Raw genomic sequence first — 72,089 nt, forward strand, 5'->3', positions numbered from 1 at the left:
TGATGCCTAAGTCAGATATTGCTTTGTGCATTGTAGAAATATGTTTCTCAGAATTGTCTCCCCTTCAAGAGATGAGATTACCTTTTATAGGTGAAGTCCAATCCAATCCATAACTTCACCATTCGTGTCTTGCATTGATTTGTAGGTCACAAGGGTAGAACCATTTAATAAAATAATCCCGCATTTTCCGTGTTTCCTAGGATGTTGTTTAGAAAATCTTATACGAAAGATTCACCGTGTAGATTATCGGTGGTCGGCTTGGCCTGGTAAGTTTGTTTCCAGCCTGTATTGTATATTTGGGCTTTTTGTTTATTTTAGTTTCTTCCTTCGTCGGTCTGCTCCTGTATAGGTCGATCCCTATACACCATTAACTAACATTACATAAACTCCCAAAAAATTTCCATAAATCCAACTACATTTCGACATAAAGGGCATGCATCAGTGTCATTCTTTTGACAAACTGAAAAGACTAATTATTTTGAGGTAGAGGTAAAAGGGAATACAATTCATATAGGTTCGAAATCCAAAATGTTTTTTTCTTTCTGAGTAGTCATTTTTGGAAATATCAAAAAGGAAAATCTTAAATTAACCCGTATGTGTTGGGTGATCGTGGTTGACCTCCACACACATGTCTCCCATCAGTATTATTTCTTAAATAGTTAAATTAACCCGTATCCGTTTTGAACAAAGAGTCTCATTTGACACTACTAACTTCTAGCGTTTAGATTAAACAAAACGCTCCAAATCTAAAAGTTATCTAATGTAGTGTTTAACAAAACAGTACCAACTAATATCTACTCGTTAATTTTGTCGAACACGCCATAACTACTTAACTTTTGACCTAGGTGCCTATGTCGATATGTCATATTGTTAAATCTTTGCCGGAATTGTTTTAGGAATATACACTGAGATGTCTTGATTAACAAATTTGTAAATCATTTATTTTACTTTTGTATTTATACTCGTTTTATTATCTAACTGTTTAATTAGGATTTGAGACAAAAAGAAATTATGAAAAATATTTTATTTTTGTATTTATACTCGTTTTATTATCTAATTGTTTAATTAGGATTTGAGACAAAAAGAAATTATGAAAATATTAATTTCATTTTTGTATTTATACTCGTTTTATTATCTAACTGTTTAGACTCATAAACCGACTTGTTAATTGTTAGAAAACTAATTTATAAACAAAATAATAATAATAATAATAATAATAATAATAATAATAATAATTAGCATTAAGGTTAGGATATGTCAAGTATTTGAACTAAATTATACTCATTATTTATATGGTTTTGTTTAAAGTTTTGGATTCATTCCTTTTAGATATAATGCTCATAGTCTATTGAATATTGATGTATCACGTAAATACTCTTATAACTTTGGAGTAGTTAATATACTTGCATGTATTTATTTATGGGATAATGACTTAAAGGGTAATATATTTTTCGATTCGTACACATTAGATCACTGATATTTTTTTTTCGTTCACATTTTTCCTTTAAACTTGTTTAACTGTAGACATTCAATCCTTATGACCGGCTACTCCAGATAAACAAGAAAAAATGACTTAATAGGGTAATATATTTCTTACTTTGTACATATTTAATCCTTAATATTTTTTACACATTTAGTCATTAATATATATATATATATATATATATATATATATATGTTGCAAAATAGTAAGTTCTTGTTCTTGTTTTATATATATATATATATATATATATATATATATATATATATATATATATTTGTTGCAATATATATATATATATATATTTGTTGCAAAATAGTAAGTTCTTGTTCTTGTTATATATATATATATATATATATATATATATATATATATATATATATATATATATATATATATTTGTTGCAAAATAAGTTCTTGTTGTTTTTGTATACATTCAGTACTTATGACCGGTTTATTTTAGTTTTTCTCATATGTGAGACGATCATTAATGATGTGTCCGGGGCTACTGATGCTTATATCCACCACGTCCTCGACTGCTTGGTTGTTTAGGTCTTGTGGTTTGGTTTAAGTTTTGTGTTCTAAACATCATAACTTCTTCATATGATCTTGGATTTTAACAATCTTTATATCCACACGTTCGTATTTAAGTATACTACTATTTTCATTTGGATTACTCCCGTTAAAAAGTGATATATGTTTACTTATGATTTTATAAAAAACATACATACATACATTTATAAAGAATGCATGTATATAAATATCATAAGTAAAAATATATTACCCTTTAACATGAGCAATCTAAACGAAAGTTGTAGTAGACTTAAATACGAATGCGTTGATATAAAGATCGTTAAAATCCGAAATCGTATGAAGAAGTTACGACGTTCAAAACACAAGAACTAAACGAAACACAAGACATAAGGTCATAAGCAACCATGCACCTGAGGTCGCGGTGCCCAAAAAATCAACAACCACAAACATATCATTAATGATTGTCTCACATATGATATCATGGAAAAAGAACTTAAAGAAACTGGTCATAAGTACTCAATGTGTACAAAAACAACAATGAGTTCTTTTTCAACAAAAAAAAATATTAATGACTAAATGTGCAAAAAAAAATATTAAGGACTAAATGTGTACAAAGTGGGAAATATATTACCCTATTAAGTCATTTTTTTCTAGCTTATCTGGAGTAGCCGGTCATAAAGACTGAATGTGCACAATTAAACAAAGAGATAATGACTTAAAAGGGTAATGTATTTTTCGATTTGGACACATTTGGTCACTGAGTTTTTTTTTTCGTCCACATTTACCCCTTCAACTTGTTAAACTGTACACATTCAGTCCTTATGACCGGCTACTCCAGGTTAGCCAGTAAAATTGACTTAATAGGGTAATATATTTTTCATTTTGTACACATTTAGTCCTTAATATTTTTGTACACATTTAGTCCTTAATATTTTTTTTTTTTTGCAAAATAAGTCATTTTTGTTTTTGTACTCATTCCGTACTTATGAATGATTTCTTTAGGTTTTTCTCACGAAATATTACGTGGGACATTCATTAATGAGGTGTTTGGGCCTTTTGATGCTTATGTCCATCGCGATCTCGACTACTTGGTTGCTTAGGTCATGTATTCTGAACGTCATAACTTCTTCATACAATCTCGAAATTTAACGATCTTTATATCCATGTGAATGATCTTTATATCCATGCGTTCGTATTTTAGTCTACTACAACTTTCATTTAGATTACTCTCATTAAAATGTTTATATCCATACGCAGGGGTGGATTTAGCCCGGTCCCAGTGTTGCACCGGCAACACCTATTTTTTCTGTCCGCAGTGGAAAAATTTTCAAATTTTTTTTCGTTTATACCTATTTTTCATGTATCAGCAACACTTATTTCATTTTGGCAACACCTACTATGTATTCCTGCGTCCGCCCCTGTTCATACGTTTTTTATGAATACATGTATGGATGTTTTTTTTTTAAATCGTAAGTAAAAAAATATTACATTTTAACGGGAGTAATCTTAATGAAAAAATGAACACGTGGATATAAAGATCATTAAAATTTGATATCGTATGAAGAAGTTACAACGTTTAGAATACAAGATTTAAGCCAAACCACAAGACCTACGCAACCAAGCAGTCGAGATCGCGTTGGACATAAGCATCAACAACCTCAAACACCTCATCAATGATTGTCCCACGCAAGGTTGTAGAAATCGCTCAACCTAGAAATCGCTCAACGTAGGCTAATTGGTCCGATTTGGACTGAATTGGACCGGTTTTGACCGATATTGACCAGGGCCGATTAATTAACCCTCTAACATCTATTCGTAGGCGGTTGCAGGCCGCCAAGCGCCTAGGCGCCGATAAATCGGTCGTCTAGACCGATTTTTGCAACACTGGTCCCACGTAAGATATCGTGAGAAAAATCTAAAGAAATCATTCATAAGTACTGAATGAATACAAAAAAAGACTTATTTTGAAACAAAAAAAATGTTAATGACTAAATATGTACAAAAATATTAATGACTAAATGTGTACAGAATGAAAAATATATTACCCAATTAAGTCATTTTTCCCGGCTAACCTGGAGTAACCGGTTATAAGGACTGAATGTGTACAGTTTAACAAGTTGAAGGGGTAAATGTGGACGAAAAAAAACTCAGTGACCAAATATGTACAAATCGAAAAATATATTACCCTTTTAAGTCATTATCCCTTAAACAAATTTAAGGGGAAAATATGGACGAAAAAAAACTAAGTAACCAAATATATATAAATCAGAAAATATATTAACTTTTTAATTCATTATCATTGTATTTATCGACATAGTTAAAAGGAGCTAAACTGTCATTTTTACATTGCTAACTGTACAACTTACTGATATGAGATTACTGTAAATATTACTAGGATTTTTTCATATCTCTACCAAAAGGTTAGTAAATAATGTATTTTTAGAAGTCATAATACATAAATGGTAGTTTCGTAATATATTACTATTATTATATTATATAGGTGTGTCACGAACATGGAAGGGGTGGATTAAATGCTATGTCTGCTGCTAAATCTCTGGGCCTAAGATCCTGCTCCTATAAATTAATAGCTTCTGCTCCTATAGATTACAACGTTATAAGTTGTACCCTATGCATCGAAAGTTGCACCTCAAACAGAAAAAGTTAGTTGAGAATATGCAACTGTAGTAATAAAGTAATAAACCATTAAATTTTTTGAAAGGAATGGTGAAATATTAATTAGTGTTGATAAGTTTATTTAAGAAATGAATTTATAGAAAGTTAGATTTTGGTATTATTGGAAGTAAAGGTACTGCAAGCTGAACGTCGTGGATGATTGAGGTCAAATGATGCAGTCCAGTATTTAATATAAGTTGTTTGGGTTATTAATGATTATGTTATAATATGACAGTCTTGATGTTGAAAGATACGAGTTCATATTAATATATTTGAAAAACAAGATGTAAGTGGGAAAAAATGTAGAGGAAAATAACTTACTTTTATTATTTTGAAGTCTTTTAATTTGTTTTAATTATCATCTTTCTTTTACACCATATCAATAAAAATAGTGTAAAGTGTAAACATTAAATCATATCCACCTTATCACAATATATTAACACCAAAAAAATATCTAGATATATTATCTTTTATCTAACTTTTATATATATATATATATATTTTTTAAAGCAATTCTTATATGTAATAGTTTTTTTTTTTCAAATTTGACATATTTTTTCACAGGTATCAATATTAGATATATTTTCTTACAACATAAATAAAAAATAAAAAATGAATAAGTTTAAAATTAAAGGACCAAATTATACTACAAAAACTTTAATATTATATTTGGTGTTAATAAATAATATAACAGTATGTATAAATTGGAGCAACTTACTGTAAAATGTGGATTTTAGTGTATTAAGATGCACTTAAACAACTGCCCTTTTGTTTTATATAAAAGTATGTTGTTCTATCAACAAAACTGTCTACATATATTCGAATAAGATAAATAAATGCGAATGTTTAACCACTTAAAAGGATATAATTGAAAAACTTAATCCATAAAATCATAAAAATATATTTTATTTTTTATATTTTTAACATGTATTATTAACACTAATCAAAATATCTGATTATTTAAAAAATTTAGGGAAATTAACTAAAGTAACCAAATAGGTATTATTAACACTAATCAAAATATCTTATTATTTAAAAAAAATAAAAAAGGAGGGGGAATTAACTAAAACTAACCATAATCTGACGTTTATTTAAAGAAAATAACAAAAAATAGTTTTTGGCAAAGTAACCAACAAGTCCGGAATGGGACATTTCCGGCCCACAAAAAACACATTTCTAATATATATATATATATATATATATATATATATATATATATATATATATATATATATATATATATATATGAGTAACATTCCAGATTTCGGAATACAGAAGAAAAAAAAAAACTCATGATTTCAAGAACAAGTACGAAATCCGATTAACAATTCCGAAATTTCGAGAAAAAATTATTTTTTTTACTACATTCTAAAAAAAAGTTAAACAAACATAGTAAATGAGAAGTATATATGATACTAGGCTTAAAATCAGACATCTGACCAGTGGCGAGGCTATATATTAACAAGTTAGCTCACTTGACCTACCTTTTTTTTTTATTATAATAGGTTATATATAATTAAAATTTTGTGACTCACCTTAAATCATTTTAAGTGAACTACTCTAATTTTTTTGGTAAAAAGAAAGCGTTTAAATCATATTTTAAGGCCCATATTCTATATTTTAATAGCCCGGATTTTCTGAAGGTATAATAGAATATGCATAGCCCAATACAAATTAAATTATAAAATAAAAAAAAAACAAATGTGAATCAATACATCTACCTGAAAAATAGTGATATTAAATACTTGCCAATACATCTGACTGAAAAATAGTGATATTAAATACTTCGAAATGCACACTTCGAACATAAGTAAACATATTTCTTTAAAAAAATTTGCAAAAGAAAAAGACAGAGAAAGAAAAGAACTCCAAAATTTAAAGAACGACTTTAAAATGGAACATTTGAGAGAAAGTGATCATTTTTCAAAAACTAAAAAATGGTTATTTTAATTATAAGGTCACTTAGAATGGTTAGTTTAGCGAACTTCCCTAAAGTTTATATTCAACTTTTGCAATGACATGTCGTTACAGGAAAATTATACAACTAAATCAAAACAAAGTAAAATATTTAAATTCAAAAATAAAAACTATTATTATTATTATTATTATTATTATTATTAACGAGTTACAAACTAAAGATGGAAAAGTCGGTGAGTATAAACTATTGCAAGTTTAACAATGAGAAGTTGTTGGAAAGGTACCATTCATTGATAAATAGGTTGGGACAAATGTGTAGTTTTAAGAGTATATTTACGAGCTATGAAACAAATCAAAATTATTAAACATGGTTATCACTAAATCTTTTTAAAATTCAAAATATCTTCAAATTGTCAACAAAAATCTTAAAAAAGAAAAAAAAAATCTTAAAAAGATTATAGAAAAATAAATTTGTAAATCAAACTAAATTTAAGATGAATTTGTAATAATTTAATGTTCGGATCAAATTTTTAACAAATATAAAATATACGCAAAAAATGTAAAATTAAAAAGAGGGTCTACTTGTTTGACCTAAGATAATATACAGAAAACATGAGTTGATTACCTTCTATTAAAAAAAATAAAGAAATTGTAAATTCAGCAATAAGTAATAACCAGATTAACATAAGATCAAATTCCAGGCATAAATATCATTTAGTGAATCATATTCATATATGATAATTTGATAAAAGCAACCGTTGAAATTTCAGCAGCAAACATATGTCAATATATACAACCCATCTGTTACAAAGAAAATTCAAAAAGAAACCAACCTCCAACCCTAAGCTTCTCCACAAACTTTTACTTTACAAGTGCAGATTTTTTTAAGAGTGCTGAATGCAATGCCAGGTCATCAGTGTCCTCTTCGACTCTTGCACTTTGACATGATTGATGTTTAGCAGGTGGAACTAAGACAACTAGAGTCTAGAGTAGTGTGAGTATAGATGAGGAAGGGGGCAATATGGTAAAATTAATAACACTACATATAGTATACATGCAGTAAAATAGGTGAAGTGAAAGTCAAACTTAGGATTTTGAGATGTACAAGCTACTACCACTACTAAAGTAAGTCAAAATTAATACATATATAGCTTTGAAAAAAAAAAGGTAAAAGTCAAACTCGATTTTTAAGAAGCTCAGCTCTGTTAGAGTTAGACCATCTGCAAGAGTTTGAGGCATCCACTGGAATTTGCAGCAACCACCATTTCCGATTTTTGTCTCCAACAGACGCTTGAAACAAACTGATTGCTTTCATTTTCAGTCTCTTTTCCAGAAATAGGATCAATAGACCCAAACTTGTGGGAAGTGATGGGTATAGGCAACGATCTATAATAAGCAAACACCTACAAATAGTACATACATACATCTCACAATTAATTGAAAATTTCAAAAAAATTCAAAATGATAAGAGATAGGGGGCATGGGCATAATACCTCATTAGTTTCTGAACCACATGCAATATATCCATCAGCAACAGATAACCCAACGAAATTCTGAGTAGACACAAAATCAATAAGAAATGAGAAAATTAATCAGAAGAATATTATCATTAAGAGAATGTAGTAAATGTAAATGTACATACCTTCTCATTAGTATGGCCTTTAAAGGTTAAGGTGCAACTGGTGGCTGTGGTTGATGAACAACCAAAACTGGCGGCTTTATTAAGGTCCCAAAGCTTCAACGTGTTGTCTGTTGATGCAGAAATTAGGGTTCCAGGATCCATAAATTTCACAAAACTAACAGCTCTGTCATGGCCAGTCAAAGTACACAAAGGGGTGGAAATATTCCTCAGATCATAACAGTAAGTTCTATAATCAGCAGACCCAAAACACAGCAAATGACTGGAGTAAGGCGAAAATTGGACAGAACACACATTTGCTGCACTTCTGATTGTGGTCAGGCTCTTCTTCTACATATATATATATATCAAAAACCACAATCATTTATACATATATATAATTAACTAAAAGGGTATATACCTCATTAATGCTCCATAATTTCACAGTACAGTCATCACTTCCACTGGCTAACTTCATAGGATCTACCCGAGAAAAGTCAACAGACCATGTCCGCCTTTCATGTTCGATATGATTAGAAACTGCTTCACCAGTTCCAGCGTCCCATATCTGTATTTATTTATTATTAACATATGATTTAATTTTATAAAAGAATGGTGTAAATTTACTAAATTATACCTTGACTACGCCATCATAGTCTGTTGAAGCAAGATAGTTTCTGATGTAGTTGTTCCAACAAATACAGCTAATCTTTGATTTGTTTGACATTTCAACGGCTGGATAATGAATGTCAACAGAATCATTCAGCAGAGATTCAAAATCATAAACTTTTATCTTCTTCGACACTCCAGCAGTTGCAAAATAATCTTCATCACGATCAAACCCAAGTGAGCATATAACATTTCCCATACTACTGAAATCACCATTTCTTAAAATACCCTTCACTTCAAACTTACTATACCGAGCATATTTGCACAAACCATTGAAAAAGATTCCTAAACGGTCTGAAGGCTTGTTGTCTGCAGCTGCTTCCATCTTTTTTGGGTTGGGCCCCATCCCTGTATTTGTATTGTTTTCCCGACTTGTTAAAACTTCGTGTTCCTCCGTATCATAGTCCGCGTTCTTTACGGTGGACCTCACGGAAAAGTAAGCATGTTCAAGATGATTCATATTGGCTATCAACCGTGATCCACCATGGCTAGAGCTAGATTTTAGTTTATGCTGAGCTGGACCTGGAAAAGCCAGTGAATTGTTTGGCTGTCTTGACTTGATCTCTGAAATGTCGGATTCTAAGCACCTGATTTCATCAACTAACTTTGTGCCACATTTCTGCTTTTGTTCTTTTAAGGATGCAAGAAAATGCAACATTAAATCTGATTCGGCATCTTCTTGAGTAATGGATGATGATAGCTCCTTTATGGATGATTGTTGTATTCCGCTTACAAGCTGGGACTGTTGGATGTCTCTGATAAAAGGAGAGTTCATGTTTGTTACTTGTTAGGTTAAAAAAAGTTATATAAACATATATAGTATGATCCATGCATATGTCTGTAGTCATCATATGTATATATAAACAACATAATTCAGAAAAGAAAAAATAAAAATACCTAGTTGTTGGGCGTAATGATGGTTCGGGATGAAGCAGCCAAAGACAAAATCCAGCTTCCTGGGGATTCTCTGACAGGAAAGATGGAGGGAGGATCCTCTGGCGAAGATCCATCATTGCAATATCATGTGCTCTAGCAGATTCAAAAGAACCAAGTAGCTGGAAAACAAGAACATGACATATAAGTTGCAAGCACTCATCTCTCTCTCTATCTAAACAAGGTTAAGAAGAATAACTATTCAAAGTGAAACATCCAATCCTATCCATGCATGTCTACTTAGTGCCTTAGTGGGTAGTTATTTAGTAGTATCAGTTTTTCCATTTCATGTTTCAGTTCTTGCTTTTGCCTTATATGGCCTGTGTAACTTGCACGTATTCATATGTATGAACATACAACCATGCTCTAATACCAGTTTGTGGTGTGAAGAAGCTCAACAACCAAAACTAACACTTGGGTGGTGTTTTTTTTTTCAAAAGCTCTTCTTGACCTCTTATAAATGTATTTATAGAATTGTATAAAAAAACCAATTTTAATATTATTATTTTTTTGCCACAAAAGACCTCAAATTTCATAACTAATTTTTATATTATTATCATTATTTTCAATGAATCTCTTTTCTTGTTTTGTGGTGTTGACATTTTATTATATAAAGTAATTTTTCATATATATGGAAGTTAGGAAATTGCTTGATCAGGTTTAAGATCTACCACAAATCTCATTATTTATTTATTTTTTATTCATGCTTACGAATCAAATTCAAGTTTAACTAAATATGACAATATTGTTAATTTTTGTTTTGATTAGTGGACTAATTATGATAGATTATATACAATTTAGTGGTGGTTTATGCATAAAAAATAAAGATGTAACTATAGCAAGTTTATTTATATTTCAGTTTATTTTAGCAGTTTGCAAATGTTAAAAAAACAAACAGTCTTCTTCTTGCAGACTACATACGTTTCGTCCACCTCTTCTTCTGCAGATGTGGTCCGCAGATTACATACCTTTTATCTCTTAAAAAACAAACAACACCTTGGTCTACTTGCATTATGTTGTACATGCAAGTACAAGACTTGTTGGAAGTCATGAACAGGTCATAAACAAGACAACTTGAGGCAAAAGATACCAATGGGATCTTAAGTAAATGGAAGATCAAAGAAAACAAGGCAATGTTTGCCTTAAAGAAAACTGTTGAAGAAGATGTACTTGAGCATATCAGGGATGTAATGACTCCAAAGGAGGCTTGAGATGTTGTCAACCTTGATCTCTAAAAAGAACGATACAAAGTTGCAACTTCTTGAGAATGAACTTTTATCAGTGTCTCAAAGGAACATGACAATCACTCGGTATTTTCACAAGGTTAAGTCCACATGTAGAGAAATTACAAAGCTTCATCATAACTAATGGTCTAAAACCATAAATTAGGATATGTTGTCAGCCTATTCTCTAAGAAGAACTATACAAAGTTGCAGTTTCTGGAGAATGAACACTTATCAGTGTCTCAAAGGGACATGACAATCCGTCGGTATTTTCATCACAAGGTTAAGTCCAAGTGTAGAGAAATTACAAAGCTTGATCCTCAAACAAAAATCAATGAAACAAGAATGAAGAGAATCATAATTCATGGCATAAACCAAAATTTAGGAGCTTTGTAACTACAGTTCAAGGCTAGGCTGGGCTACCCAACCTTCTCTTGTAGAATTCGAAATTCTCTTGTCGTAGCTAGATAAGAAAAAAAAACTTCTCTTCATTTCAATTAGCTTTCACTAGACGCTACATGTTTGGTCCATATAACGTTAACTCGTTAAGATCAAGAACTTGTGACTCCATCAAAATCTTTATGAAGGGACGAAGAACAGAGTTGATATATGTGATGTCCGTTGAAACGACTTATTAGAGAAAACAAAAAGGAATGAAAATGTTGATGTGTGGCACATACGATTAAGCCATGTGAGTTATGACAAACTCGATTTGATGATCAAGAAAGAAATGGAGAAAGGTCTTCCTCAACTCGAAGTCAGGAAGGATCTTGTTTATGGTGGGTGCCGATATGGGAAAGCTCACCAACAACCATTTGAAAGTTCAAAGTACAAGTCCAAAATACCCCTAGAACTGGTACATTGTGACGTATTCGGGGTTGTTACGAAACCTTCAATCAAAGGCATTTAATACATGGTAATAGGGATGAGCAACGGGCCGAACCCGGACCGGACCGGCCCGAAGACCGAAAACCCGAAGACCGAAAATAGTGAATTACCTTACCCAAAAACCGGACCGTTTTAGGTGTATTGGGTTCGGGTTCGGTCCGGTCCGGTTCGGGTACTAAACCGGGTTTCGGGTTGTGGACCGAATATATGACATACATACATAAATCTTTCTTTGTGACTAGTTATAGACTTATAGTTATAAGTTGCAACTTGCAAAGTAAAAATAAATATATGGTCCTGAACTCTTGATTGGGCTGTAATTCTAAGCAAATTAACATAAAGCATTTGACATTACGTAAAGCAACCATACATATAATTCTATACAATTCTTGTATCTAACTTATGAATACCAAATACGTGTAACGAAAATATATTAAATGACGAAGCTCACTATTATTTACTCAATGTCTTTTTGACTAAGAAATCGTAATTAATGTCACATGCAGTCACGCACCATGTTATCTAGTGCTCCTTCACAAACGACGATTTATATGATTTGATTTTTACCTTGTTTTTCTTAGGGCAACATATATTAACATTCCAGAGTCCTGTTACGGCAAAATACATTACATGATTACAACATCAAAAACATATTGGACTGAGTTGGATTGTCTTCCACAGAACCAATCCAATTTTCAATCACCATTGAAAAAGAGAGAGAAGTATGTCATCAATAATATAGACTATAAGATTTTAGTAGGGTTTTTTTGTACTCGTAGAATGCGATCAAACTAGAAAAGGGAGCCGGACCCAAAAGAAAAAAAACCGACAAACTTAATGGAGTGGGGAATAGGGATTACATCGATTAAAAATTAAATAACCTTAGTTTCCGGTCCGGTCCGGGTAACAACGTTTATTCCGGGTACGGTCCGGTCCAAACCCGAAACCCGATTTTTGCAAAAAATAAAAACCGAAAACCGGCCCAACTAAATGCATTTCCGGTCCGGTCTGGGTTCGGTCCCGGTTTTTTTTCCGGTCCGGTCCGGTTCAACGGGTCATATGCTCATCCCTACATGGTAATATTCATTACTCGCGTTACATATATAGGTGCATTTCATGAATGAAAAGTCTTAAATGTTTTCCATGTTCCAAGAGTTTAAGCCTAAAGTTGAAAGAGAGACAAATCATAACATAGGCTGTTTGAGATCAGACAGTGGAAAGGAATATCTCGCATCAGAATTCAACGAATTTCTAATGGTACGTAAGATCAAACGTCGGCTAACCTATTCAAACACTCCACAACAAAATGCATGCATGCACTCATGTGCTTGCCCTATCCGTATCTAAGTTTTATGTATAATCTTTCTTGGTTGAATTGGTCTGGTTAGTGGGTAGTTATTTAGTATCGGTTTTTCCATTTCATGTTCGTGGATAGTAGTGCATCGTATTTTCAGTTCTTGTTTTTGCCTTATACGACCTTTGTAACTTGCATGTATTCATCTGTATGAACATATAACTTTGTGTGTTTTGCTCCTTCAAAACCTTTCAACCTTGCTTAGATTCTTGGTTGTGTACTAGAAAGATCGTCTCTCAACAAGTCAACAAAAAGAAGAAACCAAGATGCATAGTATTGATGGAAAAAAGGAAAAAATAAGATCCACTTACTTACTAAACTCAAAATATACCAACATTGCAAAATGCCCCGTAGGAATTTTATTTTTTGCCATAGAGGGAGTATTAAATGAAATAAGTAAAGAGAAGAGTTTATATGTTAACCCCAGATCTAATTTATGATACCAAAGAGGGAATGAACAAAGATGGTAACTCAACTATAAGTCAAGCATTCAACTTAAATTAGTTCATGCCTATGTATTTTTTTTCCAACATGATGTATCACATGGTTCGTTAGTCTTGATGCGGGAAATAGTAATAGACGAAGAGGAAGACCGAAAAACTCAGGAAACTCAAAAGAAGAAAACAATCTTTGTTCTTTCCAAAACGTTGTTTATGGCACATGACAAAGTGTATGGTTGTATGTAGACTCTCTTGTTGTCAGTCTACCTTTTTTTTCATTACTTAATCTGATCATTTGATTAACTTATGACTTTTTATTTATTTTATTTCTGTCTAAATTTGGTCGTGGTATGATTTATCCTGGTTTATCTTCATTTTTTGGTTATTTTATTCTTGTAATCGTTTTTTTTCTTCTTTTTGGTTTGCAGAAAAGGCAAATTGTGGACTGCATGATTATTTTCCAAGTTAGCACCACATGCCATAACTGCTATATATTATGAGCAAGATACACTGTAATTTACTCAACCGACAAATCAGGGCACCATCAACCACATCATTCCCACAAGTTTTAACATTAGTCCGAGTCGACTACAATTAGCAAGCTTCACCTGAGCATTATGAAAAAGCAAAGGCGAAAAAGCAATTCATACCTCAAATAGAAGAACACCGAGAGAGTAGACATTTGATGCTGATGTGGCGCACATCCCTTTAGGATCCTCTGGACTGGCATACCACTGCTCTTCTAGCGGATCACCACCAAAGTTAGTCACCATTTGTGATGTAGGGGACCCACGCAGCAGATTGTTGGACATGCTTTGGATTGTATGTGTATAACTTCTTGTAGGTATACTCTCTCCGTTAAATCCATATCCAGAATCTTGAGGAAAGCCATTACCAGAAAGCATTGAAAACTGAGGCCACCTCCTGAAAGACTTCTGGTTGTCCACATGCTTTCTTCTTTTTGAGCTTTGGTTAGCACCAAGAACAAGATCATGTTCCAATTGTCTCTTCTCACTTCCATTATTTTCCATGAGAGGTGAACCCAAGTACAAAACTTGGTTTGATGGCATCAACTTGAAGCATGATGGGCGTAAGGTTTGCAAAGCCACACCTCGAGAATGAGATGAATCCACCAGATCAAGAATCTGTTTGAATATATAAAGGCTCTTGGATTTGTCTACCTTGTTATGACCAGCTTTCAGCCATTCTCTCAGACTCAAACTGTCATGAACATTAGAAACATTAGCTTCTTTACTGGAATCAGGTGCTGACTTGGAATCTATCAAACCAGCATTTGGATGATTCTGACCATGAATATGAGCAAGAAGACCATCACGAGCTGGGCCATTGCAAATGACACCTTTACCCTTCAATGTATTTTTCACAAAATACTGAGAAAACCCCGATTGAGAAAGAATCTTTGTGCGAATCCCACCAGGAGATAACAACATATTGCCTGAAGTTGAAGCAGGCTGTTTGTCTTCACGGCGTGAAAGGTCAATTGTGTCATTTTGATTTTCGATTTGTGGGTTATTGTTCATGAGCTCTGGGAAGATAGTGGAGCCTGAATCTTCCCAAACACCAGTTAATTTCCCTTCAGCTCTTTGATGCAGATGTTGCCATTTGATTTGTGCATTATGCATTTTGCCTTTCATGCTTGAGGCATCTATCTTCAAGTTCCCACTGTCATAACTTTTTACTGTTAATTCTTCAACCATAACCCCGGAATCATTCACACATCGTGGGCTTGTGCATGCATGTGCTGACGTGTCAAGCCTAACTACGTTCTTTCCATCCAAAACATCTAAATATAAACCCATTGTGTTCTCCTGAACATTAACATCACCAGGTATAAGCATTTCCTGCATTTCAAGCATATTTGAGCTTCCACGCCTCAAGAACAGTTTGTTATCAATGTCAGTTACTGCAGTCCCTTCATTACCCACTAATTCATCCATTTGCTCAGACCAAACTTCATGAATTGATGATGAGTCTATTCCTACATAGAAATTCAATATCAAATGTCAGGAAATCTAGGTTTCAGAAAGTTAGATCTGGATTTAAAAGGAAAATGATGCATAAAAAAATCAATTGCTAGTAGCAGATTATGTATTCAGTAGATTAGACATAAATCTAGGGTTTTAAAAACGATACTTGCTACCTCTATACAATCAACAAGCAGTTTATGGCTCACAATTCCAACCATAAAGAAGGATATCAAGAGAATGCTTAAATTGCTGTTTCCAAAGCAAATAAAACCGAATCCAATTCCCCAAACATATACTTAAATCACAAGAACCCTAACGCAGCTCCAACCACTTTTTTTTCAATTTTTTAATCCCAATTACTTTTGTATGGTCTTCAATCGTCGAGGATGTCATCAATCAATCTAAAACTCAACTCATCGAAGCTCCTCTACTTGTATATACATACATGGATTGCGCTTAAAAACCGGCTGATAAGATTTCATAATACGAATCTAAACGTCTAAAGATAGTAATCAGAGTCAAAATTAGCCTATCAAGTTATACACAAATCCATGAGAAGTTGAAAAGCAAAAAAAAAACAACAACACAAAAAGAATCATTGCAGAAAACAAAAAGTATAATGCAATCCAATACCTTTGTCGTCCTAAACAAGAATTCGAGCAAGAACATATCGATTCAGAGAAAACTAGTACAAAAAAATAAAGAAATTTTGGAGCCAAGGCTAAAATTAAAACCCTATTGAGAGGTTTTTTTACAATATTCTTTTAAACAAGAAATTGCAAGAGATATCTTAAGGGGAGGTTTTACAGTTTTTCTTTTTATAATATTGTTTGTTTGCAACTTAAAAATCAAAGCCAAAGCTAGATGACCATTGACCAGCCATTTCATTTATCTGTTGACCAAAATGTTCACTCTCTTAAGCCTTAACTAACCAAAAAAATAGATAAATCCAAAATACCTTTTTTCTTACTTTTATACTTAAAATACTAGTTTACTACTAATATACCATTATTATATTTTATTGTTTAGTTCAGCTACACAAAATATTTTAAAATGATTTCTTAAAAACTATTATATTTTGACTATAAACTCTTAATAGAGTATTATTTAAGAAATAACGGGGTTTATGAATTAATCTAATGTGGTTAAGATTTTATGAATATAAGTTTTTGTATCAATAATATTGTTTTGGAAATGTGATTAACTTTATAAGGGTGAGTTATTTCTTAAATCTTCAAAACATTACAATAACATTCATGTTTGTTGTGATGTTTTAAAAATCACATAAACAAAAGAGAGGTAATGTAGAAATTTTAAATGATGCTAAGAAAATAATTCCAATCCATGAAATGATGTATTTTAGCATATAAACTATAGTCATTAATGATAAAGGGTTTATATATATAATAAAGTCTTATGATTGAATATGTTCGTTTAACATATAAATATTTATATTCAGCTCTTTTTCTAAAAGAATGATTTAACCCTTAGTGAAAAGAATAACAAACATAAATCGGGGAGACATGAATATTATGAACAGAGAGATAACTGAATTAAGATTGGAATAACATAAAAATATAAGATAACATAAAGCTAAAAATAATAGAATATGATTGAGTGAAAGATAGTAATATAGTATTGAGTTGGTTAGGTTGTGACCAGAGATTTTATGTGGGCTCTGAACCACACACGTAGTCATCAGTATTAAAAAAGACCACCTGGGCCCACTCTACATCCACTTGAATCCAATCACAGCACAAACCATCCCAAAATAGGAAATAATTCAAACAACTTGATCTTTTCATTTTCTGTGCAAATTATTTTATCATTTATAATAATTCCAAATTCAAATTAATCGCAACATATCTTTGGACCAAAAGCGATTGATAGTTTGATACTACAAAACTGATTTAATACTTAGGTTATTATTTCTTGATTTGGAAAATGATTTAATTGAAAACAGAAATTAACGCTCTTCAAGAAGCACCCAATATAAGGTTTTGACAGGGTTCGAAAATTTTTAGATAACAAAATTACACGAACAACAGAACATGATAAGTACAAATGTTGATGCGTGAAGTACAAGCTAGAACACTACGTAGAAGATATCAAGTTTTTGTCTTCTTGTGGAAATGTGCCAAACATAAATGAGAACTTGCGGTGTTGATGTTACAATTTGTCACAAAGTTAAATTTTCATGATAACAAATCGTAACGGAGTGTTTTGTTTTTTTGGAATCTGTCAAAACCCCTTACGTGTCGTTTGGCTTTCAGAATTTTTTTTTTTTTTTTGAACGTTAGAAACTTTAACTAAAAAGCTAGCAAGATGTTAGCAAAAACGAACAATATAGTTCAAAATTACATGACCAGGTTTTTTACCCACACAGTCCAACTATGGTTGACCTTACTATTTCTATGGCAAAATCATTTAAAAGCAAAAACTACAATATTATCAAATATGGAAGTTTTTCTATATTGTTGATGACGGAAAACTTTAGCGTTTCTCAGGGGCGTTTCGTTGATTTTGAAGCCTTGTGCGGAAAATAAAATTGGGTCCCTAAACATAATTTATTTTTATATATAAGCAATATTATTAATACTGCCATAAGTCAATAATTATTAGAAATCAATAAAAAAAAAGGATATAGAATCTAGTCTTACATAGTTACATGAATCATCGTAATATAGAATCTAATCTTACATAGTTATATGAATCATGATGCTTTCATAACATTCCTAGAAACAAAGTTATTCTTTAACTCTTCATATAAATACTCCCAAATATATTGTTCTTCATAGATATCATTTCAAACGTATCAATATATGCATTAACTGCATTAGGAAAACAACTTATTTTTTCATATATTTTAAAACATATGGGGGTTAGTAGTTTCACTCGGTAAGAACCTGTCAATCAGATTTAACTCTAGATAAAGTTCATTGGCATTAATATCTGATCGTTCGTCATACTTATGTGCGGCTTCAAGATGGATACAATACAACATAAGATCTTTGTCATCAAATTCCTTAAATATTTTTCGGAAGCAGCAAACTAATTTTTTTCATACATATTGTATTGTTCAGATATTTTTTTAAGAGAAGTCATCACTTGAAATTGAAACAATCAAAGACACAAGCCACAACATAACTTGATATGTTCTGAAATTGAAACACAACTGGTCGAATTTCTAAGAAAATCAAATCTAATTTCTAAAATTGAAACAATCAATTAATATGAAATTGAAGGCCAAAAGCGATTCTACAATTGAGAGATCTTACTGAATTTTAAAACTTATAATTTTGATTTCCGAATCAGATGATGCAATGATTTTAAAACAATTAGTTGATTAATAATTAAACACACGCACCCTCAACGACTTAACGGGTTCAAGAGAATGAGTAACGTCATAGCGACTTCTGACTTGGATTAGCGAGAAATAAAGGATGAATTAACTTTGTCCTGGTGACGATACATTTAAATCAATTTTCTTTTTGGTCCTAGATTACTAGTCTACTATAACGAATCACATTTAAATTTGGCCCCCCTCCACGACGTGGGCCTTGTGCAACCGCCCACCTCACACACCTTCAAAGACACCCATGGCGTTTCTATAAGACCACAAAACTCAAAGAAGTGTCGAAAAAACCGATTCCAAGATTTTTCGTTTGAATTGGACCACCGAATGAAAATCAATCCATTGAAACATATATGTGAAGTTTGAAAACTAAGGAATATTCATGTCTATCCAAACTCACATTCATTGCCATATCTCACAAGCCAAATCACAACCGAAGAATAAATGACCGGCATCTTCTAAATGGTTAGAAAAAATAGGACACAAAGTTGAGTCAATGTCGATCCCTCTTTTATCCAAATTCACTCGAGTAGGAAGACGATCAAGAAGTAACCGTCAAACAAAAATGTTGACATTTATAGGAACAAACTTGTGGATTCCTCCTAGTATGTATGTCAACAGTTGGGAGAACCACCCTTCTGTTGTTGCACTGATCTGAATGTGAAATCAAATTACACATCCATATATCCAAAGAATCAATGATGATGGTCTCTACTAGCAAAGACATCAACGCATAGAGTTGAGTGCTCTCTTCACCACCCCAAATATCATGTCTCCAAGAAAATCCTCAATTCTGCATAAACCAAAAGTTTTTGACAACTGTGTTTTGACTGTTCGTATGAGTGAACAATCTAGGAAATGGAATCTATCAAAGAATTTGAATATGTTGGGCATTGTAATCAAAGTCCATATTTTATTGCAAGAAATGGAATTGTAATAATGTAAAATGATATAAGTGCACTTATTTTTTTACTTAATTTTATTTTATTTTATAACTTATATGTAAAAATATATTATATAAATTATAAAAATTATAAATGATGGTGATGGTGGTGGTGGTGGTGGTGGTGAAGGTGACGGTGGTAGTGGTGGAGGTGGTTGTGGCAGAGCTGGTGACGTTTGAGGTGGTGGCGACGTTGCGTTTGATATGTAGTCTTAAAAAATAAAAAATGGTCATATGGTAATCTTCAATATTTCCATTTGAAAGAGATTTTAATCCCCATATCTTTTTTGAACTCGTTAAGAATCCAAGTGGATTCCTTCTAAAATTTAAATCATCAAACATAATAAAGTGTTGGAATTAAATTTCACTTCCTTCTCATTCCAAAAGATTCAGCCAACGAATAGCCACCTTATGGAATTGGGATTCAATTTCACCCTATAAATACGTTTTAGTTGAAAATACTGATAAAATTAAATTCCATTAGCGTCAAAAAGGTTTCCTTAATCATTTCATTTTTCTATCATTTTGGTAGAAGACATTTTAATTTTAAATTTTCTCCTTGTTAAAAAGACCAAAACCACTATAAAACTTTGTAATTATGTTTTATAATTAAGTTTAGTATTTTTTTGTTTGTTTAAAAATGTTGGGTTTTTTATTTTTATTATTAAACTTAATATGTAACTTATAGTATAGAAAATGTTTCATAGGTTCTTATTGTGCATGAATAGATTTAGGTCTACTAATATTATAGCTTACTTTCAATATAAACAAACAAGAATAAGTATAAAAAAAAAAAAAAAACAATTAAAAACACAACTATTCTACCATTTGTCATTTTGTACATTTAACATATTTACAACCCAAACATAAATACATAAAGTCTGTCAATTTAAAAGCATTTCATAAGAACTAAATGCCCCAAAGATTTTAAATTTGAATCACACAGTATAGATCATAGATGTATCTATAAACAAAGGGAAACAAAAGTTTCACTAGTTCTTGTGTAGCTTATAAGTCAGAATGCACAATGATCGATTCTCAAAGACTTAATTTGAATCAAAGATGTGCCAAAATGATCATATAATTGTACCACATAATCCACCAAGCATGTGCATTTCCCAAATTGTAGTGAGTGTGATATGCATACAATATAACTACAATATGTAGGAAAACATGCTAAAATGATGCATGAAAATGTGCCTAAAAGTCTGTAAAAAAAACCCAACTAATCTGTTAAATAACATAAGCAAAGACACTGTATGAAAATCAAACTTCAAGAGGCAATTTAGTTCAAAAAGTTGAAAACTTTTTTGCAAAGAGAAATATACCTCTGATTTCATATTCACATTTCACACCACTCTAACATATCCTAGTCAGAGTACTATTCTACTTTCATGATGTTTCCTATTTGTTATAATGTTAATAAACTTCACAAAAACTTAAGATTTACAGACAATTCAGGGATTAGATTATAGAAATCTGGTCTTTTTTCTTAACTTCTGGAAGGAGGGAAGAAAGGGTCTTCTTTCTTCTGGAATATATTAAAGATCTGGGCTGCATACTTTTTAGCAAACATCCTACATTCATCAACATCAGAAGGATTAACTTCTGAAGCTGTTTTTTTCAGCTTTTGTTGTGGGTCCCCATTGATAAGCAACAGTGCCAGTTGGGTGATTCTAGAAACAAAAAAAAAAAAAAAAAAAAAGAGTAAACATATTACATAATCTTGATTTAGATATACAAATTTTGCCAATTAGGAAATCAAAGTTAAATAGCAACTTGAAGATTCAAGATTGTACCTTGATTTATCAAAAAGTGGAAGAACAGTACGACTTTGTCTATGTAGAGCACAAATGGCATTCATACAAAGCTCATCATCTTTATCAAATTCTTCAAGCATCTCAGATTTGAATCTCCATTTTCCTTTAATCATCTTATTTCTAGCAATTATTGTTTTGTATGCTCCATCAATGATTTTGGTATTTAGATCAGAAATGGAGGCTGGACTATCCAAGGAAGACATGAGATTTCTTGGCTCGACTTTCTCCACACGTGGTGTGATTCCTGATGATTGAGGGGTAGAATGGGGATTTGAAATTATCGGCTGATTATGCAAATCTTGAAGATTTTTCCTTTTTTGAGTTGCGGGTTGAATGTCATCAACAAAATCACTACTATACTTTTTATCTACTTCAATAGAACTCTGTTTTCTTTTCAATGTGGAGTGACACTTTAGATCATCATCATCAATTTGTATGATCTCTTGAAGCTTGGGTTCTGTTTTTATCTTGTTGTCCCCCTTTTCAACAAGCAATGGTGGTTTAATATTTTCTGTGAAACAGAAGTAACAATTAGAAATCCTCCAAATTGGCTGATTTTAGATGCATATTAGTACACAATCCAAGATTTAAACAAACAATAGAAACCTGTTGTGTATCATTTGACAATTCAAGATAGAAACATATCAAGTAGCATTTTCATATCTAATAAATGTGTGTTTGAATGTAGACCAGTTATGTATCATTAGACTAGCAATCTCTTCAAATAACAGGAAATGTAATTTGATTCTTATATCATTGGATAATCATATGCTTGTTGAAACTCGCTAAGGAATTTCTTAGGGCTAATCTTTGTTAGATTATGCAAATGCAGCATATCATATTCTGATTACGACTTCAAATCACAATTAATGGTTAAATGACCATTTAAACGCCCCTTAAGAATACATTAACATCGTAGATATATGACATCTATACAGAACTAAGAAATGTATACCAGCAGCAGAATTCTTTTGTTGGCTATTCTCCAGATTGATCGAAGAAGATCCCGCTGAAGTTATCAATTCTTTGGCTGTTTTCTCTAACTTCAAAACCCTATCGTGTAAATCCGTCGACTGCTTCTTATAAAACCTAAGCTCAGCCTCTTTCTTCTCATACTCGACATTCAGCTTCCTCAATGCATCAATCTCACTTTGTTTCATTTTCAACTCATCCTCTAACGCAGATTTCGAAACCCTACATTTCTCAGAATTCAAAACCTTAATCTGATCCTTATGTTCCAAATTTTCCTTTCTCAATGCGTCAATCTCCTTTTGTTTCTTTTTCATCTCGTCATTCAGCTTCTGATTTTTTAAAAACAACACACCCTTCTCCTTCTCAAATGCTTCAGCCTTCTTCCTCAACTCATTACACTGCTTCCTCATATGATCTTCACGCTCCACCAATATTTCTTCAACATCTTGAAACTCCGACGCTAAGAAGGATGATCGGAGAAGAGAAATGAGATCCTTCACCGTCGGAGATGCTGCTGCCGACCCGCGTTGCGCCATGAGGTTTGCCTCCAAACCCATTTGGCTAAAGTTTGAGACAATGAAATGGTTGAAAAAGGTAGAAATGGTGTAGAATACGAAGAGGGAGGAATGCAAGCAGAGAACCCCTGAAAGAACGTATCTTCTCTGTAAAGGTTGCTTTCGGTGTGGGACATGGAAGTTGTACGGTTCCTCAAGTGATACACAATTGTGGAAAAAAACCTCTAAAAAAAGGTCTCATCATTTTCCAAGACGTTGATACTTTTTGAAAAAACTTCGAATATTATAGAGCACAATTGAAAATCTTTCATCAATAAGGTAATATTATTTATTTTAATTTTAATTAGTTGACTATGAATATAAATTGTAATAATGTAATAAAATCAATTATAAAGTTAAAAAAACACCAAAATAAATATATCTATAAACATAAACATAAGTAATTAGAAATTTACTTAGGTCGTGTTTGTTTTGGAAAAGATAAAACGTCTTATGTTTTTTTTCATGTATACCGAATAAGATGTGCACCAAAGTCTTTTTTCATATTTTTAGTCTTTATAAAAAAGTTTTTTGTTTTTAAAATCTTCTATAAAAAATGGTGGGTCGGTGTTGGTGTTGATGGTGGTATAGGGTTGGTGGAGGAAGTAGGAGTAGGGGTGGGTGGCAAAGGTGGCGGTGGTAATGTTGTCTTTAATTTACTTATATAAAAAAGAATAAAGAATATTTAAATAATAAAAAGAATTAAAAGTAATATTAAAAATTAGCATTGAGGGCATAACTGTATCAACCATTTTCTAAAACGGATCGGCTTAGGGCATCAAGGAGTCAAAGACATGACTTCATAAAATGGCATAATTTGAGCTCAAGTCTTGCATTGGACATGCAAGACCTTAAAGCACCGGTTTTTATGGCTTTTCGGGTGTAAGGAAGTCTTCTAGAGGAGGTGAATTAGTGGATTAACGGATTAAGGGGTTTAATTCTTCAAAATGTCATTTAGACAGTTCTCACGACGTGAGACTATGCCTGTCACGTCGTGAGGATCGAAGTACCATGACTATTTTTTCTTTTAGTGGCTCACGACGTGACTAATAGATTGTCACGCCGTGAGGGGCAGCTGACCTGTTGATCATTGACTTTTGTTGACCGTTGACTTTTTGACCAATTTGACTTTGAGTCAAACCTGAAGGATGTGGGTTGTTGATTAAGATTCTACCATGCTTTGGTGTTAGAAGGTTTGGGGAGCAAGTAGTACAGAAAAGGGAGTGTGTCGCAATGTTTATGGGTTCTTCGATTCAAGTGAGTTTTCCTCACTATACCCGTGGGTCGAAGGCACCAATGTCGGCCCATTAGATTTGGTTATGTATCCTTGTATATTAGATGTTGTTGCACTATAGTGAGATGTTAGATATATTTATATCCTTATGTGTTATGATGCAGTAGAAGTAGTATGTTGGTTAGAGTACCAGTAGGATTTCACGACTTCTCGAGTTCAGGAAGGACTCGACGAGTCGGTGAACTACACTCGACGAGTCGGGTCAACATGGACTGTTGACTTTGACTGTGGACTTTGACTTTGACCAAGGATTGACCGGTTGACCTCTGGGGGCATTTTGGTAATTTGGAGATTTATGGAAAAGGGTTTTATGGTAACTATAAGTGGCGGAGTTCGTGTTGGTGAGTCGAGAGTTTGAGCCTATCATTTTCAGTGCGACATTGTGAGGTGAGTTTTCCTCACTATACTCAAGGGTCTAAGGCACCAAGGTCGGCCCTTTGGATTATTATCTGGTTATGTTATGCTAGCATGATCTGTTAGATCGGTATCCTAGAGGGTAGGATAATATTATATGATATGTGGTATGATCTGTTAGTTCGGCATCCTGGTAGATAGGATGGTGTTATGTGCTATGTAGTATGATCCGTTAGATCAAGTATTGTCTATAGACTGTTATGTGATTATTTTTTATATGTGCACATGTTTGTTTGGCGGTTGAGGCTTATCTGCTTTGTGCGAAAGCCAATAGACCTGAGCATTCCAACCTGTTGGTTGTGGGCCGTGAGTATTCCATCCCGATGATGACTGGACTCATAGTATGTGGGCATTCCAACCTGTTGGTTGTGGGCCTGGGTTATTCCATCTCGAGGATGATTGGACCCATAGTATGTTGGCATTCCAACCGGATGGTTGAGGGCCTGGGGTATTCCAACCCGATGGTTGACTGGACCCATAGTATGTTGTTTATGATTATATGTGTATTGTTGCGGGTATGGGTATTTTGGGGGAACTCACTAAGCTTTCTGGCTTACAATTTTAGTTTATTGTTTCAGGTACATCAGGGGATCGCGGCAAGACGAAGGCATGATCGTACAGTTCCTCATGAATCGTTTATGTTTCTGGGAAACTCTGATATTATACATTTTGAAAACAAAGTTGTAATGATTTTTAATGGTTTGAATTGTTTTTAAAAATTTTAAATTGGCTTGAATTTTATGGGTGTTACATAAACAATATAGATTATCCATCTAATTTACTTTTTATTTTATGATGACCATTTTTTGTGGTAAGGAAAAGATGAGCAAAACCAATTGTTTTTTATATATATAATTTGTCAAAGATCAACATAAAAGATGGTCGGTTGGTTATTCAACTTTCTAATAGAAATTATCAATGTATCATCTTAAATAGAAGATGGCATGTTGGTTAGGTTGAAGCATTGTTTTTTTTTCATTCAACGATAGGAAGCAAAGAAACAAGGATGTAGGGTGTGGTCATTGGATCTATCTGTTTAGTGATAAATCCAAAATCAGGTTGCAGTGGTTGGTGTAAAAACTTATAGAGGGGTATTTTGGGTATAAAAGGTTTGTATAGTTAAAAGGGCATGAAGGTAAGTACAACAATTCAACGATCAAAAGAAGTATAACAATGAAGGTATTTTAAGGGTTGTGGGCCATTGATTTTTGTTGGAAATTTTAGTATAAATATTTATATTTTTACTAACTTTGGACATATATAAATATATACATATGTTGTATATATAATTAACTCTAAGTGAGTTTGTGTTCTACTTCGTGAGAGCTTCAAAACGATATAGTGTATGTCCAAAATGAAGTATATGTGAATGGGATATCGATACTCAAAGTTAGGTATTTAAGAATAAAAGTTAGCAAGGGAAGTGGGTGTGGGAATGAATCCCACATTGGTATTATAAACTTGAATGTATGATAGGCTTACAAGCTTGTGCATATGGTTTTACTCCAACTCCTACCGGCGTGTTGAGGGTGCGAATCTTAAGTTGCGTAGGCCAAATTCACCGAACTTGTGTGTGGGCGCGACCTGTGGCTCCAAAAACTCGGGCTCACGCAACTCTCTTTTTTGCTAAACTTGACAGTTTTGGTCCTTGTTTTTTGAATTTTTGTAACTGATGCATTGAATGACATTTATTGGCACAATCAATTCCTTAATGACAAATTGATTTCTTACTGTTACAAAAGCCAGTATAAAAGCAGACCACCACTGCCTCATTCGACACACATGAAAATATTCATCTTCTTCCTTCTTTTCTCTGCAACTATTTATGACGACTCTTTCAGGAAAGTAGTCATATCAGGCGGTACACACTGTTTCAGTTGTTGTTTCATGGGAATAGACGACGAATCTGTTTAAGGGAATCGATTCTAACTCGAGTCTCAGCCCACTGCGTTATTACTAACGTTTTTCTTGCGGATTATTCAATTCAGAAATGAAGCCAAGAACTAACACTTTCCGAGGTGTAATTTTACCATCAGAAGCAAAAGACCAATTATATGTCTATTATCAATAAGAGCATATTTGGTCTTGTGAGAGATTTGGAAATAAAAATGGTAAGAATATTTATGATATGAGGTTGGTTCGGTATTTGATTTAGAGCAATTTTTAAAGCTTAAGCATTTTCTTAACCATTAAGAAGACAGAGTGAGATGGCATTAGTAAAGAATGAAGGTTGGAATTGTACTTTGTGTTGTATTTTATCAAGTATTGGTTAAAGAACATAATGGATTGGAACAATGGCATATTCATTTGACTGTATGTAAATTATTTTATTTGAATACCTTCTGTTTTCACCTTTTCGTATGTAAGTCCTTTAACATAACTTTTTTTTTTTGGGTATCTTATCTAAGTTTTTCTGGTTTATTCTTGCAAAAGAATGTGTAGTAACTTATCTACTCGAAATGAGAATACACATAGGTTTTTAGTTTTTAGAATAATAAAATATATTTTTATTTTCTGTTTTCAAAATTAAATGTAGAAAACGCATTTAGTTAAAACTGATTGAGTTTTTATTTTCTATTTTAGAAAATTGAAAAAACATGTTTTTAAGTTTATTTCTATCGGTTTTTATTTTCAAATTTTTGCTATTTAAAATAACATAACGCACACACATATGTATTGGAAAAAAAGGTGGGTTGTAGAATTAGATATTGAGATTTCATCACGAAAATATCTAACATCATCAGAGGGTATAAAGGTTGGTTGCAGAATCAAAGATTGAGTTTTCAGTATACTAAAATAACTGACATATGAGTGTAGAAATATTGACATTATAGTATACTAAAATACCAAACACTAGAGGTATAAAGCTTGAAATTTCATTATACTTAAGTACCCGACATCGGATGGTATAAAGCTTGGCTGCATAATCACAGATTGAGATTTCAATATACTAAAAGACCTGACACCTGATGGTATAAAGTTTGACATTTCACTATACTAAAATATACAACATCAGAGGGTATACTCAACCTTTTTTTGTTGGTATTGGATGACATTTTTTATTTTGAATCTTCTATAGATTAACAAATTGAGGAGAACTTGCCTTATAAACATTTGATTGTGTTTTATTCAATTGTTATTCTTTTATTTGATTCTCTTTTAATCTATTTATATTCTTTTTATTCATTCATATGTAATATAATTGGGTAGATTTGTCATTGTATATTGCTAATATGAGAACAAATGAAATAAGATGTTATAGAAGAAAGTAAAATCAATTTATTGATTTTACATTTGTCAATCTATCCACTGTACGACTATAATACTAGTTGTGATTGAGAAACTCATAATATCAAACTTGAAGGACAAGAAAGATGATTGTTTGTTTGGCCATCAAGAAGCCATGAACCAAGGGAGAAGCGGTGGTTGGTTGCTTAGTTGTTTTTTAGCATTACACAAAAAATGGTTTTATGTAATTTATAATTTTAAAAAAATAATATTGTTAAATTAGCAATGCAAACATAAATAAAAATTGTCACTAATATAGGTGTCGCTAATTCCCACTATTGCTAATCCTTCGATAACATTTCTATCGCTAAATTCCCACACAAATCCATTACAAATCTATCGTTTTTTGGTTATTTAATAAGAAAATGCTAAATTGTATAGTATTTGTTGTGTGTGTGTGACATCCTCATTTTCACGGCCAGAAAAGACCGATTTTGTTTATGCTTTATAAAAATCAGAATACTTCTTTTAATAAAAATGTTGCGGAATTTGTTCCCAGAAAAAAAACATGATAAATACGTTATCAAAGCATTTCCGAAGAAATGTATTTTTATTCATTTTAAAACATTTGGGATGTCATCGTCAATACAGAAACATAAGCATAAACAGAACTTACATTTATTTACATTAGTGATCTACATCCCTTTTAAATCTCTCAGTGTAAAGTAGCTTCGTATCGACACCTGTGATACAAATAAGCTTGAGTGGGTCAGGTTGGGAAACCTGGTGAGTACATAGGGATTTCAATCCCACAATGTTATATCATATAATTTAGAACTTACAAAATATACGATTTCACCATATATATAAGCAACTCTTACCCCACCCCGTTAATCATCACAACGAGACTATCCATACTCTCGGACCTTAAATTTTACCTCTTACTTATTCCATACTCTCGGATCTAATCCATGCTCTCGGATCAATAAGTGTGCCCATTCCATACTCTCGGGTTAGGGACATGTGTCTATGTGTAAATCCATACTCCCGGATTAATGACGAACAACTGTGTCTTGTCCATACTCCCGGACTAAGGACAACTGACTATGTCTTAATCCATACTCCCGGATTAATGACATTTGACCGTGTCCAATCCATACTCTCGGACTAGGGACAATGACTATGTCTAATCCATACTCTCGGATCAATGACATATACTAAAGTTCTATTCTCTGAGTATAACTCACTCGTACTCGTAAGAAGATTCTACCCAATATTCCTCATAATTAATTTAGGTTTACTCTTTGTCCTAAATCATCATATATAATCATGTATGTTCTTTAGCACGTATTTCAGGCAACATCAAATAATTCGCACATAAACATATATTTAATACATCAATCAATACTTGTATTAAAATCATGTTCATGAAAGGGACTATGCACTCACTTGATTAGATGGTGATTCCGAACTCAGACAGCGCTTCGTTATCTCAAAACAATTTTCCTCGACAAAACCTAGTATCAATACCACTAGGGTTTAGTTTTTAACGTTAACCGCGACTAATTAATAGTCTAGCTATTATTATTATTATATAAGCGTTAAATAACACTCAATATAATTCATAATAATAGCCCAAATAATTATTTTAAGGTCCTAATAATGTTACTATAATTAAATAAAAGCTATATTAAATATAGTATAGGCGTAGCTCACTTACAGCGGGTTTTTATTAAAAACCGGGCTTCGCTGGAGCAGCGTTTCCGAGCCGAAATCTTTTCTTCTCGGAGCTGTCGGGCGCTCCGGGGCTTTCTTATCGTGCTAGGGAGGTTCCCTAGACTTGGGAGGGGTTTAGGGAGGTTAGAGAGAAGTTAGAGAGAGAAGTTAGAGAGAGAAATAAAGGCTTATGGTGTGAAGAAATTATGAAGAGTTCATCTCTTATTTATAGGAATTTTATAGTAAAGTAGCCTCTAAGCTTCGTCCGTATCTTTCGCGTACGAGCTCCGTTTTCTACGTTCTCTATATCCATGCATTGGTATTTACGAGTACTACAACTTTCATTTAGATCCCGTCGGCTAATTCTCCTTCTATATCAGATTTACAAAAATTGTATCGTATTTATAGCGCACGAAGAGTAGCGACTAAGCTTCGTCCATATCTTTCGCATACGAGCTCCATTTCTGACGTTATTTATATAGGGATGTTGGTATTTACGATTACTACAACTTTTATTTAGACCCCGTTGGCTAATTCTCATTCTATCTCGGACTTACAAAACTGTATCGAATTAGTTGCGCTCGAAAAGTAGAGACTAAGCTCCGTCCATAACTTTCGCATACGAGCTCCGTTTTTGACGTTATTTATATCCACACGTAGGTAAAAATAAAATCTACAACTTTCCTTTTTACTCCGTCGGCTAATTCTCGACCGATCTTAAATTTAACAGTAGGAGGTGATTACACTGTTAAATGTCCGCGTAAAATTTATAACTTTTACATACGGACTCCGTTTTCGTATGTCTTTTTGTCGTTGAGTTCCTATTAATGAGATCTTCAATTCTCATTTAGGTCACATTGGCCAAAAACCGCTCGATCTAAAATTCGAATTTCGGGTTGTACACTGCTAAGCCGAAACTTCGAAAAATCATAACTTCCTCATACGAAGTCAGATTTGGGCGTTCTTTTTATGGACGCTCTTGGTTTAACGTTTTCTACGACTTTAGTTTAGATCTCTAAGGCTAAAAGTCGCTCTATCGTAAATTCACTATTTACGCTTCCCGGTGCCGTGTCGGTTCCGTCGCGAAACTTCGACGGGTCATAACTTCTTCGTTATGACTCGGATTTCGGCGTTCTTTATATCTACGGAACCCTTGAGACATATTCTACCACTTGGTTAAGATTATTTATTCTAAATAATCTTTTGTCGAAAAGTCGTTTTCGACCCCTATTATCTCTAAATTGACTAGCCCGGATCTACGGGCGTTACAGTGTGAACCTCTGTTTTATTGCAGTGTGCGACCGTTTTGTTAAAAACATATCACGTCTTTATCCATTTTTATGAATTTCTTTCTAAACTATCAGTGACAATGATGATAAATGTGTTATCAATGTTTTTCTTTATGATTTTATTTTATTTATCTTTTTTTTGGAACCGGCAAATAAATATATTAATTAGAAACCTGCTACCCGCCTAACAAGGAGCTAGACGGTCATAGCAATAACACAAGAAAACAGGTACATGTTTAAGTTTTACAAGCATAACAAAGGGCAATTAACTCATTCGACCCATTTAATTTAACATTTCAACCTCCTATATTTTACCCAGGTAAAGACCTGTGACTTGATGATCTCCACTACTTTGGCTGATGGGATATGTCACACCCCAAAACCGGAACGGCGGAAACGTTCGGGGGTGGAGGACGTCATGTTCAGTATCACAACAATGCAAAGTAGTAAACAAGCAACAACATCATCCATTGCATTAATAATATAATTTAATACAAGTGTGTTCTGTCAAGTTATATAGACACCAAAATATACATCAAAATAAAAGATGAGTCTTGAACGAGCTCCATCTTCTCAAAACCTGGCACCGGTACCTGTCTACTGGTGACCTGAGAATACAAGTTATTTTGAAAGAGTTTATCAGCTTTAAAGCTGGTGAGTTCATAAGTATATTAGTATATGTATTTGTATGAAAGTGTTTGTAAGTCTGTAATGTATAAGTTTGTAAAATGTTTGTAAGTGTTTGTAATTGTTTGAACTCCCCTAGAAAACCCTATGTTTCCTACTAAAAGTAGCCTTCTACCAAGGTATCTAGTATCTGTGTGTGTGTCTCTTGTAAGAGTATGTATTTTCCCAAATCTGACTATCATTTACCAAAAATATAGTTTTTACATTATTGTTTATTGTGTGAAGATCACAATTTGAATGCAAATGGGAAAATGAAATAGTACTGTAGTGTTGTATTAAGTAACTACTGCTGTACTAACTACCTTAAACCAATTGTTATTTAAAGTACCATGTGATCGGCCTGTATCCTGCTACCGACTATAAACACGACGATGTAAGACGTCGTAAAAATGACGTTTGGCACCCGTAGACTTGCAAGTCCCACTGTAGCGAGCAACAAGGTATAGGATAGTCAATCCAGTATAGATCTATACACAAACTCATACGCTCCCCACTTAAGGAGATTCTGGATACAAAACGGGCCATGACAGGTAATGTCATGCCCCCGTTACGTGACTCACATAACTGTAGTAATGTTCTTGTATATGTATGTGCTAGTTGTATTGTGTGTTCTCTCCCTGTCTAGCATGTATGTATGTTCTCTCTGTATGGTATTGTTTGTTCTCATCATAGTATTCTCTATCTGTATGTTATGTTCTCTCTGTATAGTATTGACTCATGTATGCACTGACTCTTTGTATGTTTCACTGTTCTAGTAATAGTATTAGTATCTCCCTAAACTATACCTATTATAGCTTACTAGTAATGTTGTTTGAATGTATGAACATGTGTGTATACCTTTGCTACCCAAAGGTATTGAATTGAATGAAAGAAGGAACTTTTATATCTATATACATATACATAATATATAACTAGGATTCAAACGACCTTCGGACAAATAACTTGAATACCCTAAGTCCACAACCAAACAAGGAACAAGAAGTAAGGTGAGTTATCAGTCCTAAGTCCTTTCAATCCTACTTATATAACTATATCTATATAGATACACAGAATATAAGTTAAAAGAGTTTAATAAAAGTATTTGATATGTAAAAGAGTTTGTAAAACAGTTTGAAGTAAAACAGTTTGATAACACAGTTTGAAAAGTAAGAAATCCACTTGTTTGGTAGTTATTAATCACATGTGATTGATATAATAACTATAATAGTTCAACTTGTATTCCCCCCCCCCCATAAAAGCATTTAAAAACATTTAAAAGGTTAATTAAGAGGTATGAACTCACCTGTAGTGAGTGGTTTGGATGAACAGATTGTTATAGGATGCTAAGTGTCAAGTGAAGACTTGAACACACACAAGGATCCTAGTTAACATATAATAACACATATATGTATCCAATTAGTCATTAAACAAACTAATTAACCAAGTTAAGACATCCTAAGACATGTAAAACACTTGATTCAAGTGCTATAAGTACTAAGGATTGCATCTAAGGGTTGTAGGACTTGGCTATTGAGTTTAGGGTCCAAGGGTAAACTCTTTATGAGTTTACGGTTTTGGGACCAACTCTTATTGAGTTTACGGTCGTAAACCCATGAGTTTACGACCGTAAACTCATGGTACTTTTACCATTTTGTGTTTTGAAGCTTTAAAGGTCATAAGAAGCATTCCTACTTCAAGTCTAAGCCTTTGGAAGTGATTAGGGCACCATTTCACTCCTTTGTGGAGTTTACGGTCCATGGACCATTTCTCCTTGGGTTTACGGCCGTAAACCCAAATGGTTTATGGTCTTTTTGATGTTTAAAGTCCTAATCACTTTAAGGATATGATCTAGACTAGTATCCAAGGCTTGGTAAGGGACTAGGGCACACTTTGGCCCCTTCATTAGGGTTTACGGTCCAAGAACATCTTGGACCGTAAACACCTTTGATCTTGTGTTTACTTGTGTTTTCTAGATGATTAAGAAGTGTAACAAGTCTTATAACACACTAGGGTAAGAGTACTTACTATGTAGAAGCTTGAAAAGGTGTTAAAAGTCCAAGAACACTAGTGTGTGTTCTTGGTGTTCTTGGTGAAACTTGAAGATCTACACATATGGAATGATTTCACGGATGGAATCATGTAAGATCACTAGATTAAGTAAGATATCAACTTATTAGGGCAAGAAACACTTACAAATTTGAAGATCAAGGAGAAAAGTCGGATGATACTCGAGAGGATTTGAGTTTTAGCTTTGAAATTGTGAAAAAGTGAATAAAATGGCTAAGTGCCATATTTATACCCTTGGGGTTTACGGCCGTAAACACCTTGTTTAGGTCGTAAACTCCAAACTCTTGGAGTTTTGGGACTTTATTGTTGCACAATAAACCCTAGGGCATCCTCTCTCATGTTATCTCCTGAAGTAGTAGGCTTTAGAACACTCAAACTGACTCTACACAGCTCAAAAGTTAGCAGAAACTGTTCTGAGTTCTATTGAGGTGAATGGTTGTACATAATATAAATTTCGGGTTGTCACATCATCCCCCCGTTAGAAGGAATTTCGTCCCGAAATTAGAGTTTAAGCAAATAAGTAGTTACAAATAGCTAAGTAAAAAGATGAGGATATTTCAGTTTCATCTGATCCTCTCGCTCCCAAGTGAATTCAGGTCCTCGCTTGGCATTCCAGCGAACCTTCACTATCGGGATACGGCTTTGTTTCGTTTGCTTGACCTCCCGGTCCATGATCTCTACAGGTTCTTCCATGAAGTTGAGGCTCTCGTTGATCTCGATCTCGTCGAGTGGGATTACAAGAGTCTCGTCGGACAGACACTTTTTCAAGTTCGAGACGTGGAAAGTAGAATGTACGTTACTGAGTTCGCGTGGTAAGTTAAGTTTGTAAGCTACAGGGCCGATTCTGGCAAGAATCTCGAAAGGCCCTATGTACCTTGGATTTAGCTTTCCACGCTTTCCGAAGCGTATCAAGCCCTTCCAGGGTGAGACCTTCAATAGAACACGGTCGCCCACCTGGAATTCCAACGGTTTCCTTCGTTTATCAGCGTAGCTTTTCTGTCGGTCTCTAGAGGCTTTCAATCGTTCACGAATCTTAACGATCTTCTCTGTCGTTTCCCGAATGATCTCCGGACCCGTGAGAGTGCTTTCAGGAACTTGTCCTTTAGCTAACTGGGTATAACCCACCTCAGCCTAGCACAGAGGGGATCTGCACTTTCGGCCATAGAGGGCCTCGAATGGAGCAGCCTTTATGCTCGTGTGATAACTGTTGTTGTAGGAAAATTCGACAAGGGGTAAATGGGTATCCCATGCTTTCCCAAAGTCGATCACACAGGCTCGCAACATATCTTCCAAGGTTTGGATCGTTCTCTCACTTTGTCCGTCAGTCTGTGGATGGTAGGCTGTACTCATGTCCAGCCTAGTTCCTAGGGAACTTTGTAGCGACTGCCAGAACCTCGAAGTGAACCTACTATCTCTGTCTGAGATAATGGATATGGGAACACCATGCAGTCGTACAATCTCTCGTATGTAAGTTCTTGTAAGCTTCTCCATCTTGTCTGTTTCCTTTATAGGCAGGAAGTGTGCGGACTTGGTCAATCTATCGACGATGACCCATATGGTATCAAGTCCACCCGTTGTCTTGGGCAACTTGGTTATGAAGTCCATAGTGATCCGCTCCCACTTCCATTCCGGTATCTCCGGCTGTTGTAGAAGGCCGGAGGGTTTCTGGTATTCGACCTTGACCTTGGCGCAAGTAAGGCATTTACTCACGAAGGTAGCAATCTCTGCTTTCATGTTAGGCCACCAGTATAGCTTTTTAAGATCCAGATACATCTTATCTGAACCTGGGTGGACGGAATAACGAGTGTTGTGCGCCTCGTTCATGACCAAGTCTCTGAAACCACCATGTTTCGGGGTCCAGATCCGATCCATGAGATAATAAGCTCTGCCACCCTTAAACTTCCAAGTTCTTATCCATCCCTCTCAGGGACTCACGCGCCACATTTTCAGGTTTCAAAGCATCGAGCTGAGCTTCCTTAATTTGTGTGGATAGGTGTGAATGGATAGTCATAGTCAATGATTTGACTCTACGACCAGAATATTCTTTCCGACTTAGGGCGTCAGCTACTACGTTGGCTTTACTCGGATGATAACGAATTTCGCATTCGTAGTCACTGAGTAGCTCGACCCACCGTCGTTGTCTCATGTTGAGCTCCTTCTGTTCGAATATATGTTGTAGGCTTTTGTGGTCTATAAAGATAGTGTTTTTTAAACCGTACAGGTAGTGTCTCCAGATCTTCAGAGCAAACACAACTGCTCCTAGTTCAAGATCGTGGGTAGTGTAGTTGACCTCATGTGTCTTCAGCTGTCTCGAGGTGTAGGCGATGACCTTACCTCGCTGCTTCAGAACACATCCGAGCCCTTGATTAGACGCATCACAATAGACAACAAAGTCTTCTATCCCTTCGGGGAGGGATAGTATTGGTGCGGTGCACAAGGCTCGCTTGAGCGTTTGGAACGCTCTCTCCTGCTTCTCTTCCCAGTCAAAGGCCACGCCTTTCTGGGTCAGTGTTGTAAGAGGTTTCGCAATGCGGGAGAAGTTCTGAATGAACCTGCGATAGTAGCCAGCGAGGCCTAGAAATTGACGAATTTCTGTAGCCGTCTTCGGTGCTGACCAGCTCTCAATGGCTTTGATTTTGGAAGGGTCCACGTGTATTCCCTCTTCGCTAACCACGTGCCCTAAGAATTCGACTCTTCGGATCCAAAATTCGCATTTCGAGAACTTCGCATAGAGCTTCTCTGAACGCAGTGTTTCTAAGACCTGTCGAAGATGTTGACTATGTTCCTCCTTACTACGAGAGTAGATAAGTATGTCATCGATGAAGACGATGACGAACTGATCCAAGTAAGGACGACACACCCTATTCATTAAATCCATGAATATTGCGGGCGCGTTTGTTAATCCGAACGGCATCACTACGAATTCGTAGTGCCCATAACGAGTTCGGAAGGCTGTCTTCGGAACATCCTCCCCTAGCACTCGTAGTTGGTGATATCCGGATCTTAAGTCGATTTTTGAAAAGAAGCTCGCCCTTTGAAGTTGGTCAAACAAATCGTCTATGCGAGGCAAAGGATAACGATTTTTGACGGTCAGTTTGTTGAGCTCCCTGTAGTCGATGCACATTCGAAACGATCCGTCTTTCTTCTTGACGAACAAGACTGGAGCTCCCCAGGGTGAGCAGCTTGGTCTTATAAAGCCCTTGATGAGCAGTTCGTTAAGTTGACAGGACAGTTCTTGCATCTCTGCAGGTGTTAGACGATAGGGCGATTTGGCTATGGGGGTAGCCCCTGGAACTAAGTCGATTCTGAACTCGACTTGACGTTGCGGAGGTAATCCTGGGAGTTCTTCTGGAAAGATGTCGGGAAAGTCGCGTACTACTGGAATGTTCTGAATGTCTTTCGTTTCCTGGCTCACATCGACCACATGAGCAAGGAATGCTCGACATTCCTTTCGCAAGAATTTCTGAGCTTGAATGCTCGAGATGATACGAAGGTTTGTGCCGGGTTTGTTGCCATATACTACTAGAGTTTCGTCAGACGACAGATTAAGGCGTACAGCCTTTTCGTAACACATGATGTCGGCACGATGAAGACTCAACCAATCCATGCCGATAATGACGTCGAAACTTTTAATTGATACCGGCATGAGGTCGATCGAAAATGAATGGCTATCTACAGTTAGGGTACACCCTATGAATATACTGCTAGTGCTTTCCGTCTTTCCATTAGCCATTTCTACAGTGAACGGTTCTTTAAGTGCTCGTGATTTTTGCTTAAGTAAATGAGCAAATTTTTGGTTCACGAAGCTCCTCTCCGCTCCACTATCAAACAGTATGCATGCATAAGAGTTATCGAGGAGAAACGTACCCGTGACCACTGTGGGGTCGGCAACCGCTTCCTCGTGGCCTATGGCCAGAACTCTTCCCACTCCACCGGCATTCCCTGCCTTCGGGCAGTTTCTTTTGTAGTGGCCCACCTCGCCACAACCGTAGCAAGTTTGGCCCACACCAGCGCCGGGGACTTGGGTGATTGGCCTCGCCGGAGCTTTGCAGAAACGAGTAGTGTGCCCCTTCCTGTTGCAGTTCAAACACTGCATTTCCCGGCAGACTCCTGTGTGGTGGAAGTTGCACTTGGGCAAAATTCCAGCGTACTGCTTTACCGGAGCAGCAGCAGTAGCAGGTGCTATCGCAGCATGAACTGCCACGATCTGCTGCTTTTTAGCAGCCTTCTTCTTCTTTTTGTCATCCCAGAACTTCCGCTTGGAATCAGCGGATTTGGAAGGTTCTGAGATGGCCAGGGTTGTTGTTGCGGCCGGGGTACGAACCCCATGGTCTATAAGCCGTTGTGCCAATCGCTTGGCACTATCGAATGTAGTGGGGTTTGAAGCCAAAACATTTCCCTGGAATGGAGGCACCAGCCCCCATATGAATCTCTCTATCTTCTTCCCCTCTGTGTGAACCATGTTGGGACAGAGGGCCACCAGTTCACAGAACCTGGCGGTGTAGGAGACTATGTCGGAGCCCTTCATGGTTAGGCTCCACAGTTCTTCCTCCAGTTTTTGGATTTCTCCCCTCGGGCAGTACTCCTCAATCATGAGGTCTTTCAAAGTTTCCCAGCCCATAGCATTAGCCACCACAAGAGATAGTGACTTGACATGGCTATTCCACCATGTCAGGGCTTTGTCTTCAAAGGTGCAAGCAGCGAACTTGACCTTGATTCCTTCTGGACAGGAACAGATTTCGAAAACCGATTCGGTCTTCTCGAACCATTGCGAGAGGGCAATGACTCTGCCAATCCCTCTAAAGGACTTGGGCTTGCAGTTAGTGAAGTCCTTATAGGAGCACTCTCTCAAGCGCCCAGGAGTTTCACCAAGAGTAGATTGAACAGGGGTTCCTCCTCCAGTGGAACCAGATGAATGATATTGAGCCATGGCTGTAGCCACAGCCGCAGCTACAACATCATTTAGAGCTGTCGTATCGATTTGAGGAGCAGGTGGTGTTGCAGTGATTGGAGGATCGCGTCTTGTCGATCGACGTGGAGGCATCTTTCAACTATAAGTTTACAAAGACAAAGATATTGATAAGAATTTAATAGGACAATTGATGAAAATGACTCATGGACTAACTCTCCATAGCCCAACAGCACAATTGAATAACACGATTGAATGTAGATCTAGAACTAACAGATGATAACATTTGGATAATAATTTCCATGAGATTAGATATCTGTCAACAATACTGGAATTACAAATGTAATGAGTTCGGGAAAAATGACCTAGAAGTAGGCCTTACATCAACCAAGATGGGAAAATTTTGACAGAACTACGACCTAATCAAGACCTAACAGGTCTAAGATTTACAAAGATAGGAAATTAGACTAGCGTTTTTACACCAACTAGGTTATATCCAAAAGAGAAGTAGATGAGACTCTATCGGCGACGAGAACTACTAGAGTGAGTTCTTGACTCCGACAGAAGACGTTCTATGTCCCTCATATGCCTTTTAGACCTTGCTTGCTGAGCTCGAAGTTCTCTGACTTCATCTTGGGTTTCAGCAAGTTCCCTCTGCAGAGCTGCACTGCGGACCTGAGTCCTCTCATGAGCAGACTCTAGCTGGCGAATGCGGACAGTGTTAACGCCAGAGTTGGCGTCAATCTCTATGACTCGGTCGATAGTCGCTCGACCTTGTTCAGTGTTCCGAGAAATCCTACGAACCATGATGGGTAGGACCCTGTCAGCTGAACCTCCCTCAGTGAGGTTGTAGAAGCTTCTGTCTCCATTGTAGGGCATGGGTTGGCCCTGTTCCTGACTCCATCTATTCAAGTTTGTGGCCCACAAAGGTGTGAGTCCTTGAAATGCTGGACGGGGGTTTGGGTTTGGGTCTTGAGCAGCTAGGGGTAGGTTGTTGACTTCTGGCTCTGAGTCAGAACCATCAGAAAAGCCTTCAGCTTCTTGGTCATCCAAAGGGATTGGGTGATCATCTTTTGGCTCTTCTCCAAGCCATCCAGCATTGCCTTCGTTGGGATAGTACGGGTCTCCGGGAAGATGGAATCCAGCCATTATATCTACGCGAGAAAAGGGATAAAGAAATAATTAATAGACAAACTAACTAGATAATATTAAGATGATATTTATCAGTTACTTCAACATTTGCGTAGTGCATACCAGTCATATGTAACCTAGACAGGATAGACCTTCGAATAAGTGACCCTAACTCTAAGCCCACAACCAAACAAGGAACAGGAAGTAAAGCAAAGATCACAGATTCTAAGTCTATGACATCCTAGTTACATATAACCTTAATGTATCCACCCCGCAGCTATTGACATACTAATAAAGACCTTTTTAGTTCTCAGATAAGTAATTAATAGTAACACAAAATACTCCTATAGTATTTTAAGTTTATGTTCTGTTCTACTGTTCTCGTTGTAGTAGTGTTGGTAAGTTCTTAGACTTGTTGCAACCTCACAACCACACTTAGGCACATGCTAGTCACTCCTCGGATAATATAGTTGATCAGGCTATATCTTCCCAGGGTTGACCATATGTCTCTAAGTCTAATTGTGTTGCCCAACAATCATAATACTTTTGTTCTATCCTAGTGACACTGATTTTAGTATGAATGCAGGTATGTATACTTAGTTAAATATTTTATTATTTAAAAGTATTAACTCGTTATCAGAGTATTTTAATCCCGCTGTGTTTATAGTTCGTATATCTTTTATGGGTTGATACACTCGATTCACTATAAACAATGCTCTGATACCAATCTGTCACACCCCAAAACCGGAACGTCGGAAACGTTCGGGGGTGGAGGACGTCATGTTCAGTATCACAACAATGCAAAGTAGTAAACAAGCAACAACATCATCCATTGCATTAATAATATAATTTAATACAAGTGTGTTCTGTCAAGTTATATAGACACCAAAATATACATCAAAATAAAAGATGAGTCTTGAACGAGCTCCATCTTCTCAAAACCTGGCACCGGTACCTGTCTACTGGTGACCTGAGAATACAAGTTATTTTGAAAGAGTTTATCAGCTTTAAAGCTGGTGAGTTCATAAGTATATTAGTATATGTATTTGTATGAAAGTGTTTGTAAGTCTGTAATGTATAAGTTTGTAAAATGTTTGTAAGTGTTTGTAATTGTTTGAACTCCCCTAGAAAACCCTATGTTTCCTACTAAAAGTAGCCTTCTACCAAGGTATCTAGTATCTGTGTGTGTGTCTCTTGTAAGAGTATGTATTTTCCCAAATCTGACTATCATTTACCAAAAATATAGGTTTTACATTATTGTTTATTGTGTGAAGATCACAATTTGAATGCAAATGGGAAAATGAAATAGTACTGTAGTGTTGTATTAAGTAACTACTGCTGTACTAAGTACCTTAAACCAATTGTTATTTAAAGTACCATGTGATCGGCCTGTATCCTGCTACCGACTATAAACACGACGATGTAAGACGTCGTAAAAATGACGTTTGGCACCCGTAGACTTGCAAGTCCCACTGTAGCGAGCAACAAGGTATAGGATAGTCAATCCAGTATAGATCTATACACAAACTCATACGCTCCCCACTTAAGGAGATTCTGGATACAAAACGGGCCATGACAGGTAATGTCATGCCCCCGTTACGTGACTCACATAACTGTAGTAATGTTCTTGTATATGTATGTGCTAGTTGTATTGTGTGTTCTCTCCCTGTCTAGCATGTATGTATGTTCTCTCTGTATGGTATTGTTTGTTCTCATCATAGTATTCTCTATCTGTATGTTATGTTCTCTCTGTATAGTATTGACTCATGTATGCACTGACTCTTTATATGTTTCACTGTTCTAGTAATAGTATTAGTATATCCCTAAACTATACCTATTATAGCTTACTAGTAATGTTGTTTGAATGTATGAACATGTGTGTATACCTTTGCTACCCAAAGGTATTGAATTGAATGAAAGAAGGAACTTTTATATCTATATACATATACATAATATATAACTAGGATTCAAACGACCTTCAGACAAATAACTTGAATACCCTAAGTCCACAACCAAACAAGGAACAAGAAGTAAGGTGAGCTATCAGTCCTAAGTCCTTTCAATCCTACTTATATAACTATATCTATATAGATACACATAATATAAGTTAAAAGAGTTTAATAAAAGTATTTGATATGTAAAAGAGTTTGTAAAACAGTTTGAAGTAAAACAGTTTGATAACACAGTTTGAAAAGTAAGAAATCCACTTGTTTGGTAGTTATTAATCACATGTGATTGATATAATAACTATAATAGTTCAACTTGTATTCCCCCCCCCCATAAAAGCATTTAAAAACATTTAAAAGGTTAATTAAGAGGTATGAACTCACCTGTAGTGAGTGGTTTGGATGAACAGATTGTTATAGGATGCTAAGTGTCAAGTGAAGACTTGAACACACACAAGGATCCTAGTTAACATATAATAACACATATATGTATCCAATTAGTCATTAAACAAACTAATTAACCAAGTTAAGACATCCTAAGACATGTAAAACACTTGATTCAAGTGCTATAAGTACTAAGGATTGCATCTAAGGGTTGTAGGACTTGGCTATTGAGTTTAGGGTCCAAGGGTAAACTCTTTATGAGTTTACGGTTTTGGGACCAACTCTTATTGAGTTTACGGTCGTAAACCCATGAGTTTACGACCGTAAACTCATGGTACTTTTACCATTTTGTGTTTTGAAGCTTTAAAGGTCATAAGAAGCATTCCTACTTCAAGTCTAAGCCTTTGGAAGTGATTAGGGCACCATTTCACTCCTTTGTGGAGTTTACGGTCCATGGACCATTTCTCCTTGGGTTTACGGTTGTAAACCCAAATGGTTTATGGTCTTTTTGATGTTTAAAGTCCTAAGCACTTTAAGGATATGATCTAGACTAGTATCCAGGGCTTGGTAAGGGACTAGGGCACACTTTGGCCCCTTCATTAGGGTTTACGGTCCAAGAACATCTTGGACCGTAAACACCTTTGATCTTGTGTTTACTTGTGTTTTCTAGATGATTAAGAAGTGTAACAAGTCTTATAACACACTAGGGTAAGAGTACTTACTATGTAGAAGCTTGAAAAGGTGTTAAAAGTCCAAGAACACTAGTGTGTGTTCTTGGTGAAACTTGAAGATCTACACATATGGAATGATTTCACGGATGGAATCATGTAAGATCACTAGATTAAGTAAGATATCAACTTATTAGGGCAAGAAACACTTACAAAGTTGAAGATCAAGGAGAAAAGTTGGATGATACTTGAGAGGATTTGAGTTCTAGCTTTGAAATTGTGAAAAAGTGAATAAAATGGCTAAGTGCCATATTTATACCCTTGGGGTTTACGGCCGTAAACACCTTGTTTAGGCCGTAAACTCCAAACTCTTGGAGTTTTGGGACTTTATTGTTGCACAATAAACCCTAGGGCATCCTCTCTCCTGTTATCTCCTGAAGTACTAGGCTTTAGAACACTCAAACTGACTCTACACAGCTCAAAAGTTAGCAGAAACTGTTCTGACTTCTATTGAGGTGAATGGTTGTACATAATAGAAATTTCGGGTTGTCACAGGATATGGTTACCTTTGAAAACTCTATCACATCTTTCTTTCCATATCCACCATAGTGTCCCATAAACAATGCTGATGAAGTTGTTCCTCCTGATGCGACAGTTCCCCCATGAGTTTGCTAACTCGATCACCTCGCCGACTGTTTTGCATTGGTGCTTAGGAATACTGCACCAACTGTAAGTCTGATCCCAAACGTCTTTCGCATACGGACAGGAGATGATAATGTGATATGAGTCCTCTTCAGCTTCAGAACAGTAGCCACATATTGTGGATCCTGCATTGATTCCTCTCCTAGATAAAGCCATTAGAGATGGGATACGGTCTTGCATTGCTCTCCAGACGACACATGTAACTTTACTAGGCAGTTCTCTAATCCAGTCAACCTTTCCAATAGACATTAGGAATTGAGGCCAGTCAATCAATCTGCGCAGATTACTAACGTGGAATACACCATCATAAGAGATACCACAAGACCAATTGTCGTCACGTCTGCTTATCTGAAAGCTACCAATGAGAGCTGATAAACTTGTTAGTTCTGCGCGTTGGGACACGAAAGATGGATATGACATCCAATCCCAGGATGGACCATCAACATTCACCATATCCATAAGAAGACATTTCTTCTTTCTTTCAATTCTATATAACTCCGGGAACATTGTCTTAAGAGTCTCCGATCCAGCCCATCGATCCTGCCAGAATAGTGTGGTATTACCCTTCTCAATTTTTTTAACGATCACCTTGCTCATCTCTATCCCCTTCTCCTTCAAGACATCGGCAATACTTGCAATATTATTCCAAACACCACTAATACATTTTGTGGATAAACGATTTTCAGGTTTATTACGTATGTTATGGATTCCATTTACGAGTAGGGCCCACAGGGATGTCGGTTCCACTCGAAGACGCCACCACCATTTAGATATAAGAGAAATATTGAGGGCCCTTAATGATCCCACACCGAGACCCCCCATCTCCTTAGGAGCTACAATTTTTTCCCATGATACCCAATGAACTTTACGCTTGTCATCGCCCCCTCCCCACAGAAACCTTCGCCGGATACTTTCTAAATACTCAATTACCCCAATTGGGGCAGTAAATAGAGAGAAATAAAATGTGGGAAGATTCCCCAACACAGCTTTTAGTAGAGTTAGTCTCCCTCCAAAGGATAAGGATTTCTCCTTCTACATTGATAGTTTGGACTGGAACCTTTCAATCACCGATTTCCAAAAAAATTTAAGTTTCATATTCACACCCACCGGTACTCCGAGGTAATTAAACGGGACCACAGTCGGTTCACAACTGAGTGGGGCCGCCCATCTAACAACTTCTTGCCAATTTGCCCCAACACCGAACACCCGTGACTTCCGAAAGTTTACTTTGAGGCCGGATGAGACATGGAAGCACCTGAGAATTCTAGAAAGATTCTTTATATTATCCTTACACCATTCTCCTAGGAATAAGGCATCATCCGCATAAAATAAATGGGAAATTAGAGTGTCACCGTTTTGTATCTTTATGCCTTTAAATAAACCTTTTGCACAAGCCTCTTTCATAGCCACATTCAATCCTTCCATTGCAATTATGAACAGGAAAGGAGAAAGTGGATCCCCTTGTCTAACCTCCTTTTCCATAGCAAATTCTTTGGTGGGCGACCCGTTAATTAGAACGGAGGCCCTAGCTGATGTGAGACATCCCATGATCCACCTCCTCCACTTGTCATCGTAACCCATTTGTATTAGGATGGACTCGAGATAACCCCAGTTGATTGAGTCAAAGGCCTTATCAAAATCGACCTTAAAGAGTAGGATTTGGTTTTTTGTCTTCTTTGCCCAAGAGCATAACTCGTTGACAATCAATGGTCCGTCCAGTATATTCCTTCCATCAACAAACGCAGTTTATACCTCATCAATAGTAAGTACAATCACCAATTTTAAGCGGTTCGCAAGTGTTTTTGCAATTATTTTGTACATACACCCTATAAGACTGATGGGTCGAAAGTCCCCGAGGATTAGTGGGTCTTTTAATTTCGGGACCAATGTGATAAATGATGAGTTACACCCAGGGCTAAATCTCCCATATTGCTCAAAGTGTTTAGCAAATGCAAAGATATCCGACTGTAGTAGATTCCAATACTTTTTAATAAACTTAAAGTTAAATCCATCCGGTCCAGGTGCTTTCTCACTTCCACATGCCCATACCGCTTTTTTATTTCATCTAGTGAGAATGGTGCTTCCAGTTCAATACCAGTATTGGGGTCAAGAGTCTGAAATTTGGAGCTGATGAGCTTCGGTCTAAAAGGCCATTTCTCCCTGAACTTGTTATGGTAAAAATTAAAAGTCTCTTGTTTGATGGCTTGGGCATCTGTGACCCATTCACCATTTATGGCGAGCCCATGTATTTGGTTCTTTTGTCGATTGTTATTCATGTAACCGTGAAAGAACCGTGTGTTCTCGTCCCCATCGACCACCCACTTGATCTGTGCCTTTTGCTTGAGGTCATCCGATGCCATTCTTTCCATCTCCGTAATTTTTTGGAACCCATCCCGCCTTTCGCTGAGTTCGCACACGTTCAGTTCACGCGATTCAGCTTCCAAATCCAATGCGTGTATCCTTTGTTTTAGTCTCTTTAATTCTGCTACCTCATTGGGGAAGTCAGAGGCACGCCACCTTTTGTTTTCGTTTTTGAGATATTTTAGTTTTACAGCAAAATAACTATCCGGAACACCATAACCAACAAAAGACGACCAGGCATTGGATACAATCAGTTCGAATTCATCCCTCGTCATCCATGAGTTAAAGAGTTTGAATGGGGTCTTTCCATAGTCTAGAGCAGTGGATCGAAGGAGAACCGGACAGTGATCAGACAGTTCACGTGGTAGGGCAGTGACAGATGTATTGGGGAATCGATTGATAAAGCTAGGACTAAGTAAAAATCTGTCCAGTTTACTCAATTTTGGCTCTGTTTGACAGAAGTATGTGTATCTGTGCCCACCCATGCTGATGTCCCGAAGCCCCGATTCGCCAATGTATCGATTGAACCAGAAGGCAGTAGCCGGGTTAAAATGTGAGTTGTATCTTTCCTCGGGATGACGTACAGTGTTGAAGTCCCCAAAGACTATCCAGACTCCATCTAACTCTGATTTCACACAGCTTAGGTTGTCCCAGGCTTCCCGTTTCTCAGTCGGTGAATGGGGTCCATATACGTTGGCGAATATTACTTTGTCCTGAAATCCATTCCAATCCCCAATGGTGATAAGAAAATGCCTAGCCTTTATTACTTGATCAACCCTGTACAAGTTGTTATCCCATATGTTGAGTATACCCCCGAACCTCCCATTGGCATGGATTGTAGCGTAGTCGAAACCGGCCCGTTTCTCAGTCGGTGAATGGGGTCCATATACATTGGCGAATATTACTTTGTCCTGTAATCCATTCCAATCCCCAATGGTGATAAGAAAATGCCTAGCCTTTATTACTTGATCAACCCTGTACAAGTTGTTATCCCATATATCTCTTTTAAAAATATTGTAAACAGTTAAAACATTTCATTAAATTACATATCAAAATATTTTAAAAATAGAATAAATATGTAATAAAAACTGAAACTTAACGGGCATTTATGCGTACCACACTGTAACGTGCGCCCATTTTCCGTGTTCACCAGTTTCATTGATCAACCAAATGCGTACCACACTGTAACGTCCGCCCATTTTCCGCGTACACGAATCGTCCCTCGTACAAGTACCAAAATTCACGTTCAGTCCCTATTTTTAAAAATTAATTCGGACCATCCTTGAATAAAAAAAATTTCACTCTGACTGTCCCTACAGACATAAAATGACTATTTTGCCCTTAATAATTTTTTTTTCAATTTTAATTATTTATTTATCATTTTTAAATTAAAAAGAAAATAATATATATATATATATATATATATATATATATATATATATATATATATATATATAATATATATATATATATATATATATATATATATATATATATATATATATATATATTAACACAAACCTACCCATCCCTCCCTTTCCCCAGATTTGTATCCATCTTATTCACACCCATCCGTCTTCATCTCCATCGATCAAACAACCTCCCCTCCGGCGACCATGAACCTCTCACCACCACCCCCTAATATGTTCACCGGCAGCCCTGAAGCCACTCTGGTAAGATCATGAAACTGAAGGTTCTACTTCCACCTTCGGCTACCATCCGACTCTAGATTCCGATCTGGAAACCTTCACCATCTAAAATCGAATTTATCCAAGACACTCATGCCGGAACGAGCTTTGCAGGTTCCTGGTGCATCATCGTCGCCCATCTCCTTCTCGATTTCATACTGAAAATGATGGTTTCAATAGTATTGAAGGTTTTGGTTTCATAAAAATCCCAAATCGACCCCCACTAGAATTGAATCAAGAAAAATCCGAAAAGTCAATGGTTTCAGAATTTGATGCTTTACTCGAGTTTCCAGCACACCGCATACGAAAAAAGAACATCCCTTATTTGTTTTCAATGCTTCAATCGGATTTCCAGAAGTTGATTCTTTAATAGGGTTTCAAAACTTGATGATTTATATGGGAGGAATCTGCTCTCTTATTACCGATGCATTTACTGGATCTTAGTGTTTGAATTAGCTCTGATAAATGAAGGTTGGTGCAGACTGTCGAATGGTTATGACATGTGGTGTAAAGTTTGATTGTGTCGACTGTGATGGGGACGACGATAGACACAGTACAACAGGTGAGGTAAGGGTAGAGGGCGAGGGGTGGAGGTGGTGCTCTATTTTCAGTAGTGGTGCAGATTACCGATTATGGTGGTGGTTAAGTGTGATGGTTTCAATAGATTTGAAGGTTTTGTTTCTTGTCTGATTTTCGAATTTAAGTTTAAGGTTCGATTTGTAGGTTTTGTTTTGATTTTGATTTTGATTTATTTGAGATTTGAATTTCATTTGGATTTGATGTCACTGGTTAGTGGTGGTGGTTTGCTGGTGGTTAGTGACGGTGGTTTCTAGAGGTGGAAAATGATGGCGACTGGCGGTATATTGCAGGTGGTAGTTTTGCATATTTCCGGTGGTGGGTGGTCTAGATTTTTGGTATGGTGGTGGTGATTAAGTGTTCTTCAACATGAGAGAGAGAGAGATTTTTTTGGTATTGCAGAGAGATCCTGATAAAAATATTTTTTTAATAATAATAATAATAATAAATGTAAAAAGTAAATGAAAAAATAAATTAAAAAGGGCATTATAGTCATTTCTTGTCCCATAAGGGATGAAACGTGCAAATTTAAACTAACGAGGGGTGGAGCGTGAAACTTTTTACGATATGAGGGACAGTCCGAGTGAATTTTTGAAAATAGGGACTGAACGAGCATTTTGACACTTGCCCCGATGGACGATTCGTGTAATTTACTCAAAATATTGTAAACAGTTAAAACATTTCATTAAATTACATATCAAAATATTTTAAAAATAGAATAAATATGTAATAAAAACTGAAACTTAACGGGCATTTATGCGTACCACACTGTAACGTGCGCCCATTTTCCGCGTTCACCAGTTTTATTGATCAACCAAATGTGACGTTGTTGGATTTGGTGATCGAAGGAACGTAATCTCAATCAAAATTTTCACTCTCTAATTTCCTTTGCAAATGGATGTTCTTCGTTTTTCTCCCTCCCAATTCCAATCCCAGGTAATTTTATCTACAAATTATGCGTTCAATTTTCATTTTTCGTTCCTGTAACTCCGATTTGCATAAGATATTTGCTATTTACCTGTGTTCTTCATGGAATCTGTTAGAAGAAATCCGAATGCTGAAATTTATTGTTTATAATCATGTATTTGCATTGTGTTTCCTTAGGTTCGTAATTGCATGCATCTCTAATGCAAACGTATATCTACTTTGCGCATCTCTAATGCAAACGTAATGCGTCTGTGATACGCAATGTTTTGTTGATGAGAAAAATTAGAATAATAGACTCATTTCCGATCGTGTTCTTAGCCTAAATTTTGTTGCTGAGACATTATTTTTATATGATTACTTACCTACGAGAGATAGAGAGACGCAAAAGCGTACAATGTGTATTTCTTATTCTTACATGATATGGTGTCATCGTTGATTATTGGTCTTCGTTTTTACTTGGATTTGGATAATTTAGGTTTGTATGGCTTTATTAAAGATAAGCAAGTTAATTCAAGTTAATCTGCAAGAGTGAACCAATTTTCACTGTTTTGTTGTTACCTTTCGATTTTCATCTAAGTAGCTTAGGTAAATGTCAACAATGGCCGTTTTTTTCAAAATCCAAAATTTTTTACTCCCGAATTGAAGGGATTTTATCTTAAACTTTTTTATATTCTGAATTTTTCAGATTCTAGTTTCTTGCTTCTGCTTGAGAGGGGTTTCCCTGGGGCATAGGAATGATTAAGTTTAGATGGAATGGGTCAATGAATTTGTTTCAGGATCATGTTGATCCAGCAAAAGAAGAACAGCTGAAATGGACCATAATAGGTAATTATCTACATCCAAAACGATGATGCTTAGAATATTTTTATAGAAACCCTACTAGGAAATAGGAATGATCCCTTTTAATGGATATTACACCTTAGTTTTGTTAAACATAATACATTTGGAAATTATCATAAAGTAGTTGATGCATGATTATCACGCATCTTATATGTTGATAGTTTTTTTTATATGATTCTTGTATAGGCATTGCTATGCATCATGTTCAGTTGTCAGATGATTCAAAATCAAAACATTTTTCGTTTATCAAAAGACCTCTTTTTTTTTTTGTTTCATATGCAGAAACTGATACTAAAGTGACGAGAATCGTGAAGCTCATCAAGGGTATTTTTGGAAACAGAGAAGTAAACCAAACGAAAAGTACTGAAGCTCTTGACCTCATTGAAGATTTTCACAATCAGTACCAATCAATGTGTGCTATGTACGAAGATTTAAAAGGTGTAAAGAAAAAATGCAACAACGAAGAAGATAAAGAAGACAACGAGTCTTCCACTTCTTCATCATCAAATTCATTAAGCATGGAATCAGCAGGATATTTTTCCCCAGGTAGTGGATCAAAAACACCAAGTCTTGATAATATTCCAAAGGCGGCAGCAACAACAACAGATGCTCAAAGTATGAAATCTGAGAATTCATGTTATTCTTTAGAAGATGTGAGTGAAGTTGTAAAAGAAACATTAAGTGTTGAACCTGTTTGGAGTTCATATAAACCAGAAGAAAGAGAGGAAGAAGAAAGTGGTAGAGAAGTAGAGAAGCTCATGAAAGAAAATGGTGATTTAAGAGATAAATTGGGTGAAAAGGAGAACAAATATCAGAATCTAGAAAACAAATCATCTAGAAGGATGAAAGAGCTTGAAGATAAAGTTGTTGCTTTGAAGCATGAGATTGAGGAATTAAATCATCAGGAACGGGAAGGAGAGTGCAAGGGTAGACATGATGAACTTCATAAAAGAAAAGACAAAAACAAAAACATGGGATTTCAGATTGAATCTGCTGCATTCAAAGAGAAGGCAAGTGATGTTTTGATGAAACTTGATGAGTGTGAGAAGATTCTCAAGTGTAAAATCGATGAATCCATGGGTCGTGTACAAAATGTAAGAAAGGAATTGGATTTGTTAAGGTCTGGAAATGATGAAGATCGAAAAAAGTTGTTGTATGAAAAGGAAAAAGAAGTCGAATCTTTGAGGATTCAGAATCAAGCATCAGAAATGGAGCTCAAGGGTAAAATCGTCCAATCCATGGAACGCGTCAAAAATATGCAAATGGAACTGGATTCCTTAAGGCATCAGAATAATGAAGCTCGTAAAAAGTTTCTGCATGAAAATGAAAAGGATGTCCAGAGTTTGAGGATTCAGAAACAAGAAACAGAAATGGAGATAAAGGAAAAGACTGAAAAGGTTGTAGATGAGTTTGAAAATATTTTCAAGGGCAAAATCGTCCAATCCATGGATCGGTTGCAAAATATGCAAATGGAAGTGGAATCTTTACGATCTCAGAACGTTGACGTTCGAAAAAAATTATACGAAAAAGAAAAGGAAGTCGAGTCATTGAGTATACGGAATAAAGAATCAGAAAGTGAGCTTAAGAAAAAGAGCAAAGAAGCTGCGGATTCCCTTGAGGTGGTGGAAAAATTATCAGAGAAATTACAGCAAACGAGCTTCAACCAAGAGGATTTGAAACAGCAAGTAAACGATTCCTCTGTCATGATTGCAAGGATAAACGTCGAAAACGAAAAACAACAAACTACGATTTCTCAACTAAACGACGAAAATGAGAAACAACAAGCTACGATTTCTCAATTAAACCACGAAAATGAGAAGCATAAAACTAGGATTGCTCAACTCAACAACGAAAATGAGAAGCAGAAATCCACAATTTCTCAATTAAACTCCCAACATGAGAATCAAAAAGCTACAATCTCTAAACTCGACAACGAAAATGAGAGGCAGAAAAGTACAATTCTTCAATTAAACGACCAGCATGAGAAGCAAAAGGCTACAATTTCTCAACTCAGCGACGAAAGTGAGAAGCAGAAAACTACAATTTCTCAATTAAACGCCCAACATGAGAAGCAAAAAGCTACAATTTCTCAACTCAACAACGAAAATGAGAAGCAGAAAGCCACAATTCTTCACTCTAACGACCAACTTGAGAAGCAAAAAGCTGCAATTTCTCAATTAATGGACGAACATGAGAAGCAAAAAGCTACAAATTCTCAACTAAACGGTGATACTGAGAAGCAAAAGGCTACAATTTCTCGATTGAACGGTGAAAATGAGAAACAAAAAAGTACAATTTCTCAACTGGAGAAAAAACTCCAAGCGAAAGAGACTCAGATTACTAATCTGGAAACAAAATCGGAGGGAGTTAAGAAGGAACTATCAAACAAGGTGAAAACGCTGGAGCACAAATTCAGATCCATGGAGATGGACAAAAAGGAACTGGAAGTAAAGAACGACGTGTTGGCGGTGACACTGGAGCAAAAAGACATGCAGGCCGATAAAATAAACGAGGAGGTGAAATCAACTTTCCGGGCAGCGGTGAAGAAAATGGGAGATATGATGACCGAATTCCGGAAGTGTTCCGAGGATAACATCCTTATTTTGAGCCGAAGAATCCATGTGGCCGAACAGCTTCAAAACGAAACGCGAGAGTGGTGCAAAAAAACAAAAGATAAATACGAGCAAGACAAAATGGACAGCGACACCAACGTTCGCACAATCAAGGTCCTGATGACGATGGTGAACGAGACATTGAAGGTGACGGAGGCTCTAGGGCTCCGATTCGTGGAATGCTGTGAGACTTTCATGAATCGTGTGTCCAAGGTATCGTGTGAGATAAACTCTGCCAAGGATTGGGTGAGAAGAAAGAATGTGGCCATGGTTCAGTTGAAGGAGGATTTGGATGCAGTTGTGGTGGAATTGGATGGTAAAGAAGAGGAGGTGCTTCGATCCAGGCAAAAAGTCTTGAAGTTGGACACTAAATTAAGGGATTTGGAGAAGACTGTGAAGGAGAATCATGAAACTATAATTGTTCTCAAAGAGGAGAAAAGGGAAGCAATCAGGCATTTGTGTGTGTGGACTGATTATCACCGGAGTCGAGCTGATTTTCTCACTAAATCGCTTTCCGATCTCCTCGCTAGAAACCACAGACCGGTTTAGTTTGATGTGTACGTTGATTGGACCAGGTTAGTCCTTAAAATTTGAATCCCACCCCAACTAGCTTCTTCATAGAAACTAGACACCGGTTTTTTCTGGTAACAGAATAACCAGACCGGATTTACTTCATGTATACATACATATATGATGTTTATAACCCAACCCCTCCCCTTGTGTTGTTCATTTTGTTTATAAAAAGTTTCATCCACTTTGTTTGTAAAAATTTAATTGCATGTGTACTGTGTGGTGTGGCCTTATAGGAATCAATAACCAACATAGAGAATTCCAAATGTTTTTGAAACATATCTATGAATCTATCTATGACTCGACTTCTCCAGATAAATCAAAGACTAGTAATAGATTACATTTTTGGTCCTGTGAGTGAAGTCGATTTTTTCAAATTTCATCCCAAATTATATGAGGTTACTTACTGTAACGTTTTTAGTCTTTCTTCTAATTAACCGACCTTTTTGGTCCTATATATAGATTTTTGAGTTTTTTTCTGCAGTTTTGGTCCAAAAATATACTCGTTTTACATGAGTCAAAAACGCTATAAAAACCTCAAATAGAACAACCAACATGATTCAAATAAAAGGCAAAAATCCATGATCATAAATAATACTAATAAAATTAAACAAACAACTCGTGTAGCAAATAAATATCCTTATTGGGTGCCAGGTGTTGGTGTAATTATGAATGACAAACACCAAAAAACCAGAGCACAGCACAGCAGAATTGGGTACTCACAGTGGTCGACCACTCTATCAACACTAACAACTTCTACATCTCTTCATTGAATAACAAAGAGTCAAAGAGAGAGAGAAGAGAACAAAAATCCTACCCCTTCCTTCTGCTCGCAAAAATAACACCAATTCTCCAACATTATTATCATCTTTTCTTTTCTTTTCCTTTTTTTTTCCTCAATCAGATATCCTCATCTCTACTCCAAGTAGATCCTTAACAACCTCGTAGGACACAAACGCAATCGCTATCGAAGGAACCACCTGCCACACAAACCAAATACAAAAATGACCAAACTAACCTTTGGCTTGTTCATAATTTTATAGCAATGAAAATGACGAAACTAACCTTGACCGAGTTAGGAACGAGGCCCTTGTACAAGGCTCCAAAACCTTCATAGCGAACAGTTTTCCTAAAGGCATCAACCATTCCAGTGTACTCAAGTGCTGACTTTCCATCTGCAGTAACAACCGAAGCCGCATCTTTCCAACCAACCATTTGCATTCTTCTACGGATCACATCAAGCGGGTAAGCAACCGTTTGACCAACCGTCCCAGCTGCAGCCCCACATGCAAGCTTTGTGGTCACACTCAGCTCCGTGCCCTCAACTAACCCAAATGGTCTCGACTTAACCAACCAGTCTTTTAAAGACTCATACACCGCAAAATTAAGACCCACATACGGGACCTACAACACAAAAAGACACAATTACCCTTCAAAAGTCAAAACCCTATTATTATTACTATTATTATTATCATGTTGTATTTGAGTTTTGAGTTTGACTTACGACACCGATGACAGAAGGAAGCCAGCCTTTGTATAATGCGCGTGGACCTTCTTCACGTAGTACTGTTCTAAGAGCATGTGCGATTCCTCGATACTGACTTGGAGATGTATCGGTCTGCATGCAAAATTAGTAAAATTAGTTGAGGAGAAAATAGAAAAAGAAAAAAAGATATTGAAAATAATAATAAATACCTGGACTGTAAGGCGACCACGAACCAAGTCCATGGGGTAGGTTGCTGACATGGCAATTATTCCAGCACACGCACCGGCTCCAAGACGTAAGAGAGGGGTGAGTTCAGCATCCTCTGGAAAACAAAATATTATTATTGATATTGTAGTTAGTTTTCAAGTGTAAATACTAAATAGTAAATACCAATAGATAAATAATAGTTAGAAAAGATTGCAATCTGAAGTACCATTTCCAGGTTGCTGCCGATACAGATACAAAATTCCCCTGTTTATCATATCACGATGTGTTACTTAATACTTAGCATGTTAAAATAGAAAAAGAAAAAGGAAAAAAAAAAAAGGAAAATGAGATGACATACTTTGAGGCCTCCTCATAGCTAAAGAACTTAACAGCAGAGTTAGGAACAATTCTAGCACAATTAGTGCCATTTCCTTTAAACAGCCCACGAAAACCCTCTGTTCTCCATATATATTTCAACCCTTGGATTGTACCATTATATTTGATCGCGTGAGGGTTTTGAACCTGGAGCAGAATTTTCAATCGTTCTAGAGGAGCAACAGCAGTTCTTGATCTGCAACATAACCAAATCATAATGAATAATCATATTAATCTATATCATAAATTCATAGTCTTATTATTATCTTGATTCTTTCTTTCTTATGGCTGTCTGGCTGATTATAGTAGGGGTGATACATCTTCTTATATCACAACACTTTAATTTGAAAGACTATTGATTATGACTTATGCCAAAATCACATGCTCGTCTTACCTTCTGTGTTCAAGCTACCTCGCTAGACTCTTCTAAGTTCTAACAACATCAATTGCAGTCACGGTTTGTATAGAAGAAGTGAATCATGGATACGTTTACCAGGGTTCAAACATTTCATTGTTCGATTGGGTCTAAGTAAATCTAATATTCAGAATAGGACGACGGCCAAACCCTAAGAACAAATCCAAACTGAGTTGTAACCCATGCAGTCAAAGTTAAATTTCTGTGGATTTTGGCAATTATAGATCAAATTTTCGATTTTGGCAATCTTTAATAGTCTCATGTTTCTGTTTTTGTAGATTAAAGAGTCCCATATTTCAATCAGTTCTCATGATTCAAAAGGGGAGAAAAAGTGTTAGGTAAGAAGTTTATTGATAGAGATATATATCGAATGTAGAGATACAAATCTATTGCCAAATACTAATTAATCAGCTCAAAACACAATGTATGTATACTGTAAAATTACTCAAAAACATCGAAAGTGACATGAATGAGATCAGTGACGGATAGATTGATCGATTAAAAGGAAGGACAGAGATGAAAGAACTAACACTCCACCGGCGACGCCGCCGGCCACAAGAGACTTGCAGATGCTGAGTAAAGCGTGGCGGCTGGGAGCCTTGACACCTTCACTGGCAATCTTTGCTTCTTCGGCGAGATTAGCGATCGTAGCGCTGGTCTTCCCTACTACATCCTCCGACGCCATGTCAACCGGCTAAACCCTACAAATGGAAATTATAAATTGAAGCGGAACCCTACCGCAAATTAATAAAGATTCGCCGTCGCGAGGTCTCCTCCGGCGATCTCAGTGGATGTCAAATGGGGAATAAATATAAAATTGAACCAAATGAGAAGAAAACACGATTTATGCAATGCGATTGTGTTTGTGCGAGTGTCCACGCGCGTGTTGGATTTATCATTTATGCGATGTGAAATTGTGTTTTGTGTTTTGTTGGTGAGAATTTTGCATTCATGACTTGGTAATTTCATATTATTGTAATTTATTTATGTAAAACTCAACTAATTTATATAACATATTATAAATATTTATAAAATGTAACTCATGTTTAGCGTTGTAGAATCACTGTAGTTAATAGTACACTTTATGATACACATTGTACAATTATTCTCAACAGTTTATTCTACTCGAACATATTATCTATATTTCATCTTTTTATTCATATAGCTTCCACACAGGTTTCAGCGAGGGTTTTAACCGAAGTCGTATCATTTTCTTGGGCCTTCCGGTTTCTATGTTAGGGTTTCTGTTCGCCTAATTGTTTCTTTTGATTTTTCATGGACTTCTTATCCCTGGGGCTTCCGGTTTTTGTTGTGCTAAAATTTTGGTCAAGTTTGGGACACCAATCTAAACCCTCAACACTGGCACCAACATGCATCTCAGAATCTTTATGTATTAGTGTCAAGGTCTACGCCAATAAATCATCCTTTAAAACTCAAACTTTTATGACATGTGTTTTTCATACTCGGAATCTTTCTGTATTAATGCCAACCCTTACGCCACTAAAGCATCCTTTAAAAGTCAAATTTTTATAACATATGTGCTTTAGGAACAAGTGGTAAAGAAAACTTATAAAACCGAAACTTTTATGTAGTATGTTATTTTGGAACTACTGCTAAAGAAAAGTAACGTAGGTTGAAATTTTAACATCATCACTTTTCTGATGTGCATCATAGATTATATGGCTCTGGCTGATCGTACACCTTGCATCCTCCTCTATTATTTTGAAAACCATTTGAAAATTAGTTTAAAAAATCTTTTTCTATGGTTTGAAATTGGATTCACACGAGTGTTCCTCCAATTCACTCAAACCAATGCTCTGATATCAACTTGTAACATTCATAAAATTTCATAAAAATTTAAACTTTTTCAAACCAACCAAAATCATAATTGTTTACATTGTAGTTTTCAAAACATGTTTAACATCAGAGTTTTTCCAAAATCACAAAACGTAACATGAGGAGGTGCACGGTCAAGCTTTTTCCTTCCCATGATCATCTGAGGTACCTGAAACATAACCCAAAACTGTAAGCCCAACGCTTAGTGAGTTTCCCCAAAATACTACCACAACACATAATTATACATATCACAGCAACATCATGCATACAGAACCTTCAGCATGTTTGGACCGCCGCACTGGGCCTTCAGCTTGTCTGGACCGTTCTCAAGGGCCTTCCGCCTGACTGGTCCGCCTCACAGGCCTTCAGTCTATCCGGGCCGCCGTGGGTCTGTTGCCTTCTACACACAGCAGGACCGCCTCAACCCAACCAACCGTCACATATCCACATATAACATAATCAACATAGCTAGCATATACAGCCAGTCATACAAGTCTAGAAGATCACTATAACATAGCACATCCTATCTACCAGAATGTCAATCTAACATATCACTACAACATAACAAACATACAATAAACCAGGATAACAATCCAAAAGGGTCGGTATTGGTGCCTTCGACCAGAGAGTGTAGTGAGGACAACTCACCTCACACTGACGAATCGTACAGAAAACCTCCAGCTGCTGGCCCACTAAAATCCTCGAACTATAACAACAAACAAACATCCAATTAATAATTAGATTACCATCCTTTACTAATAACCCATACTTAGGGTAAATGGCCGCTTTACCCTTTCCCCAATTGGACCAAAACCCAGACCCAATTCTTTATCCAAAAAGCCCAAAAGTATACAAGACCCATTATTGGCCCAATTTTCCAAATTGGGCCCAAACTCCTTCTTTGGCCTTATCCTAAGGTTCAACCCTTCACTTGGTGGTGGTTGTCGAGGCCAACAAAATAAATACCCTAAATATTACACACTAAAGTAGTGTATAGTGGTAAAGGGATCGTATCCACGGATATTGGTTCAATTATATAACTCTATGATAATCTTGTTGTACAAATACTTGTAAAACTAAAATAAAATAAAATTAGGGGGGGTTCAATTCTTTTTGATTGTTTGACAAAATTAAAAGTAGCTAGAATGTAAATATGACAAGTAAACAAGTAAAAGATTTGATTAAATTCAATGAAGTGAAATTGGTTGATTTTGGGTACACCACATGGATGACATGGTTGACTTATCATTAAACTAAATAGAATAACACTTGTGAATTATTTTAACTTGGCTATAGCAATCCATAAGCACAAATTACCTCAACTCTTCATTGTTATCAAAATGGTTAGAGGAGCTCTTAACACATTTCCTTAATTAAAGTCACAAAATCAATGAAGCATATAATCTTGTGAAAATCAATTAGCTTTAAGTTCTAAGAGTTACCAAGTCCAAAAGATAATCAAATGCTTACATTATCATTATGGAGGAAACATTTCCATGGTCTAAATGAAATGAAAACAAACATATAAACCATTTGTTGCTTACTAATTTGAGGGTTCATTACTTAACCAAGAAATTAGTCAACAAAAATAAGCATTCATTCATCTAAGATCATGATCAAAGATAAATAAACACAACAAGATGTTTAACTAGAAAACATTTCCATAAACTTCAAGCACAAGATAATAATAGTGTAACATCCCAACCGTCAGGTATCCTTATTATTCCATGTAGATTTCATGTTTTAAGGTCTACTCGACGAGTTGACGCTATGACTCGTCGAGTAGCAGCGGGCCAGGACACGTCAATTAATGAGTGACTCGTCGAGTCGGCATGGGGGACTCGACGAGTAGGAGCTGGCAGTGGAAACCCTAATTTTCAGGGTTTTTGCACCCTATATATTGGACCATTAGCGCCTCCCACTGTCCTCTATCACCCCTTGAGAGCCAGAAACCCTAATTTCTGTGAGTGTGAGCTTGGAGAGTGTTTTGGAGCTTTGAGAAGTGATTTTGTGAAGGGAACTTGTAGATCAAGAGGCTAGCATCAAGGGTTTGGTGTGAATCCAGAGTCTACTTCAGCTTGGGCACGTTTTAGAGGTAACCAGCTGTCACCTTAACCTCTTTTCTTCTAGAATCATTCATAGGTGAAGACTAGGGTTTTCTTTAGCTATTTATGAAGGGATTATGGTTTGGGAGCTAGATCTGAAGTTGAAACTTCAGATCTGAACCTCTTTTGAGTCCTAAGTCCATAAAGTTTCCAGCTCTTGCAAGGATGAGACTCCCCTATGGTGTAAAGTTCCATTAGAAGCTTATATTGGTCATTTAGAGCCTTTAGGGCCTTGCATGTGTGTAAAGTTTGCAACTTTACGTGATAATCATGTCTTAGAAGCTTGGATCTGCAATCTGGAACCTTGGCATGGCTTAAAAAGTGTCTGCATGGATGAAGGTCTGCAAGGATTCGGCAAGTTGCATAGTCAACTCGGCGAGTCTTATGAAGATGGTCATGAACTCGTCGAGTTGATGAACAAACTCAGCTAGTCCGTTGAAGATTGCCTTGAACTCGGCGAGTCGGCTAGGGTTTCTCCCAATTCTTGGACACGTACGAACTCGACGAGCCAATCAAGGATTTCACGACTTCTCGAGTTCAGGAAGGACTCGACAAGTCGGTAAACTACACTCGACGAGTCGAGTCAACATGGACTGTTGACTTTGACTGTGGACTTTGACTTTGACCAAGAATTGACCAGTTGACTTCTGAGGGTATTCTGGTAATTTGGAAATTTATGAAAAAGGGTTTTATGGTAACTATAGGTGGTGGAGTTCGTGTTGGTGATCCGGGAGTTGAGCTTTCTAGTTTCAGATGTCAGTTGCGAGGTGAGTTATCCTCACTATATCAACAGGGTCTAAGGCACCAAGGCCGACCCTTATGGATTTGTATTTGGATCATTACATGATATGTGCATTGTTTCGCACCCTGTTAGTTAGGATGGTGATATACTTATGCTTAATGATCGGGTTCGGTCGATATCCTAGTTACAGGATTATGCTATGATATGACCTGGGTAGGTCGGTGTCCTGGTTTTAGGACGTTGTTATGCTATTTGATCTGTTAGATCGGTTTGTCTGTTATTATGATAGCCTATGAATGTATATGCACATGTTGTTTGATTTGGGTATTGGGTTGAGGCGGTCCTGCTTTGTGCTGAAGGCCAACATACCCAGGGCGGTCCGGATAGACTACAAAACCCAAGAGGGTATGATAGTCAGACCGAAGGCCCGGCGAGCGGTCCGGATAGGCTGAAGGCCCTACAAAGCGGTCCAGACGTGCCGAAGGCTCGGAGAGCGGTCCAGATAGACTGAAGGCCTGCGAGGCAGTCCAGTCAAGCTGAAGGCTCATTATGCTTGTTGTTTGGTTATATGTTTATATGACATGGTTATGTGGTTGGTATTTTGGGGGATAGCTCACTAAGTTTTCAGGCTTACAGTTTCAGTTGTTGTTTCAGGTACCTCTGGTGATCGCGGGAAGGTGAAGACATGATCGTACCGCTCCTCTCGCTGTTATGACTTTTATGATTTGATACTGGGATACTCTGATAACTGTATTTTGAAAACAAACTATGTAATGACTTAATGGATTAAAATGTCCTTTTTAAAAGTTTGAATTGGCTTGAATTTTTGGGGTGTTACAAATAGTCTTCAAAACAACCCATCATCCATGGGATTAAACCATAATCAACCAAGTGAAAATCTAGCCAAGCATGGCCAAAGTAAAAGAAATGCAATATAGTTTAGTGATACCAAACATTGTTCTAGTTGCAATATGGAAAGAAAATAACACCAATCTTCAATTCTTCAATTTCTTCTCCAATGTTCTTGAGAGCAAAAGAGTGGTTTTCTCCAAGAGGTCCTTATGAAAAATGCCCCAAAACTCCAGCAGATAAGGCTCATTTCCGGATTCAAAAAGTTGCACAAAAGCTACCCACCAACTTTCCACAAGTAGAGTCAACAAGTCAAAATTTGGGATCAAGTCAGCACAATTCACGCGGACCGCGTATGGGTCCACGCGGACCGCGTGGGTCTCGCTGATTGTGGCACTTGGGCCATTTAAAATACAACCTAGCCCAATCTTCTCATTCACACTTCAACCCACATGTACAACTATTGGTAGCCCAATTATATTATTCGAAGGCCTCCAATGATGGTCCAATGCTTCTTTAATCCTCCTCAACTCGAGTCTTCGTCCAAAATAAAATCCAACGCGCATCCTGCTTGTACTGACACCGAGCCCAATCGCCACACTTCAAGTCCACAAACAAATTGCAAGCCCCTAATAGTCCTGCACTCCTTCCATACCTCCAATGACAAATAGTCTTCGATAAATCATGCAAATAAGCTCAAAAGACTGGAAAGCACCCGGTAAAGGAGAAAAATAACAAAAAGAGAAAATATGCATGAAGATTAACTAAAATGAGATGGAATGTGCTAAAATAAACTATAAAAAGAAGTAATAAAAACGAAACTATCAAACCACCCCAAGCTTAAACCTTACTTGTCCTCAAGTAAGACAAGACTAAAATGAACTCGGGATGAACTAATCTAAGAAAAATAAAAAGAATGGATAGAACCGTAGAACCTGATCACCGTTAGTCAACATGGTCAGAATTGATCTTGCTGTTATCTCATGAATTTTTCATCTGATGACATTGGAACCATAAACCATAGCTAGGACAACTCCTCTAGGTGAGTAAGGAGGGATGGTCAGTCGCAGCCCCAATGGAACATGCATACAATGAAGAACATCTGTAGTAGGGAGAAAGCAGTTGGATGGGCTCGTGTGGAGCTCTTCTTTAAGTGTACACTCTTATCACGAAAGTTGCGTGATCTCACGTCTGTTGGCCACTCTCAAATGTGATTGAGTTTCATCACTCGGGCACAATTGTAGGAATCAGTTCACTTAGTGTTGGCCCAAACCTCCCGTAGTATCCGACTCAACAGTCTCTCTAACATCACCAATTTGCGAAAAACAACAACTCGATCTATATACAATAAGACAATCCTAAATAAATGAATATCAAACGTCGGGTGACCAAAATGTAGGGAAATTTGTTCAATAATTGAACCGGTCACCTATCTAAGTTTATTTCAGTTTTTTTTTTTTTTTTTGAGAACACATATACTAGTAAACTTGAAGGTAATTTACTAACATATTGACTTTTTTAACAAGAAAAATTCTTGACTCAAAATTTGGTTCCCAAGATTATGTAAGTGGAACCGAGGGGGTAAAAATAATAATCCGGATGGTCTAAGCGTGAAAATGACCATGTGTGGAGCATAAAGATGTAGGCTCCTCTTCAAACTTGTGATTTTTCCAATCATAATGAAAATGTCCAAATGTGGACTAAAAGACTCTCTAAAATCCTAAAAAAAATCGCGAAAAAGATATGCTGATGTAAAGAGACCGGATATGGATTCTACTCGGGGACAAGCACCAGTGCTTCATCCTAACGGTTCAAACATGATCAAGTGTGATCCTCTCGGCGGTATTGACCGCAAGGCTAAAAACATCCATTGCTATAGTATATCCTACAGTTGTTAGTATCGCATGCATAATTCTTCATGAAAGCTACCTGGCCATGATCACTTACCCCTTTAAGCTTCCAGCATCTGATCCCAAGTATGAAGTCCCAAACTGCAGCTAGTGGTCCCGGTTCGATGGGTGAGATAGCAACAAGATCCTGGACCAATAATGATACAATAACTGTGAACCTGTTTCATGGTATCCAAGGGGGGTGAGAATAAACAGATAACAAAAATGCATGAATGCTAATTCCCTAAGCTAAATGTTATGCAAAAAAAAAAGTAGAAAAGAAGAAAATAAAATCTTTTTTGGAATTTTATAAAAAAAATAATAATAATAAATGAATGAAAATTAAGGCTAAAATGCTATGCAACCTAATTAAAATGCATGAGAAATCAAAAAGAAAAAGGGAATAACCCACCCCAAGCTTAGAAATAAGCATTGTCCTCAATGCTTGGGGCGAGGCGAAAGTACCTAAACCGGGGGATCTGGAGGAGAGTATGGGTATTGGGGGTAAGGGTAGGGGTAAGGTGGAGGTGGATAAGGGTGGGTGGGTGGTGGGTATGGATAGGGAGGAGGAAGTGGGACGTTCTGGAAATAGTTTTGGGATTGGTGCCACCCCCACATATGGTGCATCTGCTGGGACATGATTTGGTTGGAGACGCAAAGAGTGTCGAACCGTTTGGCAAAATTGGGGGGAAGCGGGTAATATCCGGGAGGTGCTTGGGGCTGGGCGTGCTGTGGACCATGGGTGGGCTCATCGTCGGGCTCGTCATCCACATGCATCTCGTCATCATCTTGATCCTGGAGCGCATCCTCATTGACTGACTGAGTGATGGTCCTCGCGAGTCTCCACTGAGTGCGATCGTGGAAGGCGAAGTTGGTGACTCGAGGGTCGGAAAGAATGAGATACCCGACCCCTTGAGGACAATACCATGTGAAACTGCTCCTGTTCCTACGACGGATGTGATGCATGTTTGTGAGAAATGCTCATACAAAAGAGTTTTATTGTTAACAGGTTGGTATTCGTCTGGGAGCTCGATGTCAAGACCGCGGGCTAAAAGGGTGACAAATCCACCAATGCAAATATCACCGGACGCTTTGGTTCTCATGAGTGCGCATTTATGGAAAAAAAACAAAGCAAAGTCCGAGAATGGTGGGTTTTCACGTCGTGTCATGCACCAAAGGAAGAAAAGCTCATTTTTTGTGACCTGACCGGCTTCTTTTCGGGCAAAGACAGTGCACACCAAGATGCGATGGGGAATACGGAGGCACGGGTGAATGATGGAAGTTGCTTTATCCCGACCGACACATGAAAAGATACCCCCGGTGATCTCCGTCCAAAAGGTCTCATGGTTGAACTCGGCAGGTAAGATGTCAAAAACCGTGGATGTGTTCGAAGAAGGCAAACCCAAGATGTCGTTTATTATTGCGAAATCAATATACCTTCGGTCCCCCAGAAGTTGGAATGCGGCTTTTTTCTTTTCGCTATCGTACCCGCAATCGGCAAGAAACTCTCTGGTAGGGAGCTCGTAAGTGTGCGCCATGAGATTGAGAAGGTTTTCCCACCCGATGTTACGAAACAATTGGGTGACCCCCTCAAGAACCCCTAATGAGATAAGCGTGGGTTTGCACACAAATTTGGTGGATGCAACCTTTCTAGGCAGGCTTTTCATGTAGTTTTCGGCCGCCTTGGCATCCCGAAATCTTGAAATGTCGGGTGCATCATTTTGATTTCTAGCTGGGGCTTTGCCTCGGGCGGCAGCTGGGCGTTTTCTAGACGTGGACATGGTCTACCTGCAAGAAGAACAACAACTACACGAATCCAATCCCAACAAATGATGTTTCCAATTCAATTTCCCAACCGACTCCCTATGGACTTCTAAAACAATTCAAAAATCAATGCAAGAAACGTTCCTAGACTCAATAGTTGCAATATCATAAAAATTGTTGTTCTAAAACATGCATATAAGTCAAGGAAAGAATGTCCCCTTCTTTGAAATTTGAAAATTTTGCGCGCGAAAATTCGGGACTTGAAAATCTTGCAACTCTCCACCCCAAACTTAAAGCTTCGTTCAATATCCCGTGAGAAGCAATCTACCGCGAAAACCTGAGAAATCCGGCAACGGCTTGAAATTCCGGTGAAATTTTCCGGTGAGCTTTGAGAGATATTTTTGGTGGGGTTTGTAGCCTTGTCCAAGGGGAGCACAATGGTTGTGTTGGAATCGCGAGAGGTGGCCGGAAAACGGCCGGAAAGTGGCGGTGGAGTGGTGGTGTCGCCCAGAATTGCAGCAACAGATCGGACCGGATTTTTGGTGGGGTTCGTAGAGCTCGAAAAATGGGAGAGAATGGCGGTGGTTTCAAGAAATTCCGACCGGCGGTTTGACGGGAAACTGAGTTTTAGTGGTGGAGATGGAGGTGCTCTAATGGAGGTTAAGGGAAAGGAAGAAGAAGAAGTGGGAAGGAAGAAGGGCCGGCTGGAGTTTTAGGGGTTAAAATCGTGGTCAAATGAAGTCAAAAGCGGGTCAACGCTGGTCAAAAACACACGCGGACGTGGACACGAGTACACGCGGTCCGCGTGAATAAACCTGAAACTATTCTGATTTGCATCATTTACACGCGGACGAACTGGAGATGGTACGCGGTCCGTTTTAATAACCCACGCGGACGGACTTGCGAGTACACGCGGTCCGCGTGAATAAGCCTGAATTCCTTCTGTCTTCTGAAAATGGACGCAGACAGTTTTGGGAACCACACGCGGACCATTTGTTTATTAACGCGGACAAGACCTCGAGTATACGCGGTCCGCGTGAGTTCTGCATCAGTTTTCTCAATTTTCACCCTTTGACCAAAACGAACACCGGGTCTTAAAATCCAACACTCTCTTAATGCAACAAAGAAGAAGAAGAAGTGTGAAGTGCAAAAGGGATCTATCTACGACTTTTATTCGAAACTAGAAACGATGAAAACTTTAAGTTTTCCAAAAATTCCCTTCTTTAACGTCTTTGGCGAGACGTCCTTCCCTTTCGATTTCAGTATACCGGGGCATCCAATTGGATGACATCTAAGACATTTGCGTTAAAACATTCATAGAAAGGTTTCAAACGATGTCCATTGACTTTAAAGATTTGCCCCGTTTCTTCACTATGGATCTCAACCGCTCCGTGCTCAAAGACTTTTAGCACAACAAACGGACCCATCCATCTTGACCTCAACTTTCTGGGAAATAATTTCAATCTCGAGTGGTAAAGCAAAACTCTATGTCCCGGCTCAAAATGCTTGCATGTAATGGACTTGTCATGGAAAAGCTTCGTTTTCTCCTTGTAAATTCTTGAGTTCTCATATGAGTCATTTCTTAACTCCTCCAACTCTAGAAGTTGAAGCTTCCTATGCCTTTCCGCCTCATCGATGTTGAAGTTGCATTGCTTGACCGCCCAAAATGCACGGTGTTCCAATTCCACGGGAAGATGACATGGTTTTCCAAAAACCAGCCTAAATGGAGACATTCCTATCGGGGTCTTATACGCGGTCCGATAGGCCCACAAGGCATCATGAAGCCTTGAACTCCAATCTTTTCTTGAAGGATTCACGGTTTTCTCAAGAATACTCTTCACCTCGTGATTTGAAACTTCCGCTTGACCATTCGTTTGGGGGTGGTAGGCGGTTGAGACACGATGGGTCACGTTGTACTTCTTCAATAAAGCCTCCATCATCTTGTTGCAAAAGTGCGTCCCCCTATCACTGATCAAGGCCCTAGGCACACCAAATCTCACAAAAACATTAGACTTCAAAAACTCGATAACTGTTTTGGCATCATCCGATCGTGTAGCTTTGGCTTCAACCCACTTAGAAACATAGTCACCCGCGAGCAAGATGTAAACGTTGCCAAACGAAACGGGAAATGGGCCCATGAAATCAATCCCCCATACGTCAAAAACTTCACAAACAATGATTGGATTTTGTGGCATTTGATTTTTATGTGAAATGTTTCCCGTCCTTTGGCACCGTTCACAACTTTTGCAAAACAAGTAACAATCGCGTGACATGGTTGGCCAAAATAGTCCACACTCAAGGACCTTTCTCAAGGTCCGGCTAGGTCCGAAGTGTCCCCCACAAGCAAGTTCATGACAAAATTGTAAAATGGATTGATGCTCTTGTTGGGGCACACATCGCCTTATAATTTGATCGGGACAATGTTTCCACAAATAAGGTTCATCCCACACATAGTATTTTGCATCACTTTTCAATTTATCTTTTTGAGCACGTGTAAATGTGTCGGGATACCTTTTCGTGACCAAAAAGTTAACAATATCGGCATACCAAGGAGTAGATTGAGTAAGGAAAAAGAGATGCTCATCCGGAAACTCGTCCCTCAACGGGAAAGGTGTTTCATTTGAAGTGATCCGGCTTAGGTGGTCGGCAACAAGATTCTCACATCCACTCTTGTCCCGAATTTCCAAATCAAATTCTTGTAACAATAAAATCCAACGGATGAGTCTAGGCTTTGCATCTTTCTTCGTCATCAAGTACTTAAGAGTTGTGTGATCCGAATACACAATGACCTTGGTACCAAGTAGGTATTGTCTAAATTTCTCCAAGGCGAACACTATGGCTAGTAGCTCCTTCTCCGTAGTAGAGTAGTTGCTTTGGGCATTGTCTAGTGTTCTCGATGCATAGTAGATCATATGGGAGGCTCGTCCATTCTTTTGACCCAAAACGGCGCCTATTGCATAGTTGCTTGCATCACACATGATCTCAAAGGGGAGATCCCAATTTGGTGCTTGTATGATGGGGGCGGATGTAAGCAACTCTTTGAGCTTGTCGAAAGCTTCTTTACACGCCTCATTGAACTCGAAATCAACATCCTTTTGCAAGAGTTGGCACATTGGTCTTGTTATCTTTGAAAAATCTTTGATGAATCTCCGGTAGAAACCTGCATGGCCCAAAAAAGAACGAACTTCCCGAACACAAGTCGGGTAAGGTAAGCTTTGAATAACATCTATCTTGGCCTTATCTACCTTAATTCCTTTCTTTGACACAATGTGACCCAAAATAAGACCTTGACTCACCATAAAATGACATTTTTCAAAGTTTAAAACCAAATTTGTTTCAATACATCTTTTCAAAATTTTTGTGAGATTGGTCAAACACTCTTGAAAGGAGTTTCCATATACCGTAAAATCGTCCATGAAAACTTCAATTATATTTTCAACATATTCCGAAAAGATACTAACCATGCAACGTTGGAAGGTGGCCGGGGCATTATATAATCCGAATGGCATTCTCCGGTATGCAAAAGTGCCAAATGGACATGTAAATGTTGTCTTTTCTTGGTCTTCCGGTGCCACCGGGATTTGGTGAAAACCGGAGTACCCGTCTAGACAACAATAATGTGATTTCCCGGCCAACCTTTCTAACATTTGGTCAATGAAAGGTAATGGGAAGTGATCTTTTCTTGTGCTTGCATTAAGTTTGTCGTAGTCAATACATACTCTCCACCCGTTTTGCACGCGGGTGGGGACCATCATACCTTTGTTGTTTTCAACTACCGTGATCCCCGTCTTCTTTGGAACGACTTGCACCGGGCTCACCCACTTGCTATCCGAGATTGGATAGATCATTCCCACATCTAGGAGCTTCAAAATCTCTTTCTTGACCACTTCCATCATTGGCGGATTCAACCTTCTTTGTGCGTCTCGGCTCGGCTTACATTCATCCTCCATTAAAATTTTGTGCATGCAAGTGGAGGGGCTCAACCCTTTGATATCCGCAATCGTCCAACCCATGGCTTCTTTATGCTCCCTCAACACCTTGAGGAGTTGCTCTTCTTCACATTCAGTTAAGTGAGTTGAAATGATGACCGGAAGAGTCTCGTTGTTTCCCAAGTACGCATACTTCAAATGTTGAGGAAGGACCTTCAATTCTAATTCCGGTGGTTGAACAAGGGAGGGTGGCAATCTCGTGTGAGTTTGAGGCAATTCAATTTGCTTCACACTAAATTGAGTGGTTTTCTTGATCTCCAAATTGTTAACCAATCTTTCAACTTCGGGGTCTAGTGAGTAGAACTTCAACTTCTTGGCTAATTTCCCACAATCAAACCCTTTGTTCAAAACCATCTCCAACACGTCACCATTAGACAACTCGAACAACTCTTGGGTTAATGGTTCAATAACATCAACAAAACGCAAAGATGAAACATCACTAGGATATCTCATAGCATCGTAGATGTTAAAACTTATTGTCTCCCCATCAAACTCCATCGTTAAGCTTCCCGCATATACATCAATCTTTGTTCTAGCCATCTTCAAGAATGGTCTCCCAAGTAAAATTATACCCGACTTTGAGGACACTTGTTCATCTAGATCAATCACGTAGAAATCTGCCGGGAAAACTAATTGGTTTACTTGTACTAGGACATCTTCCAAAACACCTCTAGGAAAGACACTTGATTTATCCGCAAGAGAGATTATGACACCGGTTTCACTTAGAGGACCAACATTCAATGATTCATACACTGAATAGGGCATGACATTAATAGAAGCACCAAGGTCAAGCATGGCACTACTAAAAGTGACATCTCCGATCTTGCAAGGAACTGTAAACATTCCTGGATCTTTGCACTTAGGTGGAAGCTTCCTTTGTAAAACCGCGGATGCATTTTCGTTCATCGAAATTTTCTCATTTCCCTTCAACTTCCTCTTGTTGGTACAAAGTTCTTTAAAAAACTTTGCATATCTAGGAATTTGTTTGATTGCATCAAGCAAAGGAATGTTTAATTCCACCTTACGGAAGGTGTCCAAAATCTCTTTCTCCTCCATGTTCTTCTTTGAAGTTGAAAAGTCTGGAGGGGAATGGCGATTGAGTGGCTATTGGAGTCACTAGAGGGGTTGTCTTCTTTGGGACTCCGGCTTGTGCATCATTCTTGACTATAGATTCTTCAATGGGAATGACTTCTATTTCTTCCTCTTCATCCATTGGCTTCTTCTTTGAACTACTTTCCCCGGTTTGTTTGCCACTTCTCAAGGTCACCACATTGACATTTGGGTTCTTTTCGGTTTGAGAAGGGAGTTTACCACGGGACTCCAACTTGCTTATGGTTGTAACTATATCTCCCATTTGTGCTTCAAGGTTGGAGATACTAGTCCTTGTCTATTTTTAAAATTGTTGGGTACTAGTGGCTAGGGATTTGAAAATGTCTTCAAGGGAGATTCAGGAGCTACTTGGTTGGGATTGATGAGGTTTTTGGTGATGTGGAGGGTGTGATTTGGATTGATAGTGTGGTTGTGGATGTTGGTAATGAGGTTGTGGTGGTGGATAGGAAGGTCTAACCAATGCATTTTGAGGCAATGGTCTTGGGTTGTAGCTCATGTTGGGATTTGGCTTCCAACTTGAATTATATGCATTTTGGTAACCGGACGGCTTGTTGTGGTAATTTTGGAATTCTCCCGTGGCATTTACATGTTCTGCATCTTCTTGAAGAATGGGACACATATCCGTAGGATGTCCCATTGTTGCACATATCCCACAAACCATCACTTGTGGAGTTTGTCCCATGGCTAACTTTTGAACAACGGAGGTTAAGTCTTTGATTTGAGACTCGAGGTTTGATGTTCCCACTTCATTGACTTTGTGTTGTGTCTCTCTCTTCATATCTTGGCGCGGGCCAAAATGTTGAGAATTCGTGGCTATGGTGTTGAAAAGTTGTCTTGTTTGTTGTGGAGTTTTACTAAAGACATCACCACCACTTGAGGCATCAACTAGTCTTCTCTCCATCGGTAACAATCCCTCATAGAAGTGTTGAATGAGAAGTTGTTCCGGAATTTGGTGTTGTGGGCAACTATAGCATAAGTTGTTGAACCTCTCCCAATAATCATGAAAAGTCTCATTTTGACCTTGGCGGATTCCACAAATCGCATTTCTAAGACTTGAGACTCTTGAAGCGGGATAGAACTTGTCAAGAAAAGCTCTTGCCATGTCGTTCCATGAGTTGATTGACCCCGGTGGAAGATAGAATAACCAATCTTTTGCTCTATCGGCCAATGAAAAGGGGAATGCCCTTAGCTTGATTTGGTCATCGGTTGACCCTTGTGGCTTCATACTAGTGCAAATAATGTGGAACATCTTCAAGTGCTTATGAGGGTCTTCATTCTCCAATCCATGAAAAGTTGGGAGGTGATGAACTAAACTTGACTTCAATTCCGAACCTCCTTCCAAAATCGGGTAATTGATACCGGTTGGAGCTTGTGTAACATCGGTTTCCATCATTTGCCTCAAAGTTCTTTGGGGAACTTCTCCTCTGTCCGCAATTGCAATTGGTTCAATAATGGGTGGATTTCGTTGTAGGGGTGGTGTTTCGGGAATTTCTTGGCGAGGGTCGGGACTAGAATCGGGTTCCGTTTCACTTGATGAAGCGGTTTCAACTTTTGGGTCCCCGTGAGGGTTGGAAGTTTGACCACGTTTAACTCGCTTTTCCTTCGCCATACGCCTTGCTTCTCTTTCAATTTCTGGGTTGTAAATCAAGTCACATGTACGCTGAGATCTGGGCATAGAGAAACAAATTGATTAAAAATAAACCAATCCCCGGCAACGGCGCCAAAATTTGGTGGTTGTCGAGGCCAACAAAATAAATACCCTAAATATTACACACTAAAGTAGTGTATAGTGGTAAAGGGATCGTATCCACGGATATTGGTTTAATTATATAACTCTATGATAATCTTGTTGTACAAATACTTGTAAAACTAAAATAAAATAAAATTGGGGGGGGGGGGGTTCAATTCTTTTTGATTGTTTGACAAAATTAAAACTAGCTAGAATGTAAATACGAAAAGTAAACAAGTAAAAG

General features: G+C 37.0%; 5 protein-coding genes across 8 annotated transcripts; 1 reads left to right on the top strand and 4 right to left on the bottom strand.

The window, feature by feature from the left end:
- Positions 1–7,317: 7,317 nt before the first annotated feature.
- Positions 7,318–16,527, bottom strand: LOC145165320 (protein SPA1-RELATED 2-like). Of its 3 annotated transcripts, none has more exons than XM_079084038.1 (8): positions 16,351–16,523; positions 14,380–15,728; positions 9,789–9,946; positions 8,860–9,646; positions 8,644–8,790; positions 8,247–8,573; positions 8,098–8,157; positions 7,318–8,007 (listed from the first exon to the last, which is right to left on the bottom strand). In XM_079084038.1, exons 2-8 carry the CDS (start codon positions 15,685–15,687, stop codon positions 7,816–7,818), a joined length of 2,979 nt encoding a protein of 992 aa, XP_078940164.1. In that variant the 5' UTR covers positions 15,688–15,728; positions 16,351–16,523; the 3' UTR covers positions 7,318–7,815. The 3 variants fall into 3 exon arrangements, 2 of the variants coding, with proteins under 2 accessions (XP_078940164.1, XP_078940165.1); XM_079084039.1 differs by lacking the exon at positions 16,351–16,523 and adding an exon at positions 15,891–16,201; XR_013740018.1 differs by lacking the exon at positions 7,318–8,007 and having other exon boundaries at positions 8,247–8,353; positions 16,351–16,527.
- A 4,794-nt stretch (positions 16,528–21,321) lies between these two features.
- Positions 21,322–23,537, bottom strand: LOC145162233 (uncharacterized). Its single transcript, XM_079081440.1, has 3 exons — positions 22,791–23,537; positions 21,815–22,346; positions 21,322–21,691 (listed from the first exon to the last, which is right to left on the bottom strand). Exons 1-3 carry the CDS (start codon positions 23,362–23,364, stop codon positions 21,508–21,510), a joined length of 1,290 nt encoding a protein of 429 aa, XP_078937566.1. The 5' UTR covers positions 23,365–23,537; the 3' UTR covers positions 21,322–21,507.
- A 24,121-nt stretch (positions 23,538–47,658) lies between these two features.
- Positions 47,659–53,805, top strand: LOC145165321 (uncharacterized). Of its 2 annotated transcripts, XM_079084040.1 has the most exons (3): positions 47,659–49,336; positions 50,013–50,152; positions 50,450–53,805. In XM_079084040.1, the coding sequence occupies exons 2-3, from the start codon at positions 50,062–50,064 to the stop codon at positions 53,326–53,328; spliced, it is 2,970 nt and encodes a 989-aa protein (XP_078940166.1). In that variant the 5' UTR covers positions 47,659–49,336; positions 50,013–50,061; the 3' UTR covers positions 53,329–53,805. The 2 variants fall into 2 exon arrangements, with proteins under 2 accessions (XP_078940166.1, XP_078940167.1); XM_079084041.1 differs by lacking the exon at positions 50,013–50,152.
- A 109-nt stretch (positions 53,806–53,914) lies between these two features.
- On the bottom strand, positions 53,915–56,678 carry LOC145165324 (mitochondrial adenine nucleotide transporter ADNT1-like). Its single transcript, XM_079084042.1, has 7 exons — positions 56,363–56,678; positions 55,401–55,613; positions 55,269–55,306; positions 55,045–55,157; positions 54,854–54,967; positions 54,415–54,753; positions 53,915–54,329 (listed from the first exon to the last, which is right to left on the bottom strand). Exons 1-7 carry the CDS (start codon positions 56,515–56,517, stop codon positions 54,246–54,248), a joined length of 1,056 nt encoding a protein of 351 aa, XP_078940168.1. The 5' UTR covers positions 56,518–56,678; the 3' UTR covers positions 53,915–54,245.
- Positions 56,679–66,276: 9,598 nt separating this feature from the next.
- On the bottom strand, positions 66,277–70,360 carry LOC145163341 (uncharacterized). Its single transcript, XM_079082178.1, has 3 exons — positions 70,032–70,360; positions 68,775–69,979; positions 66,277–67,967 (listed from the first exon to the last, which is right to left on the bottom strand). The coding sequence occupies exons 1-3, from the start codon at positions 70,358–70,360 to the stop codon at positions 66,277–66,279; spliced, it is 3,225 nt and encodes a 1,074-aa protein (XP_078938304.1).
- Between the last annotated feature and the right edge of the window lie 1,729 nt (positions 70,361–72,089).

This window comes from Lactuca virosa, chromosome 3 (assembly GCF_052849685.1).
Source record: "Lactuca virosa cultivar CGN04683 chromosome 3, Lactuca_virosa_CGN04683_v6, whole genome shotgun sequence".
Classification (NCBI taxonomy): Eukaryota; Viridiplantae; Streptophyta; class Magnoliopsida; order Asterales; family Asteraceae; genus Lactuca; species Lactuca virosa.

Excerpts from the sequence above, each read along its gene's own strand:
- LOC145165320 (XM_079084038.1), bottom strand. The coding sequence starts at position 15,687 with ATGGATGAATTAGTGGGTAATGAAGGGACTGCAGTAACTGACATTGAT. Across the intron at positions 9,647-9,788 it reads TCATTACGCCCAACAACTAG|AGACATCCAACAGTCCCAGC; the intron begins GTATTTTTATTT and ends TCCTTTTATCAG. Across the intron at positions 8,574-8,643 it reads AATTATGGAGCATTAATGAG|AAGAAGAGCCTGACCACAAT; the intron begins GTATATACCCTT and ends ATATATATGTAG.
- LOC145162233 (XM_079081440.1), bottom strand. The coding sequence starts at position 23,364 with ATGGGTTTGGAGGCAAACCTCATGGCGCAACGCGGGTCGGCAGCAGCA. Across the intron at positions 22,347-22,790 it reads ACAAAAGAATTCTGCTGCTG|AAAATATTAAACCACCATTG; the intron begins GTATACATTTCT and ends TCTGTTTCACAG. Across the intron at positions 21,692-21,814 it reads CCACTTTTTGATAAATCAAG|AATCACCCAACTGGCACTGT; the intron begins GTACAATCTTGA and ends TTTTGTTTCTAG.
- LOC145165321 (XM_079084040.1), top strand. The coding sequence starts at position 50,062 with ATGATTAAGTTTAGATGGAATGGGTCAATGAATTTGTTTCAGGATCAT. Across the intron at positions 50,153-50,449 it reads GCTGAAATGGACCATAATAG|AAACTGATACTAAAGTGACG; the intron begins GTAATTATCTAC and ends TTTCATATGCAG.
- LOC145165324 (XM_079084042.1), bottom strand. The coding sequence starts at position 56,517 with ATGGCGTCGGAGGATGTAGTAGGGAAGACCAGCGCTACGATCGCTAAT. Across the intron at positions 55,307-55,400 it reads AGCTATGAGGAGGCCTCAAA|GGGAATTTTGTATCTGTATC; the intron begins GTATGTCATCTC and ends TATGATAAACAG. Across the intron at positions 54,968-55,044 it reads GTGGTCGCCTTACAGTCCAG|ACCGATACATCTCCAAGTCA; the intron begins GTATTTATTATT and ends TTTTGCATGCAG.
- LOC145163341 (XM_079082178.1), bottom strand. The coding sequence starts at position 70,360 with ATGGGAGATATAGTTACAACCATAAGCAAGTTGGAGTCCCGTGGTAAA. Across the intron at positions 69,980-70,031 it reads AGAGATTTTGGACACCTTCC|ATATGCAAAGTTTTTTAAAG; the intron begins GTAAGGTGGAAT and ends ACAAATTCCTAG. Across the intron at positions 67,968-68,774 it reads GGTAGTTGAAAACAACAAAG|GCGCCGTTTTGGGTCAAAAG; the intron begins GTATGATGGTCC and ends ACTATGCAATAG.